Source organism: Platalea leucorodia (genome assembly GCF_965183815.1).
Source record: "Platalea leucorodia genome assembly, chromosome: 11".
NCBI classification, from domain to species: Eukaryota; Metazoa; Chordata; class Aves; order Pelecaniformes; family Threskiornithidae; genus Platalea; species Platalea leucorodia.
Window position 1 is genome coordinate 14,651,102 of NC_138833.1, and position 60,948 is coordinate 14,712,049.

Below are 60,948 nucleotides of genomic sequence, written 5' to 3' on the forward strand. Positions count from 1 at the left end.
GTGGGTATCGAGGCATGGAAGGGGAAATCATGCTCACCAAGCAGTCGAGGAGTATTAATCCTCAATTGCAGCTTTGTACCTGTAAGGTCCAAATCTACCTGCAGGTTCCCTTAAATACCTAAAGAGCTCCTAATCAGATACCTACCCCTTGCACCGCTCCTCACTGAAAGCCAAGTGCCAACAAGTTGGTGGGGCTCTCCGGACCCAGCAGGAGAGGTTCCCTTAGTCTGCTCACACAGCAGAGGATGCTTAGAGCCAAAATGTAATTAGCTATTGGTATTTGACCAGGATGCTGTGGTCAACTCTTGTGAGAGGTCATGAGGTCTCCACTGACCACAGGAACTGGGTTTTGCATCTCATGGCAGCTATGGTAAACCTTCAGTTAATGTCTCCGTATAACGTGTCAGGCTTTGATCTCTCTCTGTAGCAATCCTTTACGCCCAGCATAATAAACCATGTCTAGTGCACGGGGAAAAATGCACTTACCTTTTCTGCTGACTTTGTCCAAAAGGTGAATTGGACACCTACTCTGATACTTGCTTCCAAGTTTCTGATTCTTCTCACTGGTATATTTCAAATTCATCTATAGAGAAGCAATGACTTAAATTTCGCCTTCCCTCCTCGTGAGAAAAGCAAAGTGAAGGGGGTTTAATATTTTACACAGGTGTTCTGTAGAATCTGTTTTTATATCTTTTGTGAAAGGAAGTTTGGGGCTTTGGCTTGGTTTCAGTTGACATCTTATTACTGCAGAGCTGTGGTACATCTCCTGGAGAGCTGGAGCACAAAGGGCTCGGTTAGGACTTGCATTTAATGGGTTTAGGTCCATTACCCATTTGTGCAAGTTCTGACAGCATGGGTCAAACTCGTATGTGTCAGTCTTTGGGTTCCTCCTTTCTCATTCTCCTAATTGGGCTCATTTTCTGTTTAAAGATAATTGGCAGAATTTTATGATGTGAAAATAAAAATAAGGCAACTGCTGCTGAGATCTGTGAAGGTGAAATGTTTTCATGTGCTTTGGAGTTCACGTAGCGCATCTTTTGACAGCAGGTTCGCTAAGAGATGCGTTTTGTGATGACCCGCTTTTGGCTGGCGGCTGGGAGTACAGGGGGCTGCTTTCTGCCTGGGTGAGAGAAATATGACTTTCCAGTTTGGATCATGTAAAACTATGTGTGTAGTGGTGCCCTGTGGATCAGTCTGGACCAAGCAAAAAAAAACCCAAAACCCAAAGGGGGAAAAAGCTCAACCCACTTTCCCCATTGAAGTCTGAAAACTCAAAGTCAGGGAAAAAGCAGTCAAAACTTCTTCCTTGTCATATTTTAGGGTTTTCTTGCCACAGCACTTGTGAAAGGAAAAAGACTCCATCATCCCCCAGTGCTTGGAGATAGGATTTTCATACCCACCAAATCCCTGCTTATCGATTAAGCTGCGGTCCAGCTTGATCTCTTTTAAAGAAGACTTCCCAGCAATTTACTGGGAAATTAAAAAAGAGGGGAGGGAGGAAAGAGAGTGGGCTGCTTGGACTGCAGCAATCCTGAATGGGATCACCACCCGGGCTGCTGCAAGACCAGGCACAGATTTGTGGTGCTTGGTCCTGCGCTGGGGCAGGGCTCGGGCATGTCTGTGCCGGACATCCAAGCGTGTCTGCAAACGGGCAGCTGTCTCCTGGCTCTTGTTCTTGCTCCAAGGAAGGAGCAGCTGTGCTGCAACCACGCGTGGTCCAGTGCATGGTCCGGCGTGCCCTGTGGCCTGGTGCCACAGCCAGGAGATGTGTGCCCCTGGCTCGCAGACCCGCTGTCTGCTCTCCTCTCTGTCTCTGGGAGGAGGCACAGGCAGGAGCTTAACTCAGATCCTATTAATTTTCTGCAAGGAATTCCTTATTCCACACTGTCCACTAAATCGATTCTGTAAATGGTTCATTTCTGTGTGCTTCTGAGCGATTTATGCGTGTCTCTGGATTGTAAATCCATGTTGTTTCCCACTGGGTGCAAATGTTGCATGACACACTGCTTCTATCTCTTTACGAGGAGGTATTTCTAGGTTTCAGCATCTGGTATAAAGTTCAGTGTGATGAGCTGAAAATGTGCTTTTTGCTCTTATCCTGAAATACGGGATTACAATTTGCTGTCTCGATGCCTATTCCCAGTGGTGGATTTATACATTTAGGCTTGGCATTTCATGGGGACTTAATGGAGTGAGTTCCCCATAATGGAAATATTCCTCTTACACATCCTTCCTAGAATGAGTCCAAGGGATAAGGCTGAGTAATTCCTTGAGGGTCCTCTAAAAACTCCAGCCAAAATATTTGCATTAAGCCAGCACGAATGGCTATGAAACTGATGGAAGGCAATTAGGTTATAGATGAAAATAGCAACTCACAGCTTGGAGGGAGAGGGGAAATGGTCACCAGTTATTCCAAGGACTGGTCTAGGCGATGCGTTGGACATGCCTTAGCAATTAGTGGGGGGGGTGTGTGTCAGAGTGAAATTTGCTGCTTTGCCAAAGTCCTGAGCAATACCCTTTTCTTTTCACAGTTTAAAGGGGATTTAAGTGAAACACAGACCTTGCACTGACTCTGCCTGACGGTGAATTGCACTCCAAGTGAGCAGAGGGAATTGCCAGAGAGCCTTATAGCTAAAGATTTATATCATGTGAAGCGGGGCATCCAGAGACTTTGGCCACTCCTAATGTATGGCTCAAATCCCCGAGAGTCCCTCTGACATCCAAGTATTGGAAGGAATTGTAGAATTTAATATGACTACAAAGTTTCTGCTGGCTTTATAACCATCCCATGAATAAGGACCATTCAGTTCTATAGAATTCCACAGGATGCGTCAGGAGAGAATATAAACAAAACTCCATGTTTTTGCAGCACTTTTATATAAGGCCTTGTAATGTTTTTATAGCTCTGCACTGCTTTCATCCCCATTGCATGAGGGTTTCTTACAACCAGTGTTCTGGCAGCGAGGAGCTGAACGGCTGATGCATGAGTTTATGGAGTTGTTACCCCTCTGTCTGCATCCTGCTGGAGCTGCCCATGAATTTGCACTCTCTTATCAGATCTCAGATGCTGGAGGCACTGCAACGGCTGCTGTTGCAGAGAGTGATGACTTCTTAGCTGAGAAAGAGGAGAAAAGCTCGTGGAACATTTTGTCAGGTCTAGATCCAACTCCAAGCTGCAGTAGCTATGATGATGGCTTGGCACTGCTTGTACTCTGCACAGATATGTCAACTGCCAGATTTGTTTTTATCATATGAAGAAACAAACTGCTTAATGAATGAAACCACATGTGCAAGATTGTGCTGAAAGACCTACAGTCACTTTGTAAAGAACTCAAGCCAGCAATCTTGGAAAAGGCACATAAAAACATTCATGGAATTTATTCTTGGCAATTAAAGGTAAATATGCATTATGCAGCTATTCTCTTTTAACTGCACTATACCCATTCCTTGCATTTCCACACAATCCGTGTGGTGTGGGGCTCCAGCACGGTCTATCTGTTCCTCATCATCCTGTGCAACTCGCTGTGGGATACTGGCCGGGAATAGAGCTGGGGGTGGTTCCCTGGATGTTTTCTTCACAGAACAGAAAGATCCAGAAACACAAGTGGTTGTGAGAACAGCAGAACTTCTGACACTAGGTAGAGCAAATAGGAGTTAATTCTTGAAATGAACCAGGCTGATATAAAAGCTTGCATGAACAGCTGGTTTCAGTTTGGACCGTTCCCATTGACCTGAGTGGTTTCTCCAGCAGGACCCATGTGGATTAGTCAGTATAGACTGCCTGTCATCCACCATTCAACCAGCATCTGTTGCAACATGTTATTCCATGAAACAAGCTAGTTAAAACTTCCTGAGAGCTACTAAAATGCTGCTAAACTAAAAAATAAAATGCCTTGTTAAAAAGTGATCGAATCAGAAGATATCTTGCAGCTTCACTGTACAGCCCAAATCACTTTAAGCTTCTTTGATACTCGTTTTATTAATACCAATCAGATGAGAACCCCAGTGTAACTTGGGTGAGAGACTGTGGTTTTTGTTTTTAACACCCGAAGTTAATGACGAACTCTTCCCCAACAGTCTTATTTTCACCTTAATATAGCCGGTAACTGCTATTAGAACATGCTGCAGTGATGGACTTGACTGTTAGCCAAGGCGCGGTGCCACCAGCCCGGGTTAGCAAACAGGCAGCAGTGACATCTGGAACGGAGGCAGGATGGGTGAAGGTGGCTGATGCCATTCCCATGACACGTGGGGGCCAGCACAATAAACGGGAGAGCCAGAATTTTCCAGGTGAATCTGAAATGAAATTAAATCATTTGTGTTTGCTTTAATATAGGGATGTCTGATATTATCTGTCTACAGCATTAGTCTGTGCTGCTGCCTTTGAAGCTAATAATTGGCATTAGGGTGGTGTGTTAGTTTCCATGTTAGGCATGATTTTGGAATGAATCTCAGTTATCCAGACAAATGGGCATTTTCATGGTATTACCCACTACCACATGATGTTAATATTCCTCATCAGTGGCTGTGTTCAGGTTTGGGCATCACTGGGGTTTGGGATTTTTTCCTTAGCTAATTAAGAGTTGTAAGAAGGGCAAAAATATTTGGGGTGTTGGAGAAGAAAGGTTAAACCAGCAAAATATGGCAAGCTTAGCCAAGCGATGCTTAAGGTAGTCATGGCTTGTGATGCTGAAGGGGTTCGGCATTGGGCATGCCACCATGCATTAGTGCAGTGCGCGGAGCTGCAGTTAAGGGTGGCAAGAAGCAAACTGCAGATGAAATATCAGGATGTGCCCTTGGAAATAAGATCTTTAAAGCCCAGGTTAGTCCCTTGAAAACTACATTGCTACAAATCTCGGGGAGGTTTGGTAGAGAGCAATCCCAGTGGGAGAAAGGCAGGCTGGTGGAGCCCAGGAGCTCTTCACAGGCTTTGGTTCTTTGGTTTTGGGTGTAACTGTTGACTCCGTTGCAATGGGCTTACATTAGGTATGAGTTGGATCTGGTTTGTGCAACGGCTTGAGTTTTTTGGATTACAAGTTCTTAGATGATGGCCACAAAGGAATTTTAATTAGCAAAGTAAGAAAGGTTCTGCTGGGAGACGGGCAAACCACGATAATTATTGGCAGTGAGAGAGTCAGCAAAGAGCAAGTAATCAGGGAATTTATAGAGGTCTTATTGAGAATTACCTAAATGTAACTTTTAAGGATACCTGTGAAAGACTCTCTCGTAAGGCAAATGACTTAGAATGACAGTAATGTCCACTCCTATGCTTTATCTAGTGTCCAGCTGTACTTACAAGCTTTAATGAACACACAGATGAGGATCAAGCTAGCTGTGTGGCCACTGAACATGCGGTCACCACGAATGCCAGGATCTCTGGAAGAACCCACCAGGGGATGCTGATTCTGCACTGGTGTCAGGGGAAGCTCCCAGGCTCTGGCAAGGCGATTTCGATGCATAGAAGAGAGCTAATCTGTCTTGCTGGGTGACAGATCCAATGTTCTCTCACAAATGGCGCAAACTGCACAGTTTAAAAACAATCCTGTAGGAGTCTGTATTTCCAAATGCATCTGTCTTGCAACCAAATATTTAAACATCAAAATAAAATGACCCTTTACATTTTTTTTTTTTTTTCTTCAGGAGATAGTGGGTAGCTTTGCTCTCCTCTCTGAGATCCTGAATACCAAGTAACCTGGTAAGGAGATCATCACCATGCCAGCATAACACATCCCTTGCACTGGACTCTGAGTTTAAACTAAAAAGTTACCAACTTCCCATGAGAATGCTCTTGGAGTAGCAAAGCGCTTGCTTGGCTAAATCCAGCCTCCTACTTCTGTCTGCAAAACCAGAGCTGCACAAATTCTCCTCTGCCACTTCTGTGTATGAGAGTAGGGTCCAAAAGTGTCACTCTGTGCTACTGATAAAGCTTTAACTTTTCTTCATAGGTGGTCAGTTGATAGGATGGGCGGAATTGCCAGGCACACAGTTAAAGGCTGTTACGACTACAGGATACCTTTACTGGACAGGGAACAACACCCACTGCTTGACCTAGAAGACATGCCTGGGCTGAGCAATACGCACACCTACGGTCTTCTCATGGGAATAGTTCTTCCATTGTACATAAGGGCACTTCATGGCTTTTGTGGTATCATGTGTTTCCATCTTGTGGAAGTATCTCAGTAGAAACATCTAAAAAGATCATACCCTTGTTCTACATGCCCTCCTCTGGCCCTGGCTGAGCTCCAAGTAAGACTGCTGGAGTATTGGAAATGGGCTGTATTTCTCAGGTGTATTCAGAAGATCAAATCTGATTGTCTTTGTGGCCTTGTTCTGCTCCCTGCTAAGGTTACCTTTCTGTGTATCAGCAAATGGGGCTGCTACTGAAGGCATAGGAGACTTGTGTCTGTAAGAACAAAACCAGTATTTGCAACAGATGTCTTCCCGAGAGGATGCTGGCTCTGACACAGGCACTGCACAGCCTCATGCTAACTGCTCAGGGCCAGGCTGCCAAGGTATTTAAGTGTTGGTCACCTTTGAAAGCCTGTGTTGTTTTTAACCTCTTGATCTTGTATTCATAATGAAATAGGAGGGGTAGCAGGAACTTGCACTTTCTGATGTGGATTTTCCTAATTAGTCCAAGTGCTTCTATAACACACATGGATATTTAAGACCATGCACACCATTAATGCAAACTGCTTACTTGTAACGGAGTAAACAGCATTGGATAGACCACAGTGCTAACACCAGCAGACTCCTGACTTGGGAGACTGTAAAAGGTTGCTCACTGTGCCCAATGCACGTGGGAAGCAGATTTTGCAATGGTGCAACTGCATATTTTAGTGATGTCCAGTGGTTGACAAAAGCAGCAGTGGTAGGTGATTGCAACAGAGCATCCCACGCTGCTGCTGCTCAAAGGGGTATCAGATACCCACGTCTTACTCGGAGCTGCAAAGCCTTGCTCCTCCCTGGCTGTCATGTGCATGTCTGGGATCAAGGGGCAAAGGGACAGCCCAGGAGGTGGTGGTGGTGGGGTTGGTACTTGGTGCCACCCTTGGACATGAACCACGGAGCCCTGGCTTTGTCCAGAGCAGAGATCTGATGAAACAGGGTTCTTCTCCCATTGATGAATGGTGCAAAGATCAAAATAAAGCAAGTCCCTTTGTAGCGGTGGCTGGTCTTTTGCTCTGTACCTCTTCCCGTCTGAGACTGTCACACACACACTGAGGAACTGAACCACTTGGTCCTTATAAGTGCTCTGCTGGTAGGTGCTGCCTGTAGAAATAAGGTTAAGTGGCTTACCAGAAGTCATACTATGAGCTGGTAGCTCTCGACACATATTACAAAGTGCATGACGCATCAGAAAAGGGCAACGGGACCTACATCTCTTCCATGCAGAAAGAAGGTGATGCAGTGGCTATGTCCTAGCTGGTGAATGTGTGCTGAGTACTGCAAGTAAACGCTGGCAGTGCCAGCCTCAACACAAAACCCAGTGGAAGCTTTTCTTGTAGCAGTGTTTCTTTGCAATGGATTTGGGAGGTCTGGTTTCAGTTCAAGCCCGTAGACCCACAGCCAGGAGTACTCTGACTGATGCAAGATATAGACACAGGCTGGCAAGACATGAGGGGGATGAAAGGTGGTAAAAAAGGAGCTCTTGTCGTCTTCCTGTTAGACACGTGTTTTGAGTCAGGTGAAGCAGCTGTAGCCTGATACACAACCACGCTTCTGTAACGACTGTGGTTGTGTCCAGCTCTGCTTAAACATTTCTTGATCAAATCAAATTCAAACTACTCTTTACCTCCTAAAAGTCTGTAAAGACCACATGCTATTTAAGTTTAATTTAAAATCTCCAGTCTGACTAAGGTAGTATAAAAGGGCCTCAGCAATTCATGAGCTAGTTTAAAGGGAGAAGGGAATTTGCTACATAAATAAGGTATGTGGTAGATGTCACAGACAGAAAACATTGATCTGTGAGGCTTTTCTCCATATCATTAGAGACTGTATTACTGTTAAGTACAGAAAAACAGGGTAACTCCTTTAAGTAGTTAACTTGAATACACAGAAGCAAAAGGAAGAGTAGGAGGAAGATGTAGGTCAAGTGCTTCAGGAAGATGCCAGGCAAATGTTCAAAGAACCACAAGATTGGTTTTTACCAGTGTCAGAAGTAGCTGCGTGCACTTCAGCTGTTGGTATGGAATTCATTTGCTCCCATTAGAGGAAAACTTAAAAAGGCAAATAAGTAACACTCCGTGGTGGTGCTGCTGCCGTGCGATACGGCAGCATCTTGCTACAGCTCGCTGGTGTCCCTGTTTAGGAGCCCTCCTCTGTAAGGTGTCACACTGCTAACCCGGGCTGTGCTGCCGTCAGCGCCGTCCTCCTGAGCAGTCTCCACCACAGCCCGGCTCGGCCGATCGTTGTTCCTGCTTGTAAGAGCATAAATAGCTGAGGCCAGCAAAGAGTTGGAAGGAGAAATTGCTTTTGCTTCCTTTTTAGTATGGTGAAGGAGTAGGATTTTGATTGATGTCCCTGATTTCAGAGGTATTAGAGGATGTTTGTGAGTCTGTATGAGACTGGGGAAATGTGGGAGGCTGGGCAAAATCTGCCACTAAGTCACTTTTTTTCTGAGAGGCTGAACAAAAGGGCCTTTAAATCTTGTGGGAGCATCAGACTGACCCAGGAAAAAAAAAAAAAACCAACCATCTCCACTCTACTGGCAAGGGTACGGGCAAGCAGTGCTTCAGCTTTGCTGTTTGACCTCCTCCAGCCCCGCCAGCACCAACTGCTTGCTTTGTCACAGAACAGGGGTTTGGATCCAGTTTAATCGTGCTTGGGCCATGCCTCTGCCACCCAGCTCGTGTGGTTTGGGCTGGCAGGCTTAGCCTAAGGAAAGCTTCACCAATGCAACAATTTTATTTGGGGGCTGGAGAGACCTGATGTTCATAAGGGAACTCTGCACAGACACTGCTGCCTTTTATGAAGAAGTCCACTAAACAGTCACCATTAAAATGAATTAATTTTGCTTAGTCTGACTTAAAAAAACAAACAAACAAACAAAAACCCCCAGCAAACCAAACCCAAATAAAAAAAAAACAAAACAAAACAAAAAAACCAAAAAAACCCAACTTGCCATAAAGCTAAAATCTCTTAGCCTTTTTTTTTTAATATGACACCGTTCCTGAAAATGGTTGTGAATGTGACTTTTGCACAAGCCTGTCATACAGCACAGCACGCTGCAATAGCAGCTTCCACCGTGTGTTCCTTGCCCACATAAAGAGTACACGATTCTTCTTTTGAGAAGGGGAAAACCTTGCGTTATTTCTCCTGTGACCTACTTGGGTCTGAGAGGCTCCACGCAGAGCAGCGCTCTGCACCTTTGCTTTGATGCTCTGCTGGTCATACGGCTTGTAGAGGTTTTTGGGGCGTTTTTGGGCAGTTCTTGCCAGCCCTTCAGCTGCTTGGTCTTAGTTTGGACTGTGCTCATGGCACAGTCTCTGGCTTAGAGACTGCTGAGTGAGGGCAGAGGTGTGAAGAGTCAGGGCAGAAGATGTAGCAGAGCCTGCTTCATGGCTTGAGGCTTTGAGCTGGATGGAAAGGATAGTGGGATGGGAGGAACAGGGTGACCTCTGAATCGCTGAGCTGCTCCACAAGAGTTTATTTAGGCCAAAGGAAGTAAAAGAAAGAGAAAGGAAGACCTAAACTAGGCTTCAAAGAAGAACCAAATGTTAACGCTTTGTGTGTGATCTGTGCTGGGAAAGTTCACAACCCGTTTCCACTTTGGGGTTCAAACGGTAACGTATGTGCACTGCACATGTTCACAGCCGAGATGATCTGCAAGAGCCTGTGAACAGGGTACCTTCCAGGAAGGCTGGGGCATGAAGGCTGGTGTCGCTGCCCATCTCCAAAACCAGTCTCAGAAGGCGCCTTTTGCACAGTAATATTAAGAAAAAAGAAAAGTGAATTTAGTCTTTCTTCTCCCTGGTTCCCCTGCACGCTGCAGACTCAAACAAGGAAGAGTTTGCAACCTGGGAAATGCCATCCATGGCTTTGAAAGCGATGAATGTGAGTTTTTTACTCTTTGGGGAATTTCTAACTTGTCATCTCAGAATTATGAGGTTAAACTCAGAGCAGCTACAGGGATACCAATCAAATGTGGGCAGCTGGCAGTGCAAATCTTACGGGTCCTAAAATGGGAATGAATTAATTTCTTTAACAACTCATGCCTCCATCTACCAAGAACTTGCTGAAGGAGAGTTATGACAAGCAATCTCCCCAAGGGATGAAGGGAAGCTAAAACCAAGTGGTGTTTTCTCCCCAGATCATAGGAAGCTGTTAATTGGCAGGATATATGGCACTGGCCATAATTTTTGAGGGCTTTGCTCATTTTTTATGGCTGCTTTTAATCACATTCCTGCACTTCATAGTTCAAATCTTCTTGCTGAAGTCCTGAAACTGATTTAAAAGGGGACAAGACCAAATAAAATCTGGGAGTCATTCTTGCTTCATCCCATTTCATACTCCAGTGGAGGTCTGGTTTTGTCTACTTTGAAGCATTTTCTATAACTCAGTGATAAAGGCAGACTAAGATTTTGTCTCTTTTCCCTGGTGGAAACCAGGGAGGGGACTGCTGGAGCTGCAGAGGGCAGCTCTGAACTCGGCGGAGGAAAAAGGGAACAGGCAACAGCTCTGCTGGAGCTAAATCTCTATAGAAATGTGGCCTGTAGTGGAAGAGACTTAAGCAATACTTCACTCTACAAGCAGTGGGTGTCTGTGGATGTGGAGCCGGTCAGGCCATGCCAGGCTGTAATGCATTTGATGTATTTAAACCTTGCCGTTAACCCGGAGAGTGGTGCTGAAGGTACCCTGCAGTACAGCTGTTTGAGAAACACCAGCCACCGCTGGAAATGAGCAGCACGGTTTCATTGGAGCACACAAAATGAAAGCGAAACTATCTCTGAGTTCGTGAGCAGCCTGCCAAAACCTCCCCAAACTTGCAGTTTTGTGGGGGCTCCAAGCTCTCCACCAGGAGACGAGGTTTTTGCAAGAGAAGACACCTGAGGCAGAAGAGAGCAAAGCTCCTGACGTCCAAGCAATGTCTCCTGTTGCTGCACTGGATGGGTGACTGTCATGGCTGGAATAACCTCAGATGGAAAGAGGAAAGGCGTGATCTCAGCCTGGGTGAAGGAATCCAGCCTGGGCCAAGAGGATGGAGACAGCCAGGCTTTTCAGAGAGGGGAGAGACGCCATTGCAGCAGAGATGGAGGGACTATCAAAATATAAATGCAAATGGGGTATTTATGGCTTTCAGGTTGGCAAGTGAGGAGCACCTTAATGTCTTGCCAGAAACAACGCTCTTAATGTTAAAAGAAAAGCTGCAGGCCATGAAAAGTGAGCAAGAAGAATTCAGGGCTTTTAGGGATAAACTTAAAGAAATATGAGAGTAGGTGTATAGGGAAATGAGAGATAACATCTTCAGTTGTTTCAGGGAAAAGGGCAATCATTTGGGGGTTGAAAGTGAGTCAAACTATTAATCTTATTACTGAAGAAGCAGGGGATTAAATGGTTTAGGAAGAATCTGGGGGTGTCTTCCAGGCCCTATGGAAGGTCTCAGCAAACTGCAGAATTTGAAACAGCCAAAGGAAAAGTCAGGTCACATCCCTGAGAGCCGGCCCCTTCTGGTGGCTGAAGACACGTGTGAGAGAGCAGCTTTCCTCCTTAGGAGGCAAAAATTGAGTACTGCCTGCAGTGAAAGTCTTTGGGAAGGAAAATGTTGATCCATTCTTCCTCTGTCTTGTGCTTTGAGAAGGTATTTCTCGGAATAGTAGGTGGGCTACAACGATCTGCAAGAGATGTAATTGCCTCCATGAAGGATGAAAATATCCTGCAATAAAAGAAGGTAAATGGGAGCATGAAAGACAGAGCAGTTATAGGTAAATATGAAAACTTGTTTGGACAGATTGGACACAGACAGAGTGCTTGTGTCACAGCTTTAATGAGTTTTTGGGATTAGAGGAGCCCTGGGCTGCAGCCTGCTCCCTGTGCCCTCGTTGCAGTGTGGCTGGCACTGTGCCTCACTGGCACAGCTTTACGTCCCCGAGGGACAGAGCCCTGCCCAGCCACAGATTCGGGTCTGAGAAAACGTCCCAAGGTGGCAGCTGGATGCGCACCCCTCTAATATCCACCCCGAAATGCATCGGAGCCCGCTCTCCTGGGCAGTTGCTCTCTGCCCTGTCCTTGGCTTGTTTTTTTTCTGCTGTTAGCGGCTCTGGAGCACGCTGCTCGCCCCATTGATTTTTAATAAGCTCTTGAGGAAGCGCTTCTGTGCCAGCACTTAGCAACGAGTGCTGTGGTTCTCCATCCCTTGCTGCTGCTGCATAAAATAGTCAGGAGCCCATCAGCACAGGAGAGGCTGTTGGCTCCGCGGTGTCTCCCTGCCCATCTCCTCCCCAGCCCAGGCGGGAGACTCAGCACAACTTGTTCTGCATCCGAGTGACAAATGCAGCAGTAAGCGTATTGGCACAAGACGTTTCCATTTTTTCTTTAATGGTTATTCCCACATCCTCCTTCAGTCTGTGTCCTTCGAACCCACTTCCAGTAATTAAAATGGTAATCCCAGTGTCTGCTGTTTGTTTGCCGCCTTTGTTACTTTGCCCTATAAATCCTATGGAACCCCGAGGCTTTGATCTGCATGTACGCTCTTCCCCTGGATAATGGTCCCAGACCATGTTTGATTAACATATTTTTAAAAGTCTTGGGTTTTCTTCAAATTTAATTATCGGTGCTTTTTGTGCTATTTAGTTCTTCTAGTTATAGAATAGTTATATAGTTCTTAGCTATTTAGTTATTCTAGTTTTGCCAGGTGTATTTTTTTTGTACACTTGCATAAAAGAATGTATGGATTTGAACACAAGCCTTGCTACCATATTTGGGAAATTTGGTTTTGAGGTTTTTTTTTGGGTCTGGGTTCATATCACTCCTAAGCCCGTGCACGGGGGGGCTGACTGTGCCGGTGCAGTGCCATGTGCCTGCCCAGCCTCGCCGGCGGCCATCCTCGTGGCTGCGGGCCCTCAAACCCTCCTGAGTATTTTTGGTCCTGCCCAGAGAGCTCCTGATATATGAAATATCAGCATCACTAGATGGCACATGTGAGCTGTTCTTGTCTGACTAGCACAGGACAAGCCCAGGCTGTGAGGCTTTTTCCCTCAACACTATTTTTTATACTTCTGCGGCTCCTTCTGCCAGCGGGATACATATAACACATCCCAACCTGCCCTATAGCCCCATTAAATACTATCCTGCTATCCAGCGTGGCTCTGCCACCTCCCTGTTCCTCTGCTCTCCATCCCAGGCGTGCGTAGAGCTGTTAATCTGCCATCCTTCGCAAGCGCTAAATATAAGCCCAAGAAATACCACATAATAAATAAAACAAATGCTTTATCTTTATAAAGATTGTCTTTTAGTGTATTTTATGAATTCCATCTTTGTATAAATAACTGCTTTTTATCCTATTTTATAAATCCTGTCTTTGCATAATAACTGCCTGCAAAAATATTGGCAATCAAAGGCTAAAAATGCAGAGTAACAGCAGTCTAATGGTCTGTGGTGGCTGTCCCAGCGCGTGGCCCTGAGCAGCTGGTGCCCTTCCTCCGGGACGTCTGTCCCCCTGCTGTCACGACAGGGGTGACATGCATCTAAGTTATGGCCTGAAGTGGCTGAAACCAAGTGTCAAACCTGCTCCTGAACTGCCCCCGCACTAGTGCTAACATCTGCTGCTTAATGGGACCTCCGTCACGTCCACTAAGAGGAATTGTTCTGTTTATTAGGTGCCTTGTTCAGGGCTTGGCGTGCCAAGTGTTGAACTCGTGAAGGAATTTCCTTCACTAAAGCTTTCAATCAAAGTTTAAGACCAAAGATCAAAAAGAGGCTTTTGGACAGACAGAAATAAAACACTTTGATCAAAAGAGAATAGAAGTTGGTAGCACTAATTGTAATCAATGAAATAGAGGCTGATGTGTGTGTGTATGGAGTCTGAGAGCAGCGTTTATTGTCAACTTCTGCCTTATTCTTTCCTAATAATTTAACTGTATTTCCATGCTGTGACTGATGTTTCTCAGAGCTGAGAGGAAAATTACCTTTCCCTTCTCTAAGGTGGAGGAGATCAAAGAGCAGAATCTCTTCCAAAAGAGGAAAGCCGCATTCTTACAGGATGCTCTGCAAGCTGCTATTACTGTCCTGCTTGCTGGACTTAATCCAGGCTGCATGCAGAAAGGAAAACAAATCTCTGCTGAGCTCTCGAGGCCAGCATCCCCGGGAGATGGGCTGCTCCCAGCCTCAGCCAAAGTGCCAGACATCGGGTAATGCTTTGGCTTGTGCTCGGGAAATAACGTCTGCTCCCAACCCCGTTGGGATCCACAAAAAGGCTGCCCTCAGCTCAGCTTTGTGCAGTGAAGTGTCTCGACTATTTTCTCACCTGTATCGGAGCAAATAGGTGGAGGTTTTGCTCTGATCACTCCTCCAACATGGAAGGGCAGCCCTCCTCACCTCTCCCACATGGGCTTAATTTGCAAAATCTTTTGCACCATCATTTTGCAGCATTTGCACCCTGCACCTGCCTTTATTTTTCCATAAACACCAAACCAGAAATTTTAAGGATTCTTGGCTCTAGTCACCCACTGATCCTCTCTGCAAGGCTCAGTGGGGTGACCCCAAGGCAACCAGCAATGCTCATCACCAGCTCTAGAAAATATTTCTTTAGGAATAAATCTTTTTTTAGGCACTTCTGTAAACGTAAAGCAGGCTGGAAAGGAGAGCTCCCAGCCAGCACTTTGCATGAGATCCTTGGCTGGGAAGCGTGAATTGTAATGACCGTAAAGAGCCCCTTTCTGAGGAGCCTGGAGCAGATGTGGTGACAGACTTTCTCAGCAGCATGGCACAGGCTGCTCCCCCGACAGCAGGACCTGTGCCCTCTGAGGAATACCCCTTCGCAGCTGAGCCATCTTCTTTCATCTTCTAGAAAAAAAAAAAAAGCTCTCTTTCCCAGAGCAGCCCCCAGCTTCAATTGCAACCAGCAATTTGTCTTGTGCTAATGCAGTTCTCCCATTCCTGCAAGGGAAGGGATTACAAGTGCACTTGATACCCAGCTTTAATCTGATGCCAGGACTTGCTCAAAGGTCTGTGAAAGGTCTTTCCTCTTGCAGGCTCCTGACCATGTAATCCTTCCTCTCGAGTTTCTGATTTTACATCCCTACTATTCTTGCCAGTCAGTTGTTGGCCAGTCCTAATATTTTGAGTTTTTTTTATGAGGAAAACCCATGTGTTGTGGAATTGAAATGAGAACTCTGGCTATTGCTGTATAACGTCAAGGATGGGTCTAAACTCACAGTGAGGTGGGAAGGACCCACTGGCTGCCTCTGGCCCTCTCTGTGGGTGCTTTGCTTCTCTGCAGTGCTGTGTGGGAAGGAAACTAAAAAATGCAGCTCATTGGCATGGGCTGTGTTTCCCTGAACCAGAGGTGCCCCTTTCTGCCATGGGAAGAAGTAGCTCAAATGGAAAAGCTGTGTACAAGATCCTATACACTCCAATAGACACCCTGTTTACTCCCTTCTGTATGGGTGTATCTATCTTATTTAGGACATCCAATGATTTAATGAATGCTATTTATTACACTAAATAGGTAAAGCTATTCTACTATCCAAGTCCAATGGTAGTTTCCACCATCTCCTTCAGCGCTGATCACAGTTGTATCCACTCAGCAACAGCAGAAGCAATTTGTCACACGGCTTAGAGATCTCGTTTATATACTCAGTTTTACCTGAAGAAATTTAAAGACCTGCAGTCTAAACCTATGTATCCTATTTTATTGGGGACTGGAACTACAGCTGCATTTAAGGCTGGGGGTGCGCACACGTGGCCCAGCCACATTTAGATTTGATCTCATGCGTTCGGTTTAACTGCACAGAATAAACACTGCAGCTGATGAACAGATGTTTTTAGTTTTGTTTTTTTTTTTTTTTTTAAAACATTTTGTCTGTATTTGCAGGATTATTCAGTCAGGCAGCCTAAGTATGACTTGATTAAATAATCACTTAAATAGAGCTGAACCACTCGCATTTTTTTGACAAATACCAATCCAATGTGAATATTTTGCTGCCAAGCCCCTGTTTGCTTCCAGCAGTGTTCTAGTGCTTAAACTTCTTTTGTGAAGATGACAAAACCAAGCATCCTCTTAGTTCCAGCCATTCTTGTTTGCCAAGGTGAATTTTCCTTGAACATTTTACACGGCTGTGAAACCTGCTGCCGTGCCAATGACGACGGTCAGCGGCGAGCCCCGGTGGCTTCTTCCTTCCCTGAATCTCTCATCCATCACTGCAGCTCCCTGGCAAATGTGCCGAGGATGAGCGATGAGTGCGCTTTTGATACCTAGCAAATCTGTTGGGCGAGGGCTGGTTTCTCTCAAAGCAGTTTTCAATGTGAAATACTGGATATCTTCCTTTTCTGACCACGTCCTTGGCTGGGAACAGCTGGCAGTGAAGCGCAAGCTGTGCTCGGTGGCTCTGGCCACCAGCATCAGGCTCTGAGGTTGCATTTCGGGACGGTGCATGCAGCGTGATCTACTGCAGGGGGCCAGGCAGGCGTCATTGCAAGGTGCTTCGTGCCTCTGTGTTCCCTCCTCGTTGCAAACACATTTCCTGGCAAGGCTGGAAAGGTTTTTTGTGCTCTGCTTTGCAAATAGGTTCAGTAGCTAGTGGCCAGAAAAATCTCTCACCTAGAGGCCAGCTTCTGCCTTCCCCACTGCTTGTACCTTATTTGATGTTTTTTTCCAATTCTATTCAGAAGCCTGGTCCTGGACAAGTAAAAGAAGTGTTATACTCTATCGCTAATAATCATGTTTGCAGCTCTGCAACCACAATGTGGAAGACTTATCTGCCAAATTAATACCAGTGCTTCCTGAATTTAAATAGCCTATAAATAATGATTTACTTGGCATGTATTTATCACCTATTTATCTTACATACCATATCTTTGCTGCTTCTCTAATGCTGCTTTCAAGACAAGATAATCATGTATATTTAGAAAATACTGTGGCTTATGAAAACTTTGGTTTCGATTTTTCCTTTTCCTGAGAAGAGGGCTGTCATGTCCTTCAACCTCTGCAGAAAAAATGTATGCTGGGAGGGAATGACTTCAGCTTCTTTCCTCTTTCCTTCTCCGAAGGTCTCTCTGGTACCTGCAGTCACAGCTGCCTGCAATGATGCCTCGGTGCCACTCCCCACTTCCCCGTGGTTACTGCTATCGTCCATGCTCTGTCCACAAAGAAACAACTACTCCAGCCAGCCTCGCCTGACATATTAAATTTCCAACTCTCCCCAAACAATTCGAGTTGTAAAAGCCATGACATCCGTTTTGAGAGCCCGCACCCACGCGGAGGGTGCGTATCACCTTCCGCTCTCCCCTGCCCGGGGAGGTGGACGTTTGCCTCCGCAGGGTGAAGATGAGGTTACCGAGACCATAGGAGCTTGTGCTCCTGCAAACAGCTCTGAAGCAGACTACTGGTCCAGGACAGGCGCGAGAGAAAGTGTTGCAGCCTTTGCAACTTTTGTTCGGAGTGAAAAGGAAAATATACAGTGATGGAGAGGCTCTTGGCTTTGATCATTGCTGGTTACGGGAAATAAAAACATAACCCAAAGGGAGCGAGCGAGGGGCGTAATAATGTCAGGTCAATCTCTTTGTTATTCTCCAAGATCAAAAGAAGCTGGGGGAGTTTAGCTTTTATTGCCTTCCCCTTTTGTTTTCTGCTTTTTGGCTTTCTTCCTTAAAAATCAATACAGCCCTCTCTGGGCTTGTAACACCCCCGTGCCCCCCACCCCTGCTAACCCCAAGCCCGCTGCAGGCTGTGGGGCACGGCGCTGGTGTAGCACACCGATCAGGGAGGCCCAGCGCTGGTCAGCCTGCTGGGTGCTGCTTCAGTAGAAATACTAAAATAAGCCTTCCTTCTGCACGTTGAATTTATTTATTCTCCCAATGGAGCTCACCCTGCCGTGTTGATGAAGGGTACTTGGGTGCAGCCAGGGAAGAGCCCGAACAGGGCTCCATTGCGCCGAAGATGCGCCGATCCTCACAGCATCCATCCACAGAATTCAATTAATAACTTCTTTTTCCTTCATTACCAGCTATGGTGGTTTTGTCAGCATTCACAAAGGATTGAGCCTGGTGCGCTGGGGAAAACCAGGCTCTGGGCTGGTTTATCTTGCTAGAGCAGAATATAAACTGTGGGTCCATATCTTGATTAAGTAGCTGAGCAGTGCCTAGAAACTCCAGGACTGGACAAATGGGAATGGGAACAACTAGCGACCTTTCTGACCTGAGCCATCTCTGCTGGCCATCCAGGATCCCGATCACCGCACAGCCACAGTTTGAACCTGCTCGTCCCTCCCCTGCGCTTACCCCAGAGTACCCTCAGCCTGTCTGTCCTGGCTGCGGCTGGGATTACGTGGTCGCTGTCCTGGCTGCTTGTCCCAGAGGTTATGGATCCTCAAGGATAACTTGCACCATTAGTTGGTCCATACTCTGTTTTGTGAAAGTAACCTGTTAAAACCACTCAACTATTTTTAAGAGTTTTAAAGAGACTCGAATCATCTTGAGAGCATGGGGAAGGAGGGAGCTGTGACGTGCGTGGGTACGAGAGGGCTAAGCACCGCGGGAGGAGCAGGGGTGGTGGTGAGGGTGCACAGCACACCCCGGCTCAGCTGCAGCCGGGGCAGCGCGTGGGCTCGTGCTGGTGGTGCCTGCCCGCGGCGCCTGGCTCCCGCCTGGCAGCAGTCCCGCTGCTCGGGGCTAGGGGTGAAGCCATGCGGCCCTGCAAACCGCCCCCAGGCAAGGGGTGGTTCGCTGGTGCACACAGATACGTGATGGTGGCAAATAGCTGCTTATGCTCATTCTTAGAGACCAGAAGCAGCCCATTTACACTGAGCAAGCTAGAAATTGTTTCTTATGACATACAGATGCCCCATGGAGCACTGGAGCTATGTAAGCATCGCTGGTGCCGTGTTTTCTGCGGTGGAAACAACCTGTCCTCTGACATGGGAACAGCAGGCAGTAAGGGCTTGCCTCTGAGCAGCAAAACTTGGTTGGAGTTTATCAGTGTAAAAGGCATGAAGATGTGTTTAGATAGTGTGATACTGAACAGCAAGGCGTCCTCACTTATTTTATCATTCCATCAGTGTGTTCTTGACTGATTATGAATGAATTCCTTGCAAGTTAACAAGCTGAAAACATTTTTGTTATTAAAGAGGGCCAAAGCAAACTGTACTGAACAAATACATCTTGGATCTATGGCTAATGAGTTTTTCAGCTGTTCAAACATGATATGTGATATGAATGACACTGGAGTTGAATCAGACCTAGCTGCTCATGCAAAATTCACAAGCTGCAAATGAGCAGCAGGGCAATTTTTTCTCACAGCTTCATTTCAGGCAGCTAAATTCTTTTGGGAGGCAGAGGGAAAAATGACAGTTTTGTATAGTGTAGCTATATAAACGTGCTTAATGGAAATAGTATTTACTGATCCCATTTTACAAAGGAATTGAATCGGAAGCATACTTTGAAATGCAGATCCACCCCTGCCTCCCACCTTCTCACCGCTAACTGCTGTACAAAACAAGGGTCGCGCAGCAGAAGGGGCACAGGGCAGAGCGTGGTGGGGAGCCCAGCCCCGTCGCTATAACTGCTGGCGTTGGTACCTGCAGTGACACTGCTGACTTGGATTTATTCCCAGTTCGTTCGGTATGAAATAGTATGAGAACCAGGGTCACGGCTATATCTGCTGGTGATACAGGGCAGAGCTTAAAAATAATCCTTTGGCTGACACTCAGATTTATATAACAAAGGGTGGGGCAGTTCCAGGTTTTCCAGCAAACGGGTGTTAAACAAGCCTCTCTGAGTGCTCGAGACCTACAGCTTGTGATGGCAAGGAACATTTAGACAGACCTTGTATCTGAATTATTTGTGGCATCATTATCTGTCAAATCCATTATTACGGATTCCCTTTTATTCCATTTGCACCCAGTAAAATAAATTAAGATGTAGCATTACCAAAAAACATGGGCTGCCGAAATAAAAGAGGGACCTGACATTTAGAGCATTTTGGTGATTCCTTATACTGTTCAAGGAGGCTCTAAAATTTAAACTGAAGTCACAAGCACAGATTCTCTCCCTTGAGAACCTCTGGTGTAACCCTTCAGTTCATGAGGCACTCGCCAGGGTAATCTGCAGCTCACAGCCTGTATGAAAACCAGAGCCCCACAGAGCAGATGAGAGCGATGCCCAGCTCCATCTGAGGAGATTTGCTGCCATCTCTCGGTAGATGTATGTTCCGGAAAGTAACGAAAAAATTCTCTGCACAGGTACTAAACATCATCTTCTCCCTCTGCTTGTTCGTAGCCCTCCCGCAGCATCCCCTCAGCCCCTGCTGCAGAGGCAGCCTGTGAAAATGAATCTCTCACCCACTGATACCCCCAAGGAGGCCCTGAGCACCCCCAGCGTGCGCGGGGCCGGGAGGGCTAAGTGCAGGGCAGGTGGCTCCTTCTTGGTCTTGCTGGTGAAGGGAAAAGGTTCAAGCAGAGACTGGGAGTGTGAAAGCCTGGAAGGAGGAATCTGAACACTGGGGAAAACCAGAAAAGCCAAAAGCAGCGTAAATAGCAGGTGTGCAAGATGGATTTTCAAAATAACATGGTGAGGGCTTGACTGCTGCCTTGTTACTGCTGCTGCAGGTGCCAGTCAAACGCTTCCCTGTGCCCATGGCGGAGGGGACGCCCCGGGAGCTGTCTGGCCCCCACCTCCATCAGCACCTGCCACAGGAGCGGGCAGGCAGCAGGCTGGCCCTGCAGCCGCCGTCACGTCACACGCCGGCCGCGACGGGTCTCTGCCGGCCTCCTGCCCCTGGCCACGCCGCAAGCCCTTTGTAGTATAAAAACCTCCTGAGCTAGAGAAAGGCTGCAGGGAACAGGCTGCAACCGCTGCACACCTGCAGGCAATAAAAGAGGCTTTTTTGTGCCTGGAGGTAATAAAAGAATATACTTGAGAAGATAGGGCGGCAGCAGGGACGGTGCTAGGGGAGGGAGCAAGGCAGGGAGGCAGTGCTCGATAAACCACGCTTGTGGTGCGATTTACCTTTGCAGAGGGCAGAGAGCTGGGACGGCACTCTGGCAGGGTGCGGGCTGAGGAATTGCTGCTCGGGGTGAAAGTGCTCCCTGTGGCTGAGCCAAAGGGATGACGGGGGATGTCCCGTGGCCCTGCTCCCCTCCACGTCCTGCCTCTGTGCCCGCAGCTCCCTCTCGTCCCCCGCTCCTCTGACTCTTGGGTTCAATGCACCCTAGCAGCAAGCTGCCCCGCTGTTTTTGCTGGGCTGGGTTCTCTCATGGGACAGCGAGTGCAGTCAGGCCAGGGCAGGCACCGACAAGCACCGGAGCGCAGGAGAAGCGGGAAGGCATGGGCTGCTGCGAGCGGCAGAGCCGAGAGGCTGGCCAAAGCCGACACTTCACCCTGATTTCAACCCCATGCTCTGGTTACGACACCAGTGCTTGTAGCATTGCCCTGGAAGCTGGAGCAACAAAATGACTGTGGTTAGAAGTAACTCTCCAAATTTGAAAGAGACCTCTTGCTTCAGTTATATCTTTCCATTCAGCATAAAGTCCTTTGCAAGGTTTATTTAGTTTGAACCCTGATTCAAAGCTCACAAGTGCCGTGTGTGTGTGCTCCGGTCGCGTTTCTGAGCAGGATGACGCCAAGCTCCACTCCCGGGGTGTGCTGGGGCAGGCGCCAGTCGCCTGCTGAGGGTACGGCCCTGCGATGGCCGTGGGAGCGGTGCCTTTCTGGAGAGATGCCGCTGGGAAAGCAAAGGCATGAGCCAGGCGAGAGCTCAAGCAGCGAAACTGCCTCTCGCCATCCATTTGCGCTGTGCAAGGGAGAAAGAGCAGGAAAGAATTCACTGTAAAAAAAAAGAAAGTAAATAAGAGTGCACATGGGTGGGATGTGAACTCTTAGCAATGATCTTGATGATTTCTAACAAAAATCTCCCCTGGATGCTGGGGCCAGAAGGGTGACTCTCAAGACCCCCAGGAGTTTCCTGGGTGGGATGATTCTCCTGTTTATCTTGTGGATGATGCTCTGAGCTCTCCAGGAGCCTCCAACAGTGAAGGACTGGTTCTATATCTCATCCTGCCAGCAGCGCAGCTTCAGCCTCTGTTCCTCTTTGATAGCAGAGCGCTCCCCGCCTGACCTTCTGTCACCGGGACCGTTTCATTCTGGACTCAGCCCCAGCTTCCCTGCAAGCCGTGAGGGCCGATTCACGCCTCTGAGGGGGAACGATGAAAGCTGTAAAGCTCCCTAATTCACTGAAGCATCTCGGCGGCGGGTCCCTGCCTGGGGCGGCCTGCGGCCCCGCTGACTCCCTGCCCTCCACCAGCGCCCTTGGCCGCCCACCGCCACACACGGCTCCACCTGCTCGGAAACGCGCTCCCAAACGCTCCCCTCCTCCTCTCTCTCGGCTCAACGAGAATACCGGGAATGGGAATTTTAACTAGATGGGGAGCGAGAATTTAATTCTAGCAGTTCTAATTTAACTGCTTCTAACGAAACGGGGAGTTTCCAGCAGAGCTGGGGCTCCCGGTGCCCGGCTGCCCCGCACCCGGAGGCTGCAGGTGCCCTGGCTCGCTGCGGGGCTGGACCCGGCGCCCCTCGGGCAGCCTCGCCCGCTGCCGGACCCGCAGCCGGCGCGGTCCCTCGCCCCGGCCGCGGCCCGGTGCGGCGGCCAGGCCCGCCCCGCCCCGCCCCTCCCGTCCCCGCCCGCCGTCACGCAGCCGCCGCCGCAGAGCCCGGGGAGGCGCCGGGCAGGGGCAGCCGCCGCCGGAGGAGGCCCAGGCGGGAGCGGGAGCGCGGCGCAGGCTGCTGCCGCCGCGGCGGGGCCAGGTAGGGCGGGGACGGGCGCCGGGGGGCAGCGGGGGGCCCCGGGCCGCCCCCTCCGGGCCGCGGCGGGGGGGGGGGGGATCCGCGGCAGCCGGCGGCGGGGCGCGGAGCGCGGGTCACGGGAGGAGCGGGGGGAATCCGCCGCGACCTGCGGGGGCTGGGCCGCCCGGGCCCGGTCGGAATGGGAATAGCTGCTGCCTTACGTAACGGTGGGCATTACGAAACGAGGGCCGGTTTTCGAGTCGCGGGGTGACCGCGACCCGGGGGGGCGGCGGGGCGGCGGGCGGCGCGGGGCGCTGCCACGCGCCCGTCTCGCGGACGCGTCGCGCGACGCCATCGGCTGCGCCGAGCAGGCCGAGCCCGGGCCGACCCGCGTGCGGCGGCCCCGCGCGGGGGCTTGCGCCTCGTTCGGCCGCGGCGGGGCCGCCGCTTCCTTCACAACCGCTTCCGCAAGCGGGGGTCGTTTTTCGCGCTCCGGGGGAGCGAAGGTCGCGGGTGGCCGCCCCTGCCCGGGTTCCGCCCCGTTCCAGCGCGGACATCCCTGCCGCCGCGCTCGTCCGCGCCCCTGGCATCTTTTTTGCACGTTGGCAAACTCATCCTGACGTGCGCCAAAACCCCAACCCCCGCTCTGAGCAGCCAAACCGATTTTTGTTTCATTTTATTCTGCTTATCCTCAAAACGTAGCTCTTTTCTTGGGGGAAATAATGTCAGTTTAAAAATCTTCAGGGCTCAGTTTTCCCCTCCCGAACCAAGCAGGGAGCAGCGTGCAGCAGCAGCAGTGCAATTGCCTCCATTCTGCCTCGTCACAGCCCTCGCTGGGAACAACTCTTGCTGGAGGGTGAAGGACTCATTCAGTCTTTGGGCATTTGTAAAAAAAATAGTAACAAAATTTTTTCAAAAACGAAGCGGAGCTGACTCATCCTTACTGACCGACGCAGGGTTGTGTCTCTGGGGAATATTTATAGCGATGCTGGCTGAAACAGATCCCGTCTCGTTTCTCAGATGGTCTGGTGAGGATCAGAAGCGCGTTGCCATTTATTTTGTTCAGTGCAGCGGATGGTTGAATAATCACCTGTCTCCTGGCATTTCATCTATGAAATTTTGTCAGAATTCCTTCAAAAAAGGGCTCTTGCACTATTGAAAAGACATCCCAGAATAATCCCTCCCCCCAGCACGCTCCGCTGAAGGTTTACGCTGAGCCACAGTCTGCACCTTTTCTTCCTGCCCAGGTTTCGGGGTTGTGGGGGAGTGTGATGGTGTCTGGGACATTGCTGTCGGTCGCCATAGCAGCAGGAGCGATGTCCCCAGGCCTGCCTCTGGGCGGGATGCAGTCGGGAAGCACAGGGATGCAGTCGGGAAGCACAGGGATGCAGTCGGGAAGCACAGCGCAGGCCCTCCTGGGTTTGGCATCTGCTCCAGGTAGAGAAACCCCCATCCCCTGGCTCTGTAGCCTGAGCTCCGGTGCAGCGGATGCTCCTCATCAGCATGAGAGTAGCAAGCTGTCAGATTGTGCTGGAAGACAAAATGCCGTTTTAATTAGTCATCCCCATTGATCTGGCGCTGCAGCGGGGCGGGAGCGAGGGACGTGTCCCTTCTTGAGCGCTCTGCCGGGGCGTGCGCCAGCCTTGCCCCTGCGCCGTGCTGGTGGCATGGGGTGGGCCAGCAGTGCTGCGCATCTCCTTCTCTGCAGGTATTGGAAAGAAACGGATAGTTAACCTGAATGTTTAATTTAACGTACGGGGTATGTGGTTCTTTGTTCTTCCCTTGCAGTTTTAGTAAGTACAGTAGCTGCAGCGGGCTGCAATATCCCCCAACTTTGTTTAATTGATACTTATATGTGGTAGTTTAATCAGAGGTTTCTGTACAACCTTGTCATTCCTAATTTATACCCACGCAATTAAGTGCAGGCTCTTTCTTTCTTTAATTCCATAAATATTAGTATAGACTAAATCATAATATTTACATTTGCTTTTAAGGGGTTTATCGCCTCTATGCTCCTGTGTTTATTGGGTTACAGAGATACTGCATAAATCTTTACATCTGCTCCATCACGTATGTAGTTCAAAAACAAAGCTGCGGTAGGAAGGCTGTGATCCTGCGAGTGTCAGAGGGACGTTGCACAGGTTTACTAATACCTGCATGAAAGAAATTGTGGACTCCAGAGTCTTAAATTTTGAGTCATAATGGTCCATGGATTATATGATGTCGACACTGTAGCAAGTTGGGGCAAAAAGTGTTGTTAAGTATTGTGTCCCATAATGCAGAGTATTTACAAATCACGTGCTTATGCTGGCTTCTCAAAAGACTTGTGAATGTGCTGAACTTGATGTTTGACCTCAGTGGGACTACTCGTGTATTTACGGTTAAGTGTGTTTTTAAATCTCTGCACAGTTAGGCCTCTGAACCTGATTTAAAGCAGACTTTAGTCGTGACTTGAATGGGTTTGGGATCTGAATCATAAAACCCAAACTGTGGACCCAGCACCGTCCTCACCTGGCAGCCTGGGATGTGGGACGGTGGGACAGGGATCTTGAGGCATGAGACCCTCGTGTGCTTTTTCCCCCATGCAGACAGACCGTACCTGGTCTCGTACCCTGATGCTGTCTGTCCGTCCCAGCTCACGCGCTGGTGGGACAGGTCCCTGGCAGCTGTTGTGGGTCAGCTCTGCATTTATCGTCTTTTCAGGGGTACCACTTGTGGAGACGGGGAGCTGAAACGTTCAGAGCTACTGTGACCATCAGGAAATGGTACATGAGTTCAAATTTATTAGGAAAAAATGTGGCTAGAGTAAGGTTAAATCCAACCTTTTTATTTTCTTAGCGTTGAATCTGATAGACTCCTACTGTCTTCATGGGAATTTTATTCTTATAATGGATTTTATTCTTATCTTAAATTTTTCAGTTGCTCCTTCCCCTCATGTAAATATCATAAAGTTGATAAGCCTGTGTAGGGAAACTTTAACTTAGGCACGTAAGAGAGTTTTCAAGCAGAGATGAGTTTTCCTTTGGCTGCAGCCAGTCCCTACGTTTGCCAGGGGCACCTCGGGGGCTGCTGCCTCTTGGGCTGATCTTGATTTAATTGCCCAGAACTGCATCGTGGGGTGAAAACTTTGCCATCTGTGACACTGGAAAATATTCAGATTCGGCCTGCTGGAAGTCCTTTGTCTTTAATGAAATTGTCACTAGGGCTGGCTTTTGGGTCCTGCAGCTCCAAAGGAAGCTCCCTGTTTTCTCCCTATGGAGTTATAAATCAGGCATTCATGGAGGTGGTGCTTACAGTTAACTCCTCAGTTCAGGTTTTCTTCAGTCATGACTTGCGCTACAGTACTTCCTACTCAAGAAAATCAAAGTATTTTCCTCCTTAGAACACTTTATATATATTCTACTTGGCCTGCTTTGTGCGGGAGCTGAGGTGCGCAGTCACTCTGCGCTATTTGCACAGTTGGACAAGGATAAAAGCAATGAATTAATTTCAGCCCTAACCCAATCTGAGTTAATGTGCTGGGATCTCACTGGTGAAAAGCAAGGGCACTTGGCCACGGCCATTCCTTGATCCTTTAAGAGTTTGAATCCTTGTTAAGCATGCTTGTCTTACAACCGCGCTCGCACAGGAGGTAATCAGTTTTGTTTTCCATCTGTTAAACAAGAGGCTTCTGATTAGCCAGTGCAAACAGAAATAATTATTTTTGTTCTTGCTGACAACAGCAAGGTTCACCACCACGCACCTAGCTCATAGTGTTTTCCACACTCAGCAATTTTAAACATCTTGCTCTGTGTGCATTACATGATTTGCCTTGCAACCGGCAGGGATTTGGCTTTCAGTATTGTCCCTTAATTATAGTAATTGCCTAAGTGGAGATCTCGACATCTCCCGCCATCCCACAGCCACAGCCCAGGCTGCAGCGGCGGAGCAGCCTGCCACAGCTCATCCACCCGCCGAGCCTGGCCACCTCCAGTGCAGGTACACAAACGGCAGTGGGAGCAAAACTTGGCTTCATGGGCTTGGGTAAGGGAAAAACATAACCTACAAAATCCAAAGCAAAAGCATACAGCATTCCGTTTTCAAGAAAATATTTTGATTTTATGAAGTGACTCAAAGGGACTGTTGATAAAATATATCTGGTGGATTCCAACGTGCAGCTGGCAGAGCAGTGCATTATCTTTCAAAGCAATGCTTATTTGATTTTCAAGTGTAGGGATTTTTAACATTTTAAATTTTTGATGACGCTAGATGGAAATACCCATCAGAGGGTTCTCATGAGACCGGGCTGCTCTGGCAGGGAAGAAGCCTTTCCTGAACACATACAGCCCTCGGTGAAGCCTCCCACCCCTCTCCTGAGTGCTGCCTTAGCTCTGGCTTTAAGGTACGATCTCCAAGCAGGTCATTGTGCTCTGCTTCTAGTGACTTTAATACGGAGCAGAGGAATTACGTAAAGAAATCTGTTAATACTTGGTTTGGGTTTTTTTGTGTGTGCGTGTGTGTGGTTTTTTGTGGGTTTTTTTTGGTTTGTTTTTGGTGGTGTTTTGTTTTTTTTTTTTAAGGGCTGTGGTTCTGTGTTCCCAGAACCACATCTGATCAACTATTAAAATGGTTTCTCCTGTAGAGAGATGTGCTTGTAAACATTAAATCCCAGCTTTCATGTTTGCACAACAAATGAAGAGAGACATTTAGGTCTAATACAAGCAGTTAAAACTGCTTTGGAATATGGAATATTTTTTTTTTTTAACTGTTTAGCTGCTTACATATTTGGGGCTGCAATTTATTATTGAAGTATACCTGGAAAGAGATGACAGGACTTCTTGATGCATCCAGGCAGTGTCCACAGCTGAAGCTACATCATACCAGGCGCCCTTGTATCCTACTTTATTTATGTTCTGAAAAGACTGTTGGCTTTTATTTAGCCACCAGATCTGTTTTGTTCCCTCTAGGACAGGGATTCTTCATTTATGCAATAGCAATATCCTGCTTTAACAGGCAACAACTTGTTGGATGGAGTGCTTGAGGCGTTGAGTGGCTGCTGCAGCTCCCTATCTGATATTCGTCGGGTGCTTGCCCAGAGAACTGCATCCAAGTCTACAGCCAGAAAGACTATTAAGAGCACCCCTCATGTTCAGAACTAGCTGTTTTGTTTGTGGTTTAAAGGAATAGTTTTCTGCTAATGTTGAATAGTCTGGAGTAAGGATTGGCAGGCAATTTTTTTAAGCGTTTGCACGCTTGTGTAATAAACTGCTTATTACTTTTGCATAACCAAAAAGTTTGTGAATATGGAATTTTAGTGCAACATCTGGTACTGAGCTTCATAAGTATGGTTTAGCTCCTTTGCTATTTTAAAATTATGGAGTCTTGTCTATAAAGACAGAAGGTGTACACCATTTCAGATTGTTTGACTTTGCTTCCCTAGAACAAGTTACTGTACTTGGATAAGAAAGTAGATTTGTTGGTTTGTTCCTCTCAGGATTGTTTTTTCTCCTCCGTATATGCCGAGACAGTTTTCTCAGTGGCTAAGAAAATGGGATGCGTTCATGTTTCTTGCAGGAGGCCACTGAACTAAGAATGGTCAGGGCCTGCTGAAGATGGGAAGGCGAGGACCTACATGGCAATGCGGGCGTCCCTACTGAACAAAACGTGGTGGAGAAAGCTGCCTCTGCAGTGTGCGCACCACTGGGCTGCTGCCCCGCTCCAGGCTTGGCAGAGAGCTCTTAGGCCGCATTTGGCTGCTGCAGCGGGGTTGTGGCTACCCTCCTGCCTGCCTGACTTCACGCTGTAGCATCCCTTCAGTCTTAATTTTTCTCAGCAAGCTCATTTTTTTCCCAGATAATGAACAGAAAAACACTTAAAGGTCAATGTCTAAGGAGACACCTTAACCCATTAACAGCAGTAGCAAAGTCAAAGAAAACTGAAGCAGAAGAATGACAGTTTGTCAATTTTGCTAACATAAATGTTATCCATTTGCTGCTCTCAATTAGGGGGAGAGAGATGCTCCTGCTGCTCGATGCTTGTCCTGGTGAGATTTCCCGAGAGGATGACTGGGGGCCCTAATGCTTTGCATCAGAATGCGTAGATCTGTTACCAGAAACAGGAGAAACGTTTCTGAGAAACGGTTTTGAAAAAAGTTGTTGTTCATTCATGCAGTTATACTGATAAGAGAACAACAGTTAACTCTTTGGAAGGCATAGATGGTTTCTTTTTTTTTTAATATATATTTGTTCTGCAACCTGTTTCTCAGCCTGGGTGGCAAATGCATGGTAATTGCTTCTGCTGGCTAAGGAGCAAAATCAAATCACACTTTTTGCTGCAGCGACTTTCTTCAGGCTGTATTTAGTTGATAGGTGGTGGGTAGAAAATAAAACTGGCTGAAATGGGCTTAAGCTTCTTGTTGCATAAATGAATTAAGTTTCTGAAGACTGTAATTTCCCTTTTCTTTCCTCCCCCCCCACAGAAAATGGCTGTTCCACCTGCTTATGCTGATCTGGGCAAATCCGCCAGAGATGTTTTCACCAAGGGATATGGTAAATAAAGCCAAAATAAGTTTGGTCTTTCGCTGTCTACCTGATTCCTGAAACTGTTAGGATTTTATTACTTTTCCCTGATAAATATTCCAATAATTTCCATTAGAATCCAGAGGATTTTCTATCGTGGCTTCACATTGCCCTTGCTGTCTGGAAAGGGAGGGTAACTTACTTTTCTTTTGACAAAATTCTTCCTGTTCCCCAGAGGACTGTTGTCTGTTTTGAAAGAAAATTCTGTGTTGTATTTTGACTGTTGCCTTGTATCATGAATGGGATCACTGATGTCAGTAGTTTGCTTATGAACAAAATGCTGCTGAACAAAACGAATACAGACACTATTGCCTAATTTGGTCCCAATCATATTGCTGAGGTCCGTAGGATTAATCAGTCAAGTGCTATCTGAAGTGAGTACAAGCTGCATAACCTCTTCAGAAAAACATGTGGTTTGATAACTGTACCCTTGGTTTATTTTTTTAATAGTTCACAGGTGATTTAGAAGGGAGTTTTAAGAAATAAATCAGAAATGCTTTTCAAATTAACATATATATAATTAATAATTTTCATTCATCTTCTAGGTTTTGGGTTAATAAAACTTGATTTGAAAACAAAATCCGAAAATGGACTGGTGAGTTTGGAAACACATTGAAATCCAAAACATTGCAATGTTCTTGTTGACTGTATATTTCTTTTTAAAAGTATATGCACATCCATTACTCTCCCCTTATCATTTTTCAGATATAACCTTGCAAGTTAGTTTGCATTTATAATTTTTGTGTTATATATGAGACCGTGCACAAATTAGAGCAGGAGATACAGTGAAGAGCTGCTATGCAACCATAGTAATTGCTTACTATGAAAATTACGTTGCTATTTGAGGTCCTCGCCATGGCCTGTGCTGGGAGGAAGCGTCAGTGCCTCCCTCCTGCCTTGCTGGATTGAACAAGCAGAAATACGCTGGTTTCCAGTTATGAGAGGTTGTGCTCCCTCATGGATTTCTTTCTGTAAAGGTTTTGATTTAGCTCTGTGCCCGCATGGGGCACAACCTCTCCGGGGGTCTATTAAGGAGCATTTGGGAATAATGTTTTGCCCAGGGCTGATAATCAGTTTTAAATGAGTGCTTGCACACGGTTGTGATTCGCAACTCCTCCGTGTCCTGTGGTCAGAATTGTGGACAGTATCGTTTCTAAATGTGCTGCATGCTCTTCTTCTTAGCAGTCACTAAACAAGTATAGTTGCAATGTAACTGTGTGTTGGAGCTAATATTTAGAACATCTCTGTCAAGCACTTGCAGACTTGGATACTGATTCACAGATATCCCTTGTACAGACTAGCACCCTATTCTGTGTTACGCTGCTGGTAAGGGCTATCCACGTTCCTGTCCCGGATCCGTTCCCTTAGCGTGCCATGCTTTTTCTCTCTGACGCTGAATTTTTTTGTGGGGCAAGAGTGTGTTGATATTAATGACTAGCAAACATGTTCTTAAATCTTCTGAGAACTCTGCCGTGTTGAATAATATCCCAAATTATAACGACTAATATGTTCTGTAAGTATAAGTATTTCCCATCTTATGTATATATATATTTTTTTTTTTTCCCCTTTTAGGAATTTACAAGCTCAGGTTCAGCAAACTCGGAAACGAGCAAAGTTAGTGGTAGTTTGGAAACAAAATACAAATGGGTGGAATATGGATTGATGTTCACAGAAAAGTGGAACACTGACAACACGCTAGGCACTGAGATTACTCTCGAAGATCAGGTAGTTTTTGGCTCAAAAGATGCAATTTACAAATGAATTTATGACAATCTCTAATTATAAATCCAACCAGTGAATTTCTTTTCTGTTCAGCTTGCACGTGGCCTGAAGCTGACCTTTGACTCCTCCTTCTCTCCTAACACTGGGTAAGAAGTGAGTAAGCTTAAGTGACAAAAAAGGCATTTTTGTATTTTAGTTTTCCAGAATACCGTCTTGCTGCTTTACTTGTTCTGTCCTAAGATACTAAGGCAGTTAATGATCAGCCTGTGTATGATGAAATCACGTACCTCTGATTTAAATCTTAGTATTAACAATCCCTTCTTAATCCTAAGCTATAGCAAGCAAACTTTTAAATACAGTAACCTGAAAATTATAGTCAGAATTACGATAGGAAGAAAAGGTTTTGTTTGTGCCCCTGTTGCTTATTTCTGGCCATGTCAGAGGATGAGCTACTGTCTGAATAAAAGCGCTAAACAAGTCAGCTGTAATGCGAAGCTTAACAAGCTCCGGGAGCCAGTTGGCCCCGGCTCTAATAAGTCGACACAGTAATTGGGCTCTTCTCCCGAGCGGAATTTATCATCTGAATTCTTGCTGGCCACAGCGTGCCTTGGTGGTGGATGAGTATTTCTGACACAGCGATTGGATGCCACATTTTATGTGGGCCAGAGGGATTAAGCAGCAGCTGTAGGTCTAGATGTTGGTTTATTTTTTCCCCTCTGATTATCTTTTTGCAAGCAGTGCTGCCAGTGAGTCAAAATATTCTGCACATTAGCTTCCCAGAGCAGCACGCTGCACTGCAGGCTACTGGGGTTATAGTCCCAGCGGAGGTTTCACCCTGTTAGATTGCATGTCCTGCATTGTCAACTGCTTCCAGTCCACTCCTAATTCTAGATTCACTAGATATTTTTGTATTTGTTAACCAGAATAATCTCTAGTGTTTGTTGATAATTATTTCTTAACTGGTAGGATTCTTAAAGAAATAAAAAAGAAAAACTCTTGTACGAGAATGACAAGTTACAGCTCTATAGCTATTTCTTAGGCACTTCACGGACACTGTAGTATCTGAGTTATAACGATTGCCTTGTGGGAGGACTATTATGATTTGAATAAATGGAGTGAGATTCAATCCTGGTGTGACCTGGTTTAGGTTAACAGGGATGCATCATGTCTGAATATGAGACACCTTCTCCCCCTTCCTTATTACTTACTGGCTGTGATGAGTCTTTCAACGGGGAAAGTCATTTTTAGGAGCTCTCCATGTTAGCTTGCCTCTGTTCCCGTTGACATTGGTGGGAGAGGTACCGCTGACTTTTACAGAAGTTGCAGATGAGCGAATGCTGAGCGCTTTTGGCACTCCTGCTCTTTATTTCTGATTTTGCAAAACACAAGAAATTCCTGAGTCCAAAATAATAATAATAATAATAATAATGAAAAAGAGAGCAATCTCTATGTAGGTCTGATACGGCATTGAAACAGGTCTTGGAAACTGTTTTTGCTAGCTGAAGTGAAAGCTTGATTTGAAATTTCAAATTAGCTTGACTTTTCCAGAAAGATTTCAGTAAAAGATTTGGTCAAAGACAGAAGACACTTGTAAGGTAAAAAGAGAAGAAAAAAATCTTGACTAAGAGTAGCTGAATATATTAGACGTAACTCTCTTGCCTCGTGAGGGTCTGCACCCTTGATGTAAACCGACCTCAGGACACATGAGAAAACACTGTTCTGGCCAACAGTATAAAAAGAAACCAGTGACTCAGGCAAGTTTATTTCTGCGTTAACCTGGCAGCCTTTCTAATGGCTGTAACCATTAAACTTCATAAGGCGTCCTAAGGGGAAAACAGGGTGTCAGAGCCACTGACGCAGCCTACTTCCTTAGCAGCAGAGACTTTCCTTCAGGAAGCTGGAGACAAAGTAGTGATTTCTTGACGTCTGTCACAGTAAATGAAATTACCTGGTTCACTAGGATTGTGTAAAAATTGTTTGTTTGGGACAGGCCAACTACTATTGACTTTCTGTGGCCAACCTGTAAACTGCCACAGTTTCCTTCCCTTCACTGTATCATCTACCAAACTTCCAGAACCATCCGATTAGTTGGAGATGAGGATTTGGTTTCGTCACCTCCCGTCTGGCTTATTGTGCTGCTGCTTTTCAGAACGCAGCCCAGAAGTGCTTAGGGAGGCGCCACACCGCATTTTATTGCTTGACTGCAAATAATTCACTGTAGCTGAATTAGGGTTTTGCAAATGGGAAAGGTAAGAAGGTGACACACCATGTGGCTCTCCAGGTACGCACACTTTGTCTTCAAGAACTATTACACTCGGTTAAAGTAACTGATTTGATTGAATTACCTTTTCAAAGATACAAGATTCTTTCTTTTCTCTTTAGGAAGAAGAGTGCTAAAGTTAAGACAGGGTACAAAAGGGAACACATCAACATTGGCTGCGACATGGATTTTGATATTGCTGGTCCTTCAATACGTGGAGCCCTGGTGGTTGGCTACGAGGGGTGGCTGGCAGGTTACCAAATGACTTTTGAGACAACGAAGTCTAGAGTAACCCAGAGCAACTTTGCTGTTGGCTATAAGACCGATGAATTCCAGCTTCATACTAACGTGTAAGTATTGGCAGACGGGCATTAAAAAGGAATTTGAAAGGATTTTGCTGCTTACTGGAGCAATGAAAGGGATGGAGTTTCAGCAATGGTGAAAGAGTGAATGGTGGATTTCAAATTACTTCTTCATTTAAGATGGCAAGCTGCCTTTTTTTTTAGTTGCATGAACTTTTCTTTGAATTATGTGGGTGAGGGAGTTTATGATGGAAGGAACTGGAACTCACTGAGCACCCAAGCATCCAGCGTCTATCTTTCTAACAGATAAGGATTATTAGAATCTGTTAGCGGAATAATAAGACAAGTGGGTTATAAAAATATTCTTTGTGAAAGTTGAAATAAAAGCAACGCTTTTTGCACATGTCAAAATCAAACAAAATGGTGGTTTGATCTGTAGATGAAAGAGTTAATCAGAAGATGAACACGAATAGGCAAAAGGGAATGAATGGAAGAGATGTGGACTGCGTTTGTTTTAGTACTGGAAGGGATATGGTGTAAAAGTGTAGGGAAGGGATAGTACTGGCAGGGATATGTTTTGTTTTAGTACTGGAAGGGATATGGTGTAAAACCAAGACCAAATTCCATGAAAACCTTAATTTCTCTGTCTCCTGTTGCTCTTAAAAAAGCAATTTATGCCTTTGGGGAAGACAGTTTTTTAAGATTAGGCAATCCCCAATCCATTCCCCCCGCCCCCTCTTTCCCGTTCCCTTGGGTAATTGGATATTTTGCATGTAGCAGAGCTATTGCAGGCTGTTCCCATTTCGGGGCTGCACAACTGTTCTGCCTTCCTGGAGCTGCTGCTTCAAAGGCTTTCGGTTCTGTTTCATGCTGTTTTGCAGAGGTCTGGTTTAGGAAGCTCACGCTGCCTTACAGAACAATTGAACCTTCACAGCTCAGACAGCGTATCTGGAGGATTGCCAAAGCACAAAAATGTGGGCAGAAAACTTCCATCAGAACAATATGCGGGGTCCCCCTCCACTCAGTCCTTAGGAGTTATTCCTTCAAGCACAATGACTTTCAACTTTGTTATACTGTAGCAGTTCAAAACATTGTATTATTGGCTTTTGCTAGAAAATGTTATAATTATTATTACTCTTAATTAAAGCAACGGCAGAAAATAACTTCATAACAGCAGCAGGGGCTCAGATCTTACTGTACTGTTTCTTGGCCTCCTGAGGGTCTGATTTGGAGATTGCTGTTACTGTACAGGGATGATAAATCATCTTCAGGAGGACGCCTCGTTTGTTTATTTAATATTCATACTCTACCAATTGACAGGCAAACCCATAAATGTGTGATATGAATAGAAATCTTATTTATTGATATTAATAGACTAGTTAGGTATTTGATGTGTTTCAGCTTTGAAACGTGTCAGAGTTTTTATATAATCCTGGGAACAGTTGTGTGTGGAACGCCCATCACTAGCCTGCTCGCTTGCTGCATCTAGGCAGTTCAGTGTTTCGCAGGGGTGCTGTGGCAGAGCTGATCATTCAGCTAGGTGGGGCTTGAAATGGGGGCTTGTGTTCCTGGCCTTACACGGACCAGCTGGGTAGTTCAGCAAGTTACTTTCCTTAACGGTGCCTTAAATATATTAATTTTCGTAGGGGGATAATGTATTTTTTTATGTGCATCTGAAAAGTGCTATTATTACTATTAGAATTAAAAGGAGGTTTGACTTTTTTATTATTATTATTTTTTAATAATAAATAATAAGTAAAAGGAGGTAGGGCTGGATAATTTATAGTTTTAAATATGACTTTCCTCGTTTTTTAAGCATAGCTCAGACCGCCCCCCCAATGTTGCAGGTCAAGACAGAGCTGTGTGGGAACCTTGCACAAAATCTGCCTGTATAACCAGCTCTCCTCAGTCCTTTTTAATCCCTCCTTTTCTTGAGAGCCAAGCACATGCAGTTATATGTGAGCTTCAGTCTTATCTGAAGTAAGTATTGTAGTGTTTTTCTGGAAGAATTGCTCTAACAATTTAAAAGGCTGCTGCTATCGCTTGAACTTCTAAATAGGCATATCACTACTGTTTGTGCAACTGTTATGAACTACGGAACATCAGGCCAAAGGGGTAAAAGTGGAGAGATTCTAAGTCTGGCCCTGTTTATAAGGTTTGGAATACGGTATTAATTGGAACCAGATTATTTCCTAGTTTATAAAGAATCATAAGCATTTTATTTGCAGAGGTCTTCCTGTGGTTTAAAGCCCGTTTTGTACAGTACGTTCGTATCCTCTTTTAAGAAAATGAGCAAAAATGGAAATCCAGATGCTCACTGGTTTACAAGGAGTGCAAGGCTTTTAGAAGACTTTTGCTCTTGTTTTTATGATCTGCATGCTCTAATGTTTTGCATTTTATTTACCACACTTTATCCCCTGTGTGACATCGGTGTCAGCAGTAATTGGAAGCTGTGCTACTCGGTAGCAGTGGTAGAAGGCTGTCATCATTCAGCTGTTGGCCAGTGCTCTCTGCAAAGTAAAATTAGCTTCATTTCAGTTTCTAGTAGAGAGGGAGCTGTAGTACAGATGTACCATAAGGACTATTGCAAATGGTATTCATTTGCAAAAGCCGATAGACTTGGACATTAAATTGGCATCTTCACTTCTGATACAGTTCATCTGTGTCTGGTGCAAGCATGCTGACGAGGCAGCGTTAGGGTGATTGCTCAGGCTCGGTGATTGGGGTGCAGCCCTTTCCGGGCACTAGGGAGACGTACGCCTGGGAAGAGAATTATTTCAGAGATGTGCAGAGAAGAATAAATCTCTTTACTACAAAGACTCCCATCTAGAGAGAAGGGAAAATTGGAAGCTGTCATCATTAGTCTATTTTTGATAGTTTGTTGTGGCTTTTTTTTTCAGTTTCATAAGTTGTTTGTTGAAATACAGTAACCATCAATGAATTTAGGCATTTAAAAACGACTTCATAACCAATCTGGCCTAATGTCTCTATCTTAGTTGTTACAGGGATATTAAATGAGGTGTAAGCGAATGTTTTGCAAATATAAATCTTACTGGAAAAAAAAGATGATTGTTTTGGCGTGCAGTTTAAAGCCAGACTAATGCATTCCTTCCAGGAACGATGGAACGGAATTTGGAGGCTCCATTTACCAGAAGGTGAATGATAAACTGGAAACTGCTGTGAATCTTGCTTGGACAGCCGGTAATAGCAACACTCGCTTTGGAATAGCAGCCAAGTATCAGATTGACCCAGATGCCTCTTTTTCTGTGAGTACTATGCATTTATAAGCATTTGAAAATAGGCTCCTGTAACAGAAATGTGAAGCAACCTTTACATCAGTAAAATACAGTTTTGATGCAGTTCTCTGGTGCATAGTTGGCACATTGGCACATATATCTATTTGTCTTGGTTTTGGCAGCATGAGAGCACAACTATTGGATTTTCCTTAAAAGTGACACAGAATGTTTTATTGTATTATTGGGCACTGTTTTGAGATTTTGAGGCAAAATTAACTTTATGGTGGTTTTTTTTTTGGTTTTTTTTTTTTTTGTGGTTTAAAAGATGAAATCCTTTACCTACTTAAAAGGTGTTATTTAATTTTCAAGTAGGAAGGACTTTGAAGAAAGATACTAAATTATTTACATATAGTATTTTTTCCCTTTAAGGCTAAAGTGAACAACTCCAGTCTGATTGGATTAGGATACACTCAGACTTTAAAGCCAGGTAAGTCTACATGGAAGAAATTCAGACATCACTAAGTGATATTTTAGTCTGGAAATATCAAAGAGTTTTTTGTGACAAAGCGTGAATCGTTCTGTAACACCGCTGTTCCGCTTGGCAACCCAGTGATGAACTTTTCCCGGGACTGCTCTGTTAATTTTGGATGACTCTTGCAAGCAGGACTATTAGAGACCACCATCCACTCATCAGTCAGATACTCTTTTTTGTTGATACAAAATATATCTACAATTAGGTGTTTCACAGATAAGTAAATGCGTTTTCAGTCCTTTCAGAGGCTTCCTATTACTGCATTTATTTTGCTTGAAAATGTGACTTTCTCAAGGTCCCCTGGTCCAGGAAGAGGACAATCTTACTGCTGTGAAATTGGTTTTAATGTAGTCTAATAAATCTGCTGCCAGAATACCAAGCAGATTGACGTGAGCTATTACAGTAGACAGGGCTTAGGCCTTTTCACACCTAGATTTTAAAGTGGTTTAGAAAGTTGGGTACCTATCAAGGTCCCAATTTTTCATAACGCTGGACTCTAAAATTAGATTAATCAGTAGGCCAGCAGCAGTGAACTGACTCAGAGCTTTAATTACTTGGAGCGATAAAAAGCAGAATCTATCACCGTGGTTTATTATGACTTTCATAATTCAGAAAGATTTCATATCTGCGAATTGTTTTAAAACGCCCAGTCCTTACAAGGCTAGCTGCCCAATTATGCTCACCTAGCTACCCGATAAATTAAAGCAGTAACACAGACACTGCACTTACTGAAGGTAAAGTTCATTCAAAGTTTTAATAGTTGGTCTTTTCTCTCACTTTTCTCTGTTTCGCAGGTATCAAACTGACATTGTCAGCTTTGTTGGATGGCAAGAATGTCAACGCAGGTGGTCACAAACTTGGTCTAGGATTGGAGTTTGAAGCATAAGGAGTGATTCTACAATCACTAATTTGAAAATACAGCATAGCTACCTTCAGAATATAGTGTACCTTTCAATGTTTTATGTCTGGGGTGCAAGTATTGCTAAGTATCAGTCCTGCTAGTACTGGTTAAAGACAGCTAAGCTTTAAAAATGATGTTGTGAAAGAAATGGAGACAAAAGCATAAAAAAAAAATCCTAATTCCAGGCTTTTTTTTTTTGAATGTTATTGCCCATCACATCTGTCAGCTGCCACATGATAGGAAGTAGGAAGGTATTGATTACCTTTACTAGCATATTGACTGCGCAAGGAATATGTTAATGTGGTATAAAAACTGAAACGTTAAGAATCGCAGACCACTACATTGTACTGTTAATTCCGTAAGCAAAATGTTCCGACGCTTGAGGTTTCAATTCACAATGGAATGTGCAATTTGTCTGAAAAAGGGATTTAAAAAAAAAAATTTTTTTTTTTTAGATAGGCATTTCATAAATGGCTTGTCCTTTTTTGTTATCTTGCACCTACAGCTGTCTCCAGAACGCTTTAGGTTGTCCACGTTGTGTAAGTGCGTTGCGGAGGAGGTTTGATGTGACTCAGCCAATACTACCTGTCCTGTGTTGTGGTTCCTTTCCCTTGCACTGACTGGAAAGCTTGTAAGACAGGGCCATAATCAGGGAAGAGTCTTTGTAACTGCAATCACATAGTTGCATCACTAAATTGAAAATGGACTTTTGTTGTTATTACCACTTTTTTTTAGCAACTAAATGGGTACATTTTTAGAGAGTCTTCCATTTTGTGTGGAACTAGACCCCAAAATGCTGTACTTGACACTACTAAAAATGGATAAAAAACCCAAACCCAACTTGAATAAAATATTGAAATGTCACCTTTTACTTTGTCTTCATATTAATTGCGAACACAATTTAATATTAATTCTTGGCTCCAGAAGCAGACTGGCAACAGCTTAGTGCGTATTTTGTACCACACGAACAAAAAATACTTAATAGATTTAAGTTCCAGCCATGGCCCTGTGCTTAGTGCTCACTGAGCTCTGGCAACTGCACATATGCATGTGTTCACCTCATGGAGAAAACAAGATAATGTGACTTGTTTATCTTTCTTTCATTGCAGAATTCACTAAGTTGAATTGCCTTTCTGTAAACAAATAGGTGTGAGCAATGAATCAGTTGGGATATACTTCAGTGGCTTTTCATTAAAACTTTGTATTTTTTCACGTGTAAGCAGTCGACGTGGGTGGCGTGCAGATGGCAAGAGGCTGCGGTGCAGGAGGACGTGCCGGATGAGGCAATGGCGCTGGGACACCCAGACGGTAGATCCGCCTCGGCCACAGCCTGCGAATTGTGCAACGCTGGCTGTCTTCCCTCGTATCGCAGCCTATTCCCGAGTACTTCCTAGGATGTCTTATCTCAAATATTTAACTTAACACTGGTGGAGGAAGTAGTCCTCTAGATTTCACCAGTCCAAACAAATAACATGCAACCAGCTCACAGTAACGTGGCAGATGCTCAAAATTAACGCGTGCTGCTGTATGCTGTGCGTGGCTCGTGTTCTGTGTCCCTGTAAGCCTCTGGGCTCCTCGCTCTTGGTTTTCTCGTGCTTGAACCATCGGTGTTTTGGAATTTGTTTGATCAGCTTCAAGGTTTCTCTCAGGGCTTGCATCGCCTCACTTGGGCTGAGAACAGGAAAGCTTTTTACTATAAATCTATCAAATTCTGTGAAAAGCGTTCGTGAGCGGTACAGCGCAAAGCCCAGGCAGACAGGGCCGTGGCTCTAAGCGGGGGGCCCGACCCCTAACGTCAAGCTCTGTCTGACGGAAGGAGAGGGAAACCCGCTCCTCTCCGTCACGGGGCTGGGCGCCCCTCCCGCTCGCCGGGCGCTGCCTGCCGCTCCCCGGGCCCCGCCGCGCTCCCCTCAGCCCCCGCGCGGCGCCCTCCCGCCCAGGCGCGTGCGCGGCCGCTTCACGGGCGGTGCGCAGGGTTCCCGCCCTCCCGCGCAGGCGCCGGGGGGGCGGTGCCATCGCCACGTCGGTGGGGAGGGGCGCGGGAAGATGGCGGCCGCCGGCCAGAGGGGCGCCCCGGCGGGCCGCGCTCTCTGCCTCCTGCTGCTCTGCGGCTGGGCCCTGGCGGCCCGCGGCCAGGAGGCCTCCGGTGAGCGGGGCGGGGGGCGGGCCGGGCCGGGCCCCGGCGGCTGGCTGGCTGGCTGGCTTGGCTGGCTGGGGGGCTGTGGGCGCTCCGCGCGCTCCGCGGCCGCCCCGCCGGTCTTTCACCGGCTTCGTCTTCAGCGCTTTTCGGCCTAAAGGTCTCTGCGGCCGCCGGCGGGGCCCGCCTGCCGCCCTGCCCGCCTCGGCTGTGGGCAGGGGCCGTCGGTGGGGCGCGGCTCGGGGCGGCCGGCCCCGGCCCCGGGAACCGGCCTCGGCCGGGCCTTCGCTGTCGGAGAAAGCGGGGGCGGGCGCTGCGGGAGAAGGTGCGCGTTACCGGGCTGCTCCCGCGGCGGGCGGGCGTGGGACTGTCTCGCCGGTGTTCACCGTGTTTCTTGCTGCGGAGAGCAGTTTAGCTGGCTGCTTCGCTCATCAGACTTAATGTTTTGTTCTAATTATTCTAATTGTGTGCCTGTTTTTAGCCCCCCCGCCCCGAAAATAAGTTTATGTTATTCTGCAGGTTGACTCCTAGTTAAGTCCACTTTCTTTCTCCCTCTTCCCTTCAAAAAGACCTCAAGCTGCACCAGGGGAGGTTTAGGTTGGATATTAGGAAAAACTTCTTCACGGAAAGGGCAGTCAGGCCCTGGCACAGGCTGCCCAGGGCAGGGGTTGAGTGTCCATCCCTGGAGGTATTTAAAAGACTGATAGACGTGGTGCTTGAGGACATGGTTTAGTGGTGGACTTGGCAGTGCTGGGTTAATGGTTGGACTCGGTGATCTTAAGGGTCTTTTCCAACCTCAACAATTCTATGATTCAACCTACAGACCAACTGTAACCTAATGCTAATAAGAAACGCATATTTCAAGTGCGATGAGTTTCTGTTTGTTTTAGATGAAGTATGGGTTGGGCAGTGAAGAGGAAGGTAGTTATCGAAGGAAATGAAGGGAGCTGTTTTGAGCTGGCAGTTCCTTTCCTGCTCGTCAGTCAGTATATCTGAACCAGCTCTATTTGTGTTGCCCCTCGCCTGGTCTAATGGGTAGGCAGTAATGAAGGAAAAGGTTCAGGATGTGGGACAGAAACCTGTAGGAAACCAAGAGGTTTTTACTTAAAAAAATCATGGAACAACTTGCTTTCTAAAAAGTTGTTTTAGGAAAACTCAAGTTTTCCTGGAAGTGAATTTTGACCCTGTCAAATGTTTTTATGTACAGTGTTTACTAAGAGGACTGTCTTGCTAGTTCTGTCGCCATGACTGAACATTAATATCTATTTTTGAAGCTGAGGCCTCTCTGGAGTCCAGGCACTACGTCTAACATCACCTGACAGGGTTGTGTAACTGTAAACAGTGCAACCACCGTTTATAATGCCAAATACTTTTGGATAGGTGTCATAAATCAGTTGTGCTGTAGTTGCTAAACTTGCTACTCCTATTAAAACAAAAAAATAACTTATTTTAGGAATAATGGGAAATTATTCTTTCTCACTCTGAAGCTGCAGCATTAGCTGGTGGAAGTCCCTTGCTTTTAAGCATATATCCTTCTAAACCTTTCATGTTAAAATGAGTTTAAGAATAATTTGATGTGTAAGGATACATGCAGTGTAGTTCTATAGGGAAAATATGTTTGTTTGGATTTCAAAAAATTTAGCTATTACTCTCTAATACTTTTTGTCTATTTGGTGAGGGTAGCAGTAAAGTCTGCCTACCTCACTCATAACGTGCCAACTAGCTATAAATATGAAACTGTCTTGCAGCTGCCTTTCTTCATATTCATCTCCACGTATGCAGTTAGTTGGCTTGACTCCTGAGGGGAGATAAGAATTCCCTGAACTTGTCCTGTACAAGAAAGAACTGAATAAGTTAATGTTGATATGATAATTCAGATGATATGATATGATAATAGTAGTTTCTTCAACAACAGTAAATGTGTTAAATGTAAAGTAGTTGACTTTGACCTTTAGCAGAGAGGCACCGTAACGTCTAGTTCATACGGGATTAGTTGAGTCTTCTCTGTTTTAGTTGGTTAAAGAGCAATTCATGATGGAAAAGTGTACCGTGTAAACAAAAAGTCTGTTGTAACTGATCCTCTGTAAATACACGTTTCATGAATAACCTGATTCAGTGTCCCCTGTATAATATTTTACTTATGAGTAATTTGACACAAGCAGTTGGTTGAATGCTTCGTTTCTAGAATCTGTAACTTTCCAGTGAACCAGGGAGTTCCTTGGGAGCGCTTAATGAAAGTATTGTTACTTTTTTAAAATAAAAAATTAAAAAATAGTTTGGCATGCCAAAATACAAGGCAAGTATGGTTCCACTATTTAAATTATGATGTATACTGAAAGTTGAAAATGTGTTCTTCATTTTTAAGGTGCCTCCTGATTTTAATCTGGAAGTGACATGCTGTAAACATGAATAGTTTGCTATTTTTTTTTAGGATTAAAAAAACCATTGGCTACTTATAAACTCCCTCTGCATCTTTTTTTACCTTCCTTTGGGTAGAGAAGGGGGTGATGAGCCCTGCATGTGGTTTTAATGCTCACCTTGGGTTTTATGTAGTTCTGTAAAGCTATTCTAGCATTGGAGAGATTATGAATTTGCCTAAGGGTGCACTGTTACATAGCACTGTTGCTGACTTTCTTCATTATAATAATTTGCTGCCGACAAAAGGCTTTCCTATAGGAGCATATGCAGTCAGTTTGTCCTTTCTTCAGCTTTGTTTTTTAAGCTGTGGTTCAGTAGTTTCGTTCAAGTTAACATAAGGTTGGAAATCTTTTTCTGTGTCTACAAATTCAATAAAAATAAGTGCCTGGGAAGAGATACTAGGACCTTGCGTCATGACTGAAGGAGACATTGCAGCGTGTTGTCATTTTTTGCTGGCGAAATATGCAATGGTGAAAGATTAAAAACGTTTAACTGCAGGAAGAGCTTTACTGAGAACTTCCTCTGTGGACCTCAGCAAATTCTATGGGAGAAAGGGTTTGATGATGGAGAAAATACTAATCACGTATGATTCTAGAAGACATCATGAATCCACAGAGGGAGGGAGGACATGTCTCTGAAGTTCCAAGTCTGGAAAATAGGCATGCTAAGTTTTTCAGGGACACTTTGGCATACTAATGTAGAAAGCATTTACTTCCAAGCTTTAATTCCTGTCCCACTCAAGACTTCTCTTTTGAAGTTGCCAAAGTACAGGAGTGTGTATTTCTGCCTATGAGTTCTAAAAAGTTTGCAGTGTGAAATATGCCCTGGTCATCATATGATTTCTTGTCTATAAAGTCAATGCCTTGCAATAATTTTCATTTCTAGCTGAAGTATCACAAGAGAAGTTAGTGCCTTATTATTGACTGTTTCTCATCCTTTTCTCAGATTCTATGAAAGTGGAGATGCTTCAAAAAAATATTTCTTCTAAAAGCGAGAATGAAACACTAAACAGATCCCAAAATTTAACAGACAACTCACAGAGTATAACCCCAACAAAAAAAGAGGCAAGTCCAACAAAAAAAGAAGAATTCCCAACAACAGCGAAAATCAATTCGGTGACCGCAGTAAAACCATCTACAGCAAAAGGTGATTCTCTGCCGTATGTTCTCTCTCGTGCGGTGACAGCTAGTCCTGTGTCTCAAATGGATGTTGATGCTTCTGAAGATACTAAAATTGAGGAAGAGGATCTTCTAACAGATTTGAAGGACACACTAAATAGTTCGCCACCCATCATAAAAGAAACTATGGAGTCAGATGGAGATGACGACTATGAAATGACATCGAATTCCAGATACAACCCAGACCTTCTAGAGATGCCAGAAGATGATGACTCTGACACCATTAGTAATTACAATGAGGAGATCAAGACCCTTGATGAGAAGATAAAAGATGTTTCTGTCACAGGGCTGGAAGAAGAAGAAGACAGCCATTTCTTTTTTCATCTGGTTGTTGTTGCCTTCTTAGTAGCTGTTGTTTATGTCACCTATCACAATAAGAGGAAGGTAGGTGTGCTGTGAAAGGTTGAGAGAAACGGGTTTAGTATTTAAAAATGAAGTTGCATTGCTTTGTACGCTTTTTAATAAGAGGAACTTAGCTTTTTGGAGAATGAAATCTTTGACCACTTGGTCTTGTTGTGATGCTAATATGCAGATCATTAACGACATTTTTATCTGCACAATGAAAATGAACTTGAATCAAACATTTCAGATTAGAAAATCAATTAACTGCTGACATCAGTAATCCATCAGTTCAGTAACGGACACTGGTAGTGTACAACATGAGTTCTACAAATGAGACCTGAGCCAAGTCGAGTGAAGGTGATTGATAGATTAATTAATTTTGTTTCTGCACAGGATTCTAAACAGCAAATTAAGGAAGATTTAATCCCAAATGGCATGGGAATGATCCTGTTATAACTGTGATAATCCTTGTAATAAGTGTTCACTTTAAGTGGTCTTTATAGCATAGATCTTCTGAGGGCTTAACTACCAAGTTTTAGGAAATGTTTAACACTCTTTCCAGATTTAGAGAAGCCCAAAGTTAGCGTTTTCAGGTAACTCTTTCTTCGGTACAAACTAATTCTCTGTATGTCAAAAGTAGCCTGATTAGTGCTATTTTAAAATATATTGCTTGCACAGAAAATTAACTCCAGCCCAGCCAGACCCAGTACAGATGCATGCACAAATTTGCAATTAAATCATAGGTCAGTTTTCAGATATGAGGCAAATTTAGTGTTTGTCCTTGTAGAGAACACTGATTTGGTCGAGGATTTGGGGGACTCTGAAAAGAACACAGCTAAAAAAACCCCTAAAACTTCTGCTTTACAGTGCAGTGGCGTATCTGAAATGTGCATTGCTAAGTCTTTATAGGGGAAAATGTTGAAGACTGTGTTACATTTGAAAATTTAACTTCGAGGGAAGTTCAGATAAGTGATAAAAAAGTGCCTTGTCTTTGCTACATGACATAATGTTTGTAGTATCATTTGGCTAATTGAAAAGCTATCTGTTAATATTACTTTTTAGCACTTAGAAATAATTTTGGGAACAGAAGATATGCTAGTACTTTACGTACATAGACAGTGGCCTGTATTTCTGTGAGACAACCGTCAAACTGGTTTAGGTTCCCATTTTTCTTTCCCCGTGCCCGCTTACATTGTCCCATTTCCCCTTTTGTCAGTATAGTTGCCCTGTTTAGCAAAGTGGATTCTTAGATGATGTCGGTAAGGAACAAGGCTAAATAGGGTGAAGATAATAGACATTTAAAAATCTGATCACTTGAGTGCTTTGATTTATCATATAGCTTCTTGAACTTCTCTGCTGATATTGCTGAAGCGGGCACTGAGCTATAATGCAGAAACAGTTTATCAGATTACACCGTTGCTGGTTCTGTTGCCTTTGTTTCAGCACCAGTAATACAATTATTTTTAACAAGGGTGAAATGCCAGAATAGGTAAGATGACTAAACTAACAAATGTCACCAACTGGGGATAGTTTAATAGCCTGTATGTGCAGTACCTCTGAAGCTACACACATATCTTTACTGAAAGAGTTATGGGTTGAATGCCGTGTTTTTGCCAAACTGCAACTGAGGTTGCCAGTAAGTGACTTGATGGCAGGGACAGCATGGAAATGGCTGGCTACTAGTGCCGTGCTTTATAGCAATGGTAACGCCATTGCCAGGAGGAAGGGGTAGAACTGTGACATCAATACAACTGTTAAGCTGTCTATCAAACCCAAAATGTTTCTCCGTACCATTATGTAAGTTGTCTGCTTTTTCTTTCAGATCTTCTTATTGGTCCAGAGCCGAAGATGGAGGGATGGCCTGTGCTCTAGGACAGTAGAATATCATCGTTTAGATCAAAATGTTAATGAAGCAATGCCTTCCCTGAAAATAACTAATGATTACGTATTTTGAAAGCACTGTGATTTGAGTTTGCTGAACTTATCACTCTTTGCCTGCCTAGTCGTGTAATGATATTCAGGTATTCTAAATATGCTGCTTGTACTGAAATGAGATGTACTCTCTTTGACCTGGATGTTTTTGAGATTAAATCTCATGCAAGATCAAGGGCATGATACATCTGTTTGCTACTTTGGTCAGGTTTTATATCAACTATAAAGATACAGAGTTTAATAATTAGTGCTCTTTCCATTCATTAAGCATCATTCCTTCTGTCTGGAGCAGTCTTAATAGTGGTAATACAAAAAATAAGCATAAAATATTTTAGGTCTAATGAATTAATGACTTTGGCATCACTAAATCAAATTAATGATCTCTGCTAATCACTTGTATGGCTCATGAATCCCACTATATTGCAAACTTAAAATATAATTACTTTTTTCTGTGCTTAAATCCTGATGCTGCAAATCTTCTTGGTTTTTTTTGGTTCTGTTTTCTTATTGCATAACTTGATCCTATTTTAGGCAGAATAGCTAGCATGGCAATCTCATAATTTCTGTATGTGTTCATGCAGTAAATAATTTAAAAATAAGTAGGTAGAAACCATTTTATTTCAGAAGTTACATACTGTATATTTCTTTAAAATGTTCAAGATCTTTATGAAGGTATGCAGCTTCTTGACTGTCCATTTTTTTTCTTTAATATTTATGACTGTTTCATTACCTTTGTAATTAATGAATGGAAAATAAGCCTTGTTGAATAATCTTACTAAAATATAGATAGTTGACAGGCTTTCAGTACATTGAACCTTTCTGTTGAATTTTAAGACAGTTGGGAAACAGCTGTGTGGTTTGCTATATTATAAATGGGAGAGGCCTGAGAACGTAAGAGTAATTTATTTTGTTGTTATACTGACCCAGGTAACAGGCAGATGAAAGGAATGGTGCGTGGGGCTGCCAGTCTGTGGTCAGCGCACTCTTGATTTTTGACAAACTTTTATGCATTAGTGTAAATCAAGTTACTGGTACAGTAGTTTTTTTTACCTTGTCTTTTGTACTTTCATTATTTATGTTTTCATGAGTTGTAAAATATAAAATCTTAGTTTTCTGTACATTCTGTTTGTGATTTAGTTTTCATACTGATAAATATGTAAATAACGGTGGATCAGAACCCCATAATTAATGATTTGGTATTCAAGTAGTTATGTAACATTTTGAAAAAATCAACTTCACAGCTGTTGGCATGAGGAGTCTGAAGGCATGATACTCTCTTACAAATGAAGTGCTAAAAGTTCTAAATCCTACTGTTAAATGCATTCTTTTCATAACCACAAGTAGTAAAGCACAAACAAAATATCCCAAAACTGTTTTCTTGCAGTAATTTTTATCTTATTTGGACTTGTATCACTTAATATTTTGAATAAGGTTTTTAAAATAAATGACAATAATAAGCTCGTGGTTTTTATCTTAACTGTTTCACTGCTGTTATACAGTACCTTCCGATAAAGAGCTTGCTTACGCTTGCGATTGGACAACCAGTTCAAAACAATCTTTTCTGTTACTGATTAAATTCACTCTGTGTAGGGGGTGTACGGAGTTTTGTTTTATTCATCTGTTAAGTGGTATGTAGGATGGATAGCAAGGCTTAAATGAAATCTTTTAAGCTGTAGGAATTAATAAGTTCTTTAACAAGTAATTTTTTACCTAAGTTGTATAATTAGTAATTCTCATGGAAGATACTTGAAACTCCTACCTGAATGTACCCACATTAAACCATAACGCTGCTGTGGTCAAGATCCAAAGGGAAAGGTTACTTCAAAAAGCTCCTTTAGGATGTTTAAATGTTGGAATAGGAGAGGAGGAGGCTAATGTTTTCGCACCCGAGAAGTTCAGTAGCTTTCTCCTTAAATAACATTCATAAAGCGTAGTGGGTTTGACATTAGACAGTAGTATGCTCACAACTTGCAGAACGCTTGTGGTTCCTTTCAGTTTGGTACCATGGGCCTTGCGCAGAACCCGAATGAGATACTGAAGTGCCGGACCGCACAGAAGTGCAATGATAGCCACATGAAAAGTTTCATTTCGAATGTCATTTTCTTTTAAACACATCCAGTGAATTAGGCCATCAAGGCAGATGTTACATTTTCAGCCACCTGACTGACTATAATAGCTAGAATACTGTTTAAAAAATGCAGAAAATTAACATTGACCTAAATTAGTAGAAATAAGGCATATTTTGTTGATTTCTGACATTCGTAGATGTGTTACCTTATTCCATCTTGGATGTCTTCCAAAGCTCTTGCAGCATACTTCAGCTGGCTGAGCCAAACCAATCTAAATGTTTTTCTTCCAGGCTTTCTGAACGAATAACAATGTTCTCTTTAAGACTATATGTTAATATGTTGGTGGAAAAATCTTGCATTTCCTTGCCCTCCCTCCCTCCAATTGTTTGTCCTTGTGAAAAGACTGTCTGTAGGGAGAGAAATTTATTAGTTTTCCAGCTTTTGAGCCGTTCCTTCTGACAAACCCGCTCGCTGAAACCCCTGTAACTTTTGCTGGAGGAGGAATGCACACAGCTAGTAGCAAGATTGCTTTTTGTGAGCTTTTTAGGGAAAACCGTCAAAGGCCTAGCGTCAACTCAATTACCAAACCTGCTTTTTTGCAGTTTGTTTTGCAGTCATCACATTTGAAAATGCTCTTATGTTTAGCTGTGCTGTGACAATACTTGTCCCACAGATTTAGTATTCATTAGGTGAACTTAACAGTATTTAGGCCTAATGGACTGCAACTCTCTTTGTACTGCAAATGTTAATAAATTCTCTTCTGAAATGTCCATTTAGTTGTCTTCTCTGAAGATGCTCTTGCATGAGGTTACCTTAGAGGCAAAAATCATCTCTCAAGCCTTTTGCTCTTGATAGTTATATCAGTACTGAAATACTTGGAGTTAGGTAACTGATAGTTGAGGTCATGAAATCATGGCTCGCACGCCTGTCTCCTCTAGTAGAGTGCAGCTTTGCCTCGCTCCAAGCACTTCAGATGAGCAGTTATTCTTTGCTTGCTCTAGCTATTGTGCACATCCTCTTTATCTCACAAATAAGAAAAATGTCTTTTAAATATTTATATAATTTTTTTTTTTTAATAAGCCTCTTTAGTAATGGTACTAAGGGCAGCTTATTTGAATGTTTTTAAATTCACAGGGAATTCACGTGAATTTGAAATCCTTGAAGTTCTTTAAACAGTGGGTTTCATTTGGGGAATTGTCTAAACAGCTTCACTTCCAGGGCGCTAATGTTTTTAAGTACGTGGGGCGAATCTTGCTCCATCAGGCTGACAGGGATTGTAGCAAGCTGCCCCAAGAGATAGGTGTGGGCATGCCAAAGCAGGAGGTTTGTGGATGCATCTGAGCAAATTAATTTAGATATAATGATGTTTGTGGAATATCACTGTTCTTAAACCTGTCCACTGCTGATCCGCTCCAGCACTCAGCTAATAATGCTAGCGTAGCATAGAGGCTGCAGTGCCAGTTAACACTGGTTATTTGTGTCCTGAAAAGGTGAATGCTAAAGAATCGGCTTGTTAGCAACGGCAACTTGCCATCCAGTCCCTGCAACACAGCGTACACTTGCTCACTGTCACCTGTAGCAAGAAAATACTGGAAACAAAGTCAGAAAATAGTGAACTCTCACCTCTGCCCTGGCTAACGACTGTGCTGAATTGCTTCTGCAGCGCACCCGTGTGTCACTGTCACCTTGGTAGTGTAGAAAAGGGACCGCACCCTTGTAGGCACGGATGATTTGAAATGCGCGCAATGACTTCGACACTTCTTTTCAAGGATATTTTTTCATTCGCACTAGCCCTTGGCTTGTTGCCTGGACAGGGGAAGTGCCTTGCTGGATTGACTTGGGTAGTTGATACGCTGTTTCCTAATAGTACCAATAAAAAGGGAAAGGTTTCTTGTGATCCTGTTTTACAAGGGCTTCACCAGCACCGGGAGAGTGGAGCATATGTCATCAGCCATTGTGCAATAAAAGAGCCATTTGCTGATGAGGTAATCAGGATTGAACTACTATTTTTTTAATTTCTTTAATTGAATTTGCTTGTGGAAAATTAAGAGCAGGCAATCAAAAATTCATAAAGTGCTGAGATCAAATAGAGGAAAAAGCAAGCAGATTTATGTCAGATCTTACCAACAAGAAATGTCTCGATGGATTTCTTTACTGAAGAAAGGAAACTTTCTCACATTAAGGTGAATTATGACTTCCCTCAATATTCTGATAAAAGGAATAAAACATTCCTGAAGAGCTTTCTGATTAAACTTCTCAAGATGAAAGTTGAAGCTCTATTTATGTAGGTTCTCGTTAGTGGATGGGTTTTATGGAACGAGGAAAGAAATAATGAATAGGATAGTTTAAACAAATGATACATTTCACTTTTACTATCCAGGAAATCAGGTATTTTAAAATATTTATAGTTTAATTTTCATTTAGCACCAGTGTGCATTATTCAGCTAAGTCAACTGTCCTTGGCTGCTGCTGCGTTGTATACAGGGCGAACAGAGAAAGGTTTGTCTGAGCAGGGTGGTTTGAGTTATGGGAAATTGATTTGTAACGTGGCAATGAAAAACATGGTCTCTCTTAAATAAATTTAAACGCTACAAAAATAATAGAAAGGGAAAAGGGATATTTCTGTGGCTCTAACAGAGACTGCTATTAATATTAGAAGGAGAAGGGGGATGCTCTTGCAGCTGTAACTCAGGCTTGGGAAATCTTTGCTTAGCGAGCTGCAGGCCAAGGTGGACAGAACATTGGTCAGGGATTTCCCAAGTCACGGTCAGTTTAGGAAACCTGCGATGAGCCACGGTGGGTGAGATTTTATTAGCTTTTATTGTCTGTGAAAAGCTGGCATGCTGAGCAAAGAGAAATCTGGTTGTCAGCTCGTCCTCGCTTGGGCCTCAATTTTCTGCCTAAATGTTGAGGCAGCGATGCTGCCTGGGGCTGGGGTGGGGAGGGCGGTGGGATCCAGCAGCTGCCCTTGCTCTGAAAGGGACGGAGCAGCTCCTCCCAGGCGGAGCTCTCCTGCCTGCGCCCGACCAGGCAGGCGATGCTGCGGGTGGGCGGTGGGATCGCCCGCGGTGGGATCGCCCGCGGTGGGATCGCCCACGGTGGGGCTGGGCTACTGGGAGCGCCTGACGCCCCGCGAGGAGGCCCTTGCTTCCCCTTGCCACACCACGGTCCCCTGCTCTGGAAGGTAAGCAGGTTCCTAACCCAGCAAAACAATTCCTCTTTCTTTTTTAATCTTTTTTCTTCCCGGGTTGATTTTCAGTCATTTTGGGGCACTGAGCTGGTTTACCGTGCAGCCAGACCTGTGCCAGAGCTGGCTCAAGGCAAATGATGGGAATGTTTAGGACAGAGATGGGGATGTTCCCCATTCAGTAGCAGCAAACTCTTAATTTGGTTTCTTATAAAGCCTTTACTAAGCTCTCGTAAAACCAAGCCCAAACAAGAGTGTTTTACATTGTACAGTCCAGGTGAGCGACTGGTCGCTGCAGTCTCAGCATGATGTTTTTTGTTGCTGAGAGGCCAAGCCTCTCATTTGAGGATTCTTCTGGTTTGGGTTGTTTTTTGTGGTAGTTTTCTTGGAGGGGAATCCCCGAGCGGGCTCACTGGGGAGGCCGAGCGGTGGTGCTGCCCCGTGGCAGTGATGGTGTGTGCATGGTCCCCTAACGTCTCGGTACCTGCTCGGCCGTGCAGCTTCCTTCTGTCCCAAATCCAAACCCAAGCTGCATTTTGTGCTCCTGGAAGGCTGAGTAGCTTTACGGGAGTGCTAAATCCTCATGTAGGGCTGATAGAGCAGTAATCTTCAAGGCCGTATATCCCAGCCACCACAAAGCAGCAGAACTAATAACATCATTCTTACGCCTTTTCTTTTACAACAAGTGTCCTTTAAGGACGAGTCCCTATACTGTTTTTGCTTAAACTTTGCTGATACAGAGCATATGAACGTCCTCACTGTAATAAAAAGAGGTTAATATTAGAACTTCTCAGCTTCACTGTTTCCAATATATCCAATTAGAAAGGGAAGAATGACATCTTTTCTGTAATTGGTCCTTAAATCATTATCAAAATAATTTAGCAGCTTCCTTAAACCTATTTTTAATTACAAGGTCTATTGCCTTGTTAAGTTATTAACACTGAAAATCACTAATCTTGGCAATTTCCTATCTTTATTAAAATGAAAATACAAAGGTCATGTTATCCTTATTGAGGTGCACTCATTGAGGTTTTATTAAAGATTAAGTGAAACCAGATTTAATCACTTTGTACTATTCTGTAAACAATGTTGAAATGGATTTGATTAAGCTATTTAAGGAAGCTGGTGGGGTTAAGAGCTGAAGTTCAAGTTCACAGATGTACCAAGGATGCTGAAATACTTCAGATTACATGAATTAGGGGACTCTTGCATTTGTTAATCACACAGCTGGTACTCATTAACAGCTAGCTCGGCAAGGCAGTGGAATTAGGGTGTGTATTTTTGTTAGCACCTTACTGCCTTTCACCTTCCAGGGTCCCATGGTGACTTGTGATGACTGATGGAAGTTCTTTTTTGTCCCTGCATTTATTTACTCTTTATCAGAGGGGAAAATGGTTATGCTCTCCATATAAAGGTTCCCCCTCTGCAAGTGGGGGACAGTAAATAAAACTTTCAAGAGTACCTGCATGACACAGTTTCTGCATTACAACGTGCTGCGGTGACTCGCTTTAGGATGTACCTTTTAAGGTTAACTCAGGCTTATTCTTAACAGTTCTGTTAAGTTTCCAAATTAAATTGTGACAGTGACTGTTTTGAGCTGCAGCCACTGGGGCAAGGAACAGCTGATTATCCGTTATGAAGGTGCAACATCTAAAAACTGTCTTTTCGGTATTAGCTGACAAATTCTACCAGTTAATCTTATTCTATATAGGTTTTAATTCCTAATGCACACTGACTGCGAATCCCAACAGCTGGAATGCCAGATGTTCAGAAAAGGAGAGTTATATTCCACGTTGTTTGGGGAGGGAAAGAAGGTGGAAGTAAAGGGCATAATGGCATCGTGCAGAAATGAAGCCACAACCTCCCAAGCAGTGACGTTACATTTTCAGTATCGTTTATGGGAAAGATTCTCTGCATTTGAACAGGCTCTCCCGAGGGAAGAAAAACTGTCCTTGATCCTATCTGAGTACAGAGGGTTTGGGCTGGATCATACCACGAAATGACAGTCAGGCTGTGTGACATACGTTATCTTAGCAGTATTGGGGCAGGTGGAGAGGCAACCTTCTTTTGGGCTCTTTGTTATTATGTGTAACTTAATATACAGAGGTGGCTGCGGCGTGCTCGCATGTAGCAGTTTGGTGACTCTGGGGGAGGTGGTAGCATCTTACGTGCTTCCCTGTGGCTGTGTGGTTTCTGATAAGGTGATTAGGTGGTGGTTAGCTTTCACCAAACAGCTTGCTGCAGGTTCAGCAGCAGGAATGACTGTCAGCTAACGGGCTGGGCAGACGTTCCTGTCTGGGATCTCCTCTCCTACTTGGAACCAAATGAAGATTGTCCTTCCAGAGAGGAGTAAGATGTAAATATTTGAGAGTCCCAATATCACCCTGGCTCTGAGTAAGAAGTGGAAAGACCCGGAGAAGCTAACTATACTGTATGTACTGCACGCTCCAGCTGTTCATGGCTGAAGCCTGTGGGACAGGCTCTTCTGCACCGTGCACAGCTGAAAGTACGATCTTCTTGAATGCGACATTATGGGAGTCCAGACTTGCTCCTTTTGTCAGCTCCATGCCTGATTTCTCACTCTGGAGGTTAAGAAATTGCAAGAGGTTGGATGCGCTTGGCTGACTCTCTCTTCCCGCTACCTGAGCAGTTTCATGCTGGTGCGACGGGTTTAGGGGAGATTTGCTGACTCAGGAGGTTTCCTGCCCATCCAGGTCGGAGGGTCCCAGAGGCCTGAGCCCTGTGTGGGGACATGAAGCTGGGAAGTGTGAGTTCACCTTCAGGGACCTGTGGACGCATATGTTAACGGATGGAGCCTCAGAAACAAGGCTGGTCTTTCCACATCAGCCTTGGGCTGCGGGGGACTGATTTGCAGAAGGAGCTTATTTTTAAAAGAAAGCCAGGGCAAAGGATTGGGTGGTTTCTTTGTCTTCCCACCCCAGAAAAGCCCTACATGCGTCCCTTCTCATTTCAGCATGAATATTATGGGTATCACAGTACAAATGAGATGCGTTCTGCTGCTGGGCAGGTGGTGGCTGTGAGAACAAGAGGATCCTGCTGTCTTCCGTGCCGCTTGCCCGGAGCACTGCCTGCTCCCTGCCTGGGACTCCGCTGGTGGGGGAGCAGATAAAGCATTAAATGAAAGTCGTATTACAGAAAGAATTCAGTGGTGAGGCAGAGGAAGGTATTTTAACTGGCAATCAAACTTACCTTGCTGGTGCTGTGAAATCGTCATGGTTGAGGACAACTTTTCTCTAAGTAATACCCAGAAGAAAAATAATCATCAGTTTAGGTATTAAAATAATTTCGTTTTCCCTGCTTTTCCTGCTGCTGCCCTGCTTTCGGAGAAGCAGCCAGCAGGGGGGAGTGTGACTGCGCTGTGCAACGCAGCCTTCCCAGCCAGCAAAAAGCTGGAGAAGTGCAAAATAAGTTCAGAAATGAGAGTTGGGATCCCTTCAGACAAAAGCTGGCACGCTGAGACAGACGGCCTGATCCCGTAAAGCACAGGCCTTCGCCTTCGGCGGCTTGCTTGGGGAACGAGGAGGGATAGGGCTGGACCGCATCGTGCAACTGCGTGTCTGGTCCAGCGGGCTCTGGTCGCACCTGCGGGCGCTGGATCTGCCCCGAGGTGGTGGTGGGATGAGGCTGGAGGGGCTCTGGGAGCCCCTCTGCTCAGCGAGGCAAGCGCTGGTATTAAGGACAAGGGGAACTGGGGTGCTGGCCCATCGCGGGTCCTCCAGGGTTCCTGCACTGAGGTGGCAGAGGTGCTGAGGGGTGTTTACCTACTCTTTTTAATTTAATTAAAAAAACCCTCAAGAAAGTAATTTTTTTCCTTTGAGTATGTTCTTCTTACAGTGCATCCCCAGACCTGTATTTTTTTTTCTCCTGAAAAATGTGGGTCTCTAACATCATGAGCTCTTATATATTAATCCATCTAAGCTGTAATAATATGTTTATATGAATAAAAATAATCTCTACTTTTGTGGGGCTTAGCAAAATAACCTCCAACTTCGAAATCACAGAGATCTTCTCTAACCCTGGGGAAAATAAATCTGTTTCCTCAACCCAATATACATTTCTATTATTGTGCAAGAGGAAAGCATTGGAAAACAAAGACACCAATCATCTCCCTAAATGTTACTGCGTGGTAACAGAAATATATAAAAAGAAAAAATGTTGCTAATTATGGGATTATAATGTGATGAATTTTACCTGACAGCATCGAACCTTTTCCAGAGCAATATACAAATGATTGCTACGTGCTTGAGTAAATACAGATTTAGAAATACGTCACCAAAACACTAGGTAATAGATTAATTACATGCATGCTGCTAATACCCATTTCTTTGTTGAACGTGATGTCTGAAAAGTGGTTATTTTATATCTGTAAACAGTTTGCTTGCCTAATTACTTGCTTAGCCATTTCTCCTTCCAATTACACACATGTGCAGCCATTGTATGGGAATTGCTAATGCCTGTGGAGCTGCAATGGTGGGCAAGAATGTGTCTTAGACAAGGTGGGAGAGATTCAGAACAGGGAAGAAACGTTTCTCCATTTGGGAGAGACATAAAAATTCCGCAGCTAACAGCTGCTTGATCTTGGGTGATCTCCAGTTAAGTCCTCCTTCCTTCCCCAGTGCTAAAGGCAATGCAGTGCCAGTGCCAAAAATGACCCTAGACCCGTGAGCATCACTGTGGGAATTGTACATCTTCTGCAGTATCCATGTGTCATCCTTTCTTCTTCAAGTCTTGACATGCTCCGTATGGGTCCTCCAATGGCTATTGAGCCATCAAAGGCCATATGAACCCTTCTGAGGGCTGTAGTAGATGCACAGATGCTATATTCAGTGTGCAATAGCCAAGAGCAGAAGAAGATCCCATCCCCTGTCCTCAGAAACCAGGCTCCCCAGTTCCAGAGTGACTAAAGCCAACCCTATACTGGCAGTTCATTTTCATGTTTACAGCAGCAATTAACTTCTCTTAAAAGCGATTGTAACTCCCAACAGGGAGTGCTCAGAGCAGAGCTCTGTTAATGTTCAAAGGACTCTGATGTACCTCTGAAGCATGTCAGTCCTCGATACTATTCCTCTTTACGCTTCATGCAAAAAATAAAATTGAATATAAAACTTAAACCACCTACTAAATTGGTGCAGTCATTAACATGCCTCTTTTCCCAAGATTAAAGTGAGTGATTTCCTAACAAAGGTTAATCAGAACTATTAAAAAAAAAAAAGGAAAATGACCGCCGTGGCACCCACCACGCCTCCTGGTTGACTTCCTGCTTTATTTCTCAGTCACATGCCAATCCTAGAACACAGAGCAGGATCCAGAGGTGGAAATATCATCAGCAGAGATGGTTTCTAATGAAAAATATGCCAGTGAGACTTTGGGATAGTTTGGAGATGACACAATGTTTAAGAAGTGGTTGTTCAGCAGCAGCACCAGAGTGAGATTGGATGGTGATTCATGATTATTCCAATGCTTGTCTTAAATACTTGAATCTGCTCTGCATAAGCTGGATATCCTTAGAAGTTTTGGACTGAGCTGAATTAATTTAATTCATTTATATTATTGATTTAATAAAAGCGCTGTAGCTCCTGTAGGCTTCTCTGGTTTCCAGCCAGTGATGGCTGCAGGAGAGACATGGTGCTTCTTCCTCATGGGAAGGTTGGTAATGTTTTAGGTAGGCATGCGAGGTGCAGGGATTTGGACTTGATGATCCTTACGGGTCCCTTCCAACTTGAGATGTTCTATGATTTTATGATTCTAAGGTCATGTAAAGCTTCTTAGGTCCTGATATTAATAGTGGTAATGAGTAAGGGCCCTACCAAAGCTCCCCGCTGGTCTAGCTGTGATGCTAACAACTAACCCAAGACAGTCTACATTTAAAAAGCAGGACAAGAGTGTGACTATTGCAGGAAGGGTTTGGTGCCATGAACACAGCAAGACTGAATGAGTCTACGTATTTCTGTCCCATTTCTTGTTGCATTGAGTGTTGTCTTAATTCCTTCTCTACACTGAATTGCAAACAGATGCTTGGGTAATTGAGGACTGAGGCTTTAGAGATGATGGTCCAGGCTCTGATGCTGTTACTCAAGCTGGATTATACCTTACTTCGTAAGCAATCCTACCAGCTTTGGTACAATAAACCAGACAATATGGAGGGGGGGGGAAGCCTGAATTAAACTGAGCACTGCATGCAGCACTGTAAATGAAACTTGTTCCTATTGAAATGCCACTGACAGCTTGTGCTGGAGGCGCAGGAAGGACAAAGTGGGCTTTAAACAGGCTTTGCTTCTTTTTGCCAGGTGGGCTCGTTCTTGTTTGGGTTTACAGCACTCTTTCCCCCTCTCTCTGAATTGCTTCTGGGATTAATGTCAGCAGTTTCTGCAGGAGGCTCCACTGAGGGTAGTGAGCAAAGGGGAAACATTCTCTCTGTGTGAGAAAATAGAAGAAAATACAGAAATCAGGGGGTGGTTTGGCTGCTTGGCCCTGGTCTGAGAGCAGGGAGAATGTGGTTTCCTCCCCTCTCGCCCGGGTTCGTGGCTGCAGCTTTGCAGACACCTCGCCAAGGGGAGGGACGCCCTGGTGGGGGTACGGCTGGGAGCTGCTGTGGTGTGACCGTGAAAGGAGGAGAAAGATGCCACTTTGTCTCTAAAAGTAAACAATCCGTTCTCTTCAATTCATGGCGCTTGCCGCAAAGCATGGCTCAAAATGCCCTGCTGGCTCAGGGAACGGGTTGGCTGTGTTCCACTTCAAATTAGGGAAGCCTTCTTGGGAAGGCGGAGCCACACCGGTGTTCAGGGCAGCAGATGGGCAGGTAGCTCTTGCATAAGCACTCAACAGGCAGCTGGGGTTGAGAGTGCTCACGCTGTACCAGCAAACCTCCCTAGACTGACATCAGCCTCCTAAGCCCAGTCGTATTCTCCCCCAGCCCCAGGACTACACAGCTTGACCAGCTTGATCATGCTGAGCCTTAGTTTGCTGCTAGGAACCCAACAGCGATGAAGGCATTCAAATCAAGTAGCTAGTTTTTCTATTTCAGGACAAGATGATCTTGAAATATTTACTATAGAGGTGTTGATGGAACCAGCATGTTCATGTCAAAATGTCTGACTGACATGTTGGTTTTCAAATAACCCTTTGCTCTTGAGATACTTAAAAGCTTTTCCAAACATATTCTCCTATCTCGGGGGTATAATCTGCTTGTTTCATTTCTGGTCTGCTAAAGACTGTCCTTTTGCTTTTGGGTGAGAATATTTGAATGTCACAATTTCTTCCGTTTGGTGAGTGGGACATTTACAGATTTTTATACAAGCATTTACCATTTGTTGTGGAAATCACTGGTCAGATAGAGGTCTTCACTACAAAAACGATATATGTGATGTATCACCTATTACCATCAAACCTCTTAAAAAAAAAAAAAAAAAAAAAAAGAAAAACTCAAACCCTCAAATGTTTTCCTCTATTGAAGATACACAAAAGCCCGTTGCTTCTAGCAGAGTTTTGACCCCAGAAGAAAAGTGCAAAAGCCAACAGTTTTCAAAGTTGAATTGCTATAAATACTCAGATACTACAGTTGCATGTGGAAGTACGCACGTGTCACATAGAAAAATGAGAACCCTCACCCCACTGAATTTATAATCCCAAAGAGATTTTTGAGCCTTTAATGCTGCAAAATGACCCAAAGACTGGGGAGCATAGCACTTGGCTTTAGGCGATCACAGCTAAAGTGTGTCTCAATTGCAGCCTAACAAACAGCAGAACCTCTTCCTCTTCTGCAGTGCGCTGCAGCTCAGGGCGTGATTGAGACCCCATATGCTGAGCATAACTGCCACAAAACTCAGAATTTCAGGAACATGTGGCATTGGAAAGTTGCAAAAATATATAGCTGAATCCCTTTCTCTCCATTTACAGTTTCCATTATGTTACCACATTTTAAGGCTTACACGTGAACTTTTGTCTTTCCCTTTTTTAAGCAGATCAACACTTTATAAGTAAAGAGAAAAGAATTATGAAAACTCTGGAGAAAGACGGTATTTGTGGTGATAAATTATGCAGTAGCCCTGTCAGTGATGTGTGTGTTCATTAACAGGAAGATGCGACACATTTTATTTGATGCCAAACTGAAAGACAAGCCTTTCCTTGTCCCTGCAACTGAGCCACGCATCCTCGTTAAGCAGCGGGATCTTAACCCTGCATGTCACGTAGCCCGGCGCGGTCCCTGGGTGGCTCAGAGGGCTGGGACCACAGCCCAATCCTGGCAGCACTGCTGCCTTCGGGGGTTATTTCCGACTTCTGTGCCTAATGACGGCCATCTGGGCTGGGGTGTGCTGTCATGTAACCACATCTACTTACAATAACACAGTAATAGAATTGCAAGATGCCTACAATCTGTTTGTAATCTTCTCCAGAATATCACCACCTGCATCCTGTGACTAAAAGATGTAAATACTTCCTTCTGCACAGAGCGGCTAAAACTTTCCCAAGGCTCAAGTGCCAAGTGAACGGGTTTAGTTTTGCAAATGTTGTAAAGCCTTTTTTTTTTTTCCCCAAGAATGCAGCTTTTGCCCTTTTTTTTTTTCCTTTGGCTTGCTTCTCTTTCCAGGGAGCCTGTTGTTCAAAGCTCAGCCTGAGGATTTACAGAGCCTTGGGAGACCCCGGGTTACAGCTGACCCGGAGGCCCTAGAGCAGATGAGATGCTTTGCAGCAAAATTGCGCATAACAGCTGACTTATTCTGTATTACAGAGGGGGAGAGAGACTGTTAAATTACGTATGTGTTTTCCAGTCCACACAGGTGTCTTCTCTGGCTGTAACACTATCTGAATCTGAGGTAGGGAACTGGTATGAGCTATGAATACATTTATTACTGAACAATAGCAATGGGATATGTAGAATATGCATGCAATAAAAACATAGACATCTTCCAACTGCTGTTGGCAAAATGCTTGATTTGGTTGAGTTTTATCAAAACAAATCATCTCTGCTGGAGGTGGGCTTTCTGCTGTACCTTTGCTGCTGTACAGGCTGTCTCTTGAAGAGCAGCAGTCACAGCAGTGGGGCTGAACTTGTGACGAACTGCAGAAGAGCTCATCCTCTATGCACTTGCAAAGTGGCACTGTGCCTTTCCTTTGCAGTTCTATAATTTCTTGCAAATAATTTTATCACAGTGCTGTCCAAAGGCCTAAACCCAGCTCAGAGCTGTGATGTACTGAACATGCTTTCACACCATAAAA

General features: G+C 44.7%; 2 protein-coding genes across 5 annotated transcripts; both read left to right on the forward strand.

Annotated features, from left to right (window-relative positions):
• The first annotated feature begins 22,859 nt into the window (after positions 1-22,859).
• Positions 22,860-39,312, forward strand: VDAC1 (voltage dependent anion channel 1). Of its 4 annotated transcripts, none has more exons than XM_082324567.1 (10): positions 22,860-22,959; positions 27,187-27,319; positions 29,396-29,465; positions 30,041-30,090; positions 31,068-31,220; positions 31,311-31,363; positions 33,600-33,827; positions 36,895-37,045; positions 37,445-37,502; positions 38,342-39,312. In XM_082324567.1, the coding sequence occupies exons 3-10, from the start codon at positions 29,399-29,401 to the stop codon at positions 38,431-38,433; spliced, it is 852 nt and encodes a 283-aa protein (XP_082180693.1). In that variant the 5' UTR covers positions 22,860-22,959; positions 27,187-27,319; positions 29,396-29,398; the 3' UTR covers positions 38,434-39,312. The 4 variants fall into 4 exon arrangements, with proteins under 4 accessions (XP_082180693.1, XP_082180695.1, XP_082180694.1 ...); XM_082324568.1 differs by lacking the exon at positions 22,860-22,959 and adding an exon at positions 25,635-25,703; XM_082324569.1 differs by lacking the exon at positions 27,187-27,319.
• A 1,149-nt stretch (positions 39,313-40,461) lies between these two features.
• LOC309596381 (keratinocyte-associated transmembrane protein 2) lies at positions 40,462-49,076 on the forward strand. The gene is made up of 3 exons (XM_082324537.1): positions 40,462-40,594; positions 43,949-44,565; positions 46,346-49,076. The coding sequence occupies exons 1-3, from the start codon at positions 40,495-40,497 to the stop codon at positions 46,475-46,477; spliced, it is 849 nt and encodes a 282-aa protein (XP_082180663.1). The 5' UTR covers positions 40,462-40,494; the 3' UTR covers positions 46,478-49,076.
• Positions 49,077-60,948: the final 11,872 nt, after the last annotated feature.

Excerpts from the sequence above, each read along its gene's own strand:
- VDAC1 (XM_082324566.1), top strand. Across the intron at positions 29,466-30,040 it reads TGTTTTCACCAAGGGATATG|GTTTTGGGTTAATAAAACTT; the intron begins GTAAATAAAGCC and ends TTCATCTTCTAG. Across the intron at positions 33,828-36,894 it reads TTCCAGCTTCATACTAACGT|GAACGATGGAACGGAATTTG; the intron begins GTAAGTATTGGC and ends CATTCCTTCCAG.
- LOC309596381 (XM_082324537.1), top strand. The coding sequence starts at position 40,495 with ATGGCGGCCGCCGGCCAGAGGGGCGCCCCGGCGGGCCGCGCTCTCTGC. Across the intron at positions 40,595-43,948 it reads CCGCGGCCAGGAGGCCTCCG|ATTCTATGAAAGTGGAGATG; the intron begins GTGAGCGGGGCG and ends TCCTTTTCTCAG. Across the intron at positions 44,566-46,345 it reads CCTATCACAATAAGAGGAAG|ATCTTCTTATTGGTCCAGAG; the intron begins GTAGGTGTGCTG and ends TTTTTCTTTCAG.